The 72,089-nt window shown below is 34.7% G+C and overlaps 3 protein-coding genes across 3 annotated transcripts; 1 reads left to right on the top strand and 2 right to left on the bottom strand.

The window, feature by feature from the left end:
- The first annotated feature begins 10,284 nt into the window (after positions 1-10,284).
- LOC143592609 (putative protein phosphatase 2C 6) lies at positions 10,285-14,016 on the top strand. Its single transcript, XM_077072493.1, has 4 exons — positions 10,285-10,996; positions 11,747-12,073; positions 12,662-12,767; positions 13,400-14,016. Exons 1-4 carry the CDS (start codon positions 10,364-10,366, stop codon positions 13,753-13,755), a joined length of 1,422 nt encoding a protein of 473 aa, XP_076928608.1. The 5' UTR covers positions 10,285-10,363; the 3' UTR covers positions 13,756-14,016.
- Positions 14,017-46,324: 32,308 nt separating this feature from the next.
- Positions 46,325-46,948, bottom strand: LOC143592607 (uncharacterized). The gene has a single exon (XM_077072490.1). It carries the CDS (start codon positions 46,946-46,948, stop codon positions 46,325-46,327), a length of 624 nt encoding a protein of 207 aa, XP_076928605.1.
- A 22,301-nt stretch (positions 46,949-69,249) lies between these two features.
- Positions 69,250-70,391, bottom strand: LOC143592608 (WRKY transcription factor 71-like). Its single transcript, XM_077072492.1, has 3 exons — positions 70,018-70,391; positions 69,648-69,789; positions 69,250-69,396 (listed from the first exon to the last, which is right to left on the bottom strand). Exons 1-3 carry the CDS (start codon positions 70,370-70,372, stop codon positions 69,273-69,275), a joined length of 621 nt encoding a protein of 206 aa, XP_076928607.1. The 5' UTR covers positions 70,373-70,391; the 3' UTR covers positions 69,250-69,272.
- Positions 70,392-72,089: the final 1,698 nt, after the last annotated feature.

The following is a 72,089-nucleotide window of genomic DNA, read 5'->3' as shown; positions in this document are numbered from 1 at the left end:
ACTTATCATCATGGCATTCATCAGTTCTTTCAAAGTGTGGTTCTTCCGTTCCGCTATGCCATTTGATTGAGGGGAGTAAGGAGGTGTGAGTTCATGTATGATTCCATCTCTTTCACACAAATCAACAAAAGGTGAAACATATTCACCTCCTCGGCCACTCCTTACTCTTTTGATTTTCGGATTTAGTTGATTCTCAACTTCGGCTTTGAACAAGATAAACTTATCAATAGCCTCATCCTTACTCTTAAGTAAGTACATATAGCAATACGTCATACTATCATCAATAAACGTGATGGAGTACTTACTCCCACCACGAGTTGGAATTGCTTTTAGATCACACATATCGGTGTGGATCATCTCGAGGGGTTTGGTGAATCGTTCAATCTTTTTAAATGACGATCTTGTTTGTTTTGCTTCGACACAAGTTTCACATTTATTGTTTTAGTCAATATCGAATGTTGGTATACAATTAAGTTTAATCATACGTCGAATGGAATTAAAGTTAACATGACCTAGTCTACCATGCCAAACATTAGAAGACTCAAGCAAGTAAGCAAAACTAGTAGTGTTCTCATTCATTCCATTAAACATGGTTACATTAAATTTAAACATACCATTAAGGTCATAGCCCTTACCAACATACAAACCATTTTTGGTCAGCACGACCTTATCCGACTCAATAACCATTTTGAAACCAAACTTGTTCAACTGCCACCCCGACACAACGTTCTTACGAATTTCAGGAACATACAACACATTGGACAAAGTAAGTTCCCTTCCCGAAGTCATCTTCAAGATCACATTCCCGTCGCCTTTGACTTCGGCCGTGGCGAAGTTTCCTATGAAAACCTTCTCTCCATTTGTCACCTCTTTAAAGTGCTAAAGAGGCTTTTATCAAAGCACACATGACGGGTAGCCCCAGTATCAACCCACCAATCCTTGTTATTTTGCCCAACCAAGTTAACTTCGGTCACCAAAATCGAGAGATCCATGACCATAGCAACAAGGTTCTCAACCTCACGAACCATATTCACTTGTCGAGCATTTTCATTCTTTAGAAGCTTGCACTCATTGGCCCTATGGCCTTGCTTTCCACAATAATAACAAGTTCCTTGGAACTTCTTCTTCTTCCCAATTCTCCCCTTAGGACCAACGTTGGAGCCTTTCCCATGAATTTTCTTTCTACCATTTTTATTACCCTTTGAATATTGACCATGTTCAACAACATTGGCCTTTGCCATTCCAGGACCATCAATCCTTTTTAGAGCAATTTTGTTATCTTCTTCAATACAAAGACGAACGACAAGATCTTCAAGGGTCATCTCCTTTCCCTTATGCTTGAGATAGTTCTTGAAATCAACCCAACTTGGTGGTAGCTTTTCAATTATAGTCGCAACCTGGAATGTCTAGCTAAGCGGCATTCCTTCCGCCCGAACATCATGAAGAATAACTTGCAACTCTTGGACTTGGCTCATGACAGTTTTTGAGTCTATCATTTTAAAGTCCAAAAACTTAGCCACCATGAATTTCTTAGCACCGGCATCTTCGGTTTTGTATTTACGGTCCAAAGACTCCCATAATTCTTTGGCAGTCTTGGCCTTGCAATACACACTATACAGCACATCCACCATACCATTCAAAATATAATTCCGGCACAAGAAATCCGAATGATTCCAAGCCTAAACCGCGCTCACCAAATGAGCTTCCATTTCCCCTTCATCAACATGGGGAACGGTTTCAGTCAAGAACCTCGCAAGGCTCAACGTGGTCAAATAAAAGAACATCTTTTGCTGCCACTATTTGAAATTCACACCGTTGAATTTTTCCGGTTTCTCAGCATGAGACGCAACTGCATTAGGCAGTGGCGCAACCAAATTTGCTGTAACAGCAACAGCGGAAGTGACGATGGCGGAAACGGCAGTGTTCATGGACTAGGACATTCTGAAATGAAATCAAGAAAAATTAGTAATATGTTTAAGTTTGTTGGTATTCTTGTATTAAAATTGTAACAATGAAATAGAAGTTATAAACATTAATGATGAACCGGGCTTGTGTTTGACACAATTCCCTTAAACAGATTCGGTCTGTTCTCAGGGAACGCCGGTTCAAAACAGTCGTAGCGTGCTGCCGGACTTGACGAGTTTCCTGAAAGGAAATCAAGAATAATGTTGCTGCAGAAGAGAAGAGAGAACTGTGTGTGTGTGTGTGTGTGTTTTTTTTGTGTCTTAAACTTATGCATATGGTACCAATAATGACCCAATTAACGCAGGCTCGGGTTTTCAGAGCTGCATTCGTGTCCGTGGGACGTGTGGACATGCACAAGTTCGATACATTTATAGTCTGGAAACCCAAATTTGCACCCCTCCCCCTGCGCGCGGGTAGGAGTTGTAGTAAAACACGTTACAAATTTTCAAATGGGTAGTAACAATAGCACCTTATAACCATTCTTAAATTTGTTCCCTAACCGATGTGGAGAAAAGTGTTACCACTACAATTTTTGAGACATCCATTCACACACACTTATACCCAATCTTCTAACAAACATAGCATGATATGAATATGTGATCCGTGATTACCCTAGCATCACCACAAAGTGGACACAAGTGGGAGCTCAAGAAAACAATCCTTACAGAAACGACAACTAAAGTCATGATCTTATCAATCTCCGCACACCAACCGAATGTGTTGCATTTAAAAGAAACCCAATTGCACCGTTTGAACGACTCAAACCCAGGGAAACAATTTGGTTACCCAACAGTTGTCTAACCGATTTAACCGAGAAAGAATTGGAGGTACTTCCTTCTCAAACCCATTTGTCTAAAGAGTCCAACACCTTAGCTATATTAAATATAGGTGAGTGTTGTTGCCACTCTAATAACTCTATTGTCGTGGACAGCGCACAATACCATCGCCAAATCGAAGTCATGAAATTATTAGCCCGAGAGTAGCCATCCACCACCAACCTTTTCTTATTCGTTTCCAGGCTCTACAAGTTCAGGAACAAGACCCGAAGTGGGTTCCTTGACACCCACGGATCAAGCTAAAGTTGTAACCAGTCCCCCCCCCCCCCCCCCCTCAAAATGGTATCTAATATAGCTTGAAAAGGGACAGCGTTTAAGTTTATATTCAAAATTATCCTCGCGATATTATTCTAAGTACTCGCAAGAGCCTTTTTGAGAGGCATCATGGACCAAGAGAGTCTCGAGTTATGATAGGCCGAAACCACTTTCCGTCACAAACCATGTTCCTCGTTTTTTAACCGCCGAGCCCATTTAGCAAGAAGAGACTTGTTTAAATCTTCAAGTGGGAAAAGATATAATTTCTAATTGATTTATTTTTTACTATTAATGTAAATAGACAACAAGAAATGGCCGTTATGGTGGTATTTATCAAATTGTTCCATTCTTTAAAACATTTTTGAGTTTTTTTACATGTTATTACTTTTTCAAAAAAAGTAACATAAACTAATTTGTTATCTTCAATTTAAAGTTTGGTATTCATATACAACAAAACTAAAAACGTATTGAAAATATATATTATTATTGTTAAGTATGTAATATGACGCATTACATATTCGTAGAAGAACCTATCCTATCCCCCAACCATTCTGATCTTTGTCTCCTTATTCTGACATATCAAAAGTGATTTAAAATAGCATGGAAGATTTAAGAAAACTCCCAACCATTTCTATCTTCTTCATCGTTCCATCATGTTCCAGTTTAAATGATATTCGAGAGGGCTCTATCTTGACTAGGCTCAGCTAAAGGGATTTTGGATATTTCTACTCTTTGATTGGATTTTTTTCTAGTAATCGTTTTTTTTCCTATAATTGGAAGGAAATTGGAAATAAATAATCTCATCTTTTGTATATTGGCCGATAATAATTCCATCTTTAAAAATTACTAGCAACGGTCCCACCTTTTAACTATTTTTGTCTCACTGGTCCTCCGTTAAAAAAATACTTAACGTCGTTATGTTTTTTCCCTATTTTCAAACCGATGTTTTAGGGCTTTTGATTGGAATAAGGATACGAGTCGACCGATGTAAAACTTATCTCGAAATGGTGTTCCAAACGACGAAACAGTGTTTCAATTCGGGTGATTGAATTTCCAATTAACAAAAATCAAGCTATTTGAATCACCGTTTCGAGATAAGTTTTACATCAGTCGACTCATATCGTTCTTCCGATCAAAAGATCAAAAACATCGGTTTGAAACTAGGGAAAAACCATAACGACGTTAAGTATTTTTAACGGAGGACCAGTGAGACAAAAATAGTTAAAAGGTGGGACCGTTGCTAGTAATTTTTAAAGGTGGGATTGTTATCGGCCAATACACAAAAGGTGGGATTATTTATTTCCAATTTTCCTAATTGGAATTATGCTGCGATTGTAACTTTCCTGCAATTGAGCTTGAGCAGTTGCGATAGGATGCTTTACTGCGACCGGAACCTTAACTACGGTCGGAAACACCAGAACACGATGGGGAACAATTAAAAACACGAGTCTGGGTCGTTAGGTTTTGATACCACTTGGTTGATCTTATTCGATCAAATGAATTAAGAAACCGAACCGAACATGATATTGCATAAACACTTTTGTGTGACAATTTTTTTATTAAAAATAAATAAACGAGAACCTAATCAATACAAATAAAGTATTGGCCTTATTTATTGGCAACTAATAACTTAACTAACAAGACATTTAAATTAGGAATGACAATCAAATTAAACTTATAGTTTAAATAAATTTGTAAGAAAACATAACTAAGGTATCGAGGTATTCAACCTGATGTTGGGGAATTTATGAATAAAACGGGTATCTTGGATTTCTGAGAATCATGATCACACTTTTATATCAAAAACTATTTGTGGTTCACAAATGAAATGATTGGATAAAACTCATAATTTTGAGCACGAATCAAGTATGTTTTTCGTGAGAGTATATGATGAACCAGAGAACAATATCGTATGATCAAGATGATTGGTATTAGGTTTGGGCTATCACAAGTCACAACAATTAGTATGTATTGAATTTCAAAACTACACAATAGACGCTCCTGTTTGTTTCATTCAACCTTATAACAAATTTAATTAATTAAATTTTTGATACAATTTTAATGAAGCAGCATATATCCAAAATAAAAAATTTCCACAAAGAGCACCGCCCCCCCCCCCCCCTGCGCGCGCACGTGCTACGGATGGCAACGGGTCGGGTATTGCTAATCCTATACCCGTACCCAGTTATAAAATTCAGTCACATACCCGGCCATTACCTGTCAGGTATGTGTCGGTTAATTATCCGTCAGGTATCGGGTATACCCATTAGATTGTTCAAAAAAAATTTCGTTAGGATTTTAAGTAAATTTTTTTACCATTATAGTTATCGAATATATTTTTATTTATATATAAACTGTTACAAACTAAAATATAACACATTACATCTATATAAACTTTATCATAAAAAAATAATAGCACTATAACTTTTGTATAACTTTATGTATAAACTTGATGACATATAAAACATAAATAAAATTTTTTTAATACATATCTTAAACTCCAAAGGTTAAGAAAAAATGAAATTAATAATAAAGAATTTTCGGTTTTTTATTTCGGGTATATAGTTCGGGTAAACGGGTATGTCTTTTTGGGTAATTGGGTTGGGTATCACCAAATCCCATGCCCGACCCGTACCCACGAAGAAATTTCTAAACTAATCCCATACCCGGCCCAATACCCATCAGGCTTCGGGTTTCTGGTATACCTCGTCGGGTTCGGGTTATTTTGCCATCCCTACCCCCCTGGCGGACACCCACCACCATTGGAACCTCCATTACTTAGGGGCTTCACTCCTAAGTACCATTAGGGTATTAATCATAATAAGATTGAATAAGTGTGCACCCCGCACCCGACTTATTTTGATTCATATTTAAACTTGATCAACAAGTTAATCTCCAATTACTCTAAAATTACTAACACCTGATCCTTGGACCTTAGATCACCTCTAAACCGTCATTTGAGTTCTTCCATTTCCACCCACCATAATATTTTTTGCATTAACCATTTGAGTCTTTCGAGTTAGTAACGCACCAAGTTTTACAATATTTTAGTCATTTTAACTTAAATTACGAGAACTTATGATGAAATATAGTCTTAAATCCCCTTACTTTCCTAACATCTACAAGTTGGAAAAACAAAAGCAGTGTAAGGTGAGAGACCGTTTTAGATGGGAAAACAATCTTATAGTTTGGAATTGGGATTGGACTCGGAACCCGACCTCAGATGTAGAAAGGTAAGAATGGGAAAATTGTTTCACGACCTTGCTTTCGGCTTCTTGGAAAGGGGGAGGGGATTCTTGGTTGTGGTTGGGAGACTCAACAAGGGTGTTCTCGGTTAAGTCGGTTAAGGATCTTCTAGTTCTAAGTAGGGGTTATTCTAATAGTTTTGTAATGGAGTGGAGCAAATGGGTGCCTATAAAGTGTCAAATTCATGTTTGGAGGGTGGAGATGGATAAAATGCATACCCAAGAGACGTTACGAAGAAGAAATGTTCAAGCTCCTTTTTGTTTATGTGGCCTTTGTGACTCAGAGATTGAAACTGCGGATCGCAATTTCATTGGTTATGAGGTGGCTTCGGCGGTTTGGGGGTTCGTGAGTTCGTGGTGTAAAATTCCTCCGGTGGTTGCCTCTCGATTAAAGATCTGTTAGAGGCACACCATAATTCGGGTTGGGGGGTTGGAAAAAAATGTTTTTTACGGTATTGTGATCATCACCTGTTGGAGTATTTGGAAAGCTAGGTACGAGAGGTTGTTTGAAGGCAAAAGTATAAAGGTTGAAGACATAATTAGAGAAATCAAGTCTCTCGGCTTTTTATGATTTAAAGATAGATCGAATTGTAAATCATTAAATTGGTCTAAGTGGTGTTCTTTCAAGTTTGAGTAATTGCTAGTTTTTTTGGCTCCTCTACATCTCATGGAGAGGGGTGTGCTTAGAGGTTTGCTTATAAAAGTTAACAGTTTTGAAAAAAAAAATCCACTTTCCAACATTAGATACCAAAACTCGGTATTTTTATTTATTACTTTTTTTTAAACAAAGACTATTTTATGTAGTTAAATCTTTACTAATTAATGGTAATGCTTTCTTTTCTTATATGTATATTAAAGTATACACTAAAAAGTAAAAACAAGTGTCCAATACAGGTAGCATAATTATTAATCAATTACAACTATATACGTAATCTTTCAAAAATTAATATTCAAAGCAAAATTTTAAGTAATTAGATGAACTACCGGTATAATTTACTCTAAATGATACTGTTAGGAAAACCTATACTTGAATTTGACTCGATTGCTGGACGGTTGTGCAACCTAATTAGAATTTTGATTTTTTCAATCTGATTTTAATACGAACACCCTAGACTAAAAAATAAGTTTCGTATTCATGTGATATAGCATTTATTTATTTAAAATGTTGAATGATAAGAAGTCGAATAATTTAAGTGCAGTTCCTTTTTACATGGTGGGATATGATATTTTATTTACAACACGTCACTCACAACAATTTTTCACCACAAATAAATTGTAAAGTAATCATTCTCTCTCTCTTTACAAGTTTTACAATCATATTCGCTAGACTAGATACTTCATTTATTTATTTATTATTTTTTTATATTAAACTTTCATCTATAAGTTATGTATTGATTTAGTATCCTCATAGGGATACATATTGCAATCCCCATATGTATAGTTATTAAAATTATTATTAACGTTATTATCATCATCGTCTATTATGATTGTTAAATTACATTAAACAATGACATATTTAATATTTATCAAATAATTACCTGATTTATATATTTAAGGAAATTTGATGTTTTAAAAGTTGTGTATATTAAGGCCGGTTTTAGTTCCAAGTTTCTCTATTAAGCGTACACATTTATCAAACACGACACATGTAATTAGGTGATATTTATATGTACGGATGACAACATATTGTAATCACACAACATTATAGTTGTGTAATATTATAATTGTCATATGAATGATTTCATAACATATGCATAAAATCACATAACCTTATAACTAATATATTGATATTTTATGCAATGTATACATCATAATTACACTACATGTATCACTAGTTATTAGTTTCTCGTTTTACAAGACATATTTTCTATATATATGCATATGCATAGAGCATGAAAAAATTACTTAATTTTAATCAAAATTGATGAAAATAAATTTATCTTAAAATATCTCATGATAAATGCTTTTACAGCTTTACCGTATTAAAGATTTAAACTTTTGTTATCTATTATTTTGTAACCTCTTTAATCTTAACAGTTAAAAAGTAAACTTTGATTAGTGGCTATAATCTATAATCTACTCCATACACTTCTCTTCAGTTTTTGCTTGATCATGTATGTTTGTAATTGTTAAAAAGTTAAATTTGATTCTTAATATTTTTTTCCAAACTAAATATATGAATTTTAATTTCTATAGAAATAAAATATTTATTTTAGCGTAATTTAATACTTTAAAAACAATCCAAAAACCCCTTATCATGTGTCTACGAATCTCATCATTTATTATTGCCCATAAAATAAAATAAAATAAAATAAATAAAGATATAGAATTGACTTCACAATAGATGATGCTTTAGGGGGGACATGGAAGGCTTTCTATTGGTCAATACAAAAGACAAAAATATATAAAGGAGATGACAATTAGGCTGAGGGGTGTGGGGGGCGCGAGAGGGGGCGTGAGTGGGGGCGCCATCCAATAATATTGTGACGTGTGGCAGAGAGAGAAACTTGATAAGATGGGTATTGGTAGTGGTGATAGCGCCCCGGGGCATGGTGTGGAGGGGCGCGAGAGGGGGCGCGAGCGGTTTTTTTTTTTTTTTTATAAATGTATTACCCAACGAATCCGGAATTTCTCAAAAACTCAATCGGAATCCGGTCAAAACCTCAACGAATCCGGTCTTCAAAAACTCAATCGGAATCCGGTCAAAACCGGAATTTCTCAACCCGGAATCCGGTCAAAACCATGGCACCTTCACTCTCTCTCCTCCTCCTCACCACCACCGTAACCTCCACCGGAATCCGGTCAAAACCATGGCACCTTCACTCTCTCTCCTCCTCCTCACCACCACCGTAACCTCCACCGGAATCCGGTCAAAACCATGGCACCTTCACTCTCTCTCCTCCTCCTCACCACCACCGTAACCTCCACCACCATCGGCGTCACCTACACTCGGTGGTTGAATTGAAGCTTTTCTGCACGAATATATATATATATATATATATATATATATATATATATATATATATATATATATATATATGCTGAAACATTCCCAAGACACCCAGCTTAAACCCCAACGGCTCTATTTTGCATCCCAAGACACCCCTCACGCTCAACCTGTCCCGCGAGCCTCCTGGCGCCAGCCTCGTTTTCCGCTCTCGCGCCCCTCTCGCGCCCCTCTAGCGCCCCGGTGGTGTGGCTCTCGCGCCCCGGGGCGCGAGCGAACTCCCTCTCGCGTCCTGACTAGCGCTCCGCACCCCTCAGCCTTAAATGTGTGGAGATGACTTATTATGCTTTCTCAGTTTTTTGTCTACTCAATTTCTTCTTCTTCATTTTAAAACAATATATATACTTTTTTATAATTTTTTCCCCCAATTTTTTTTTTTCACTTTCATGTTCTTCATCAATAATCAAGAAATGGATAATCACATTTAACTCAAAAAGATTCAACCTTTATTGTTTATATATAATTTTCTTGAAGAGTTTAATCAGATTAGAAGGTTGTGATGAACAGCAACAAGAACAAGTGTTCTGGATTATGTCAGTAGCAGTAAAGATTAGGTAAGCTGGAAACACTTTCACATGTTTGATGATTAATATTGATTATTATTATTATTTATTATTTATTATTTTTTTTAATTGGTTGTGATTTATTGCCTCAGATCCAGGGAACCCCAAAAGTTTATGAACAAAAAGGCTTCATCTTTTGTGGGTTTCCTTGTGATTTCCAACACTTTTTAACTTTCTTTTACTAGGTTCTTTAGTTCATTTCAATCTTTCTTGCATCTAGAGTTGTAAAGATTGATAAAAATTTGTGGGTGTTTCTTGAAACTTGATAAAGATTCATACCCACATAAAAAAATCATTTTTTGATGACTTTGGGTATTGGGTTCTTGTTTGTTTGCTAGATCTTGGTTTTTATGCCACCATTTGATGAATCTTGGGTTTGTTTATAGGCATGGGGTTATATGAATCTTGGATGAATTAGTCAAACAATGACAGTTCGTGTGACTTTTGAGGGGGTGGTTTGTAAATTTAGTTTTAATCAAGATAGTGATTTTGATGGAGGAGATGCATTCGGCGGTGATAGTGCCATCGAGTTTAGGTAATTCGGTCTGTAAAACCCTTGTTTTGAAGGAGACCCTTGGTTTTATTACTGGGATAGAACAAATTATGGCGGAAAAGATTAGTTTGGTTCAAGATTCTGTTAATAATCATGACTGCAATCATGTTCAAGATGATGGATTTCAAGAAAGTGAAGATGAGGTGATGTCGTTAGAGGGTGATCGCGTGTTCGATAACGCGATTGTGAGTGATTCGACCGGTTTGTGTGGTGAGGATTTGATAGCATTTGAGAGTGTAACGTCTGAGATGAGTGCGTTGGGTTCACACGATGGTGATAAGAGTGTTTGTGTGGGTGAGGTTTGTTTGGTCATTTCGGAGAAAGTGTCGGGTGGGGCGGCGGCGGTGGCGCGGAGTGTGTTTGAAGTTGATTGTGTGCCGTTGTGGGGATTTACTTCTATTTGTGGAAGGAGGCCCGAGATGGAAGATGCGGTTGCAACCGTGCCAAGATTCTTGAAGGTTCCTGTTCAGATGTTGACCGGTGACCGCGGTGTTGTTGACCGGATGACCAAAAGTTTGAGCCATTTGACCACCCATTTCTTTGGAATCTATGATGGTCATGGTGGTTCTCAGGTATCTATCTGTTTCTGTTTCTAATGCATTTGAAATATGAGTGTGAATGGTGCGGTTTGACTTTTTAAGGTCAGACCTCTTACGTTTTCAGCTTTGAAATTGTTATAAATTTTCATGTATTTTATGGAAAGTCAGTAACAAGGTCAAATGGTTTTAATTATATCATTTATGACATTGTTGATTTGTAACAAAATAAGCACCAACATTTAGATTGAGAAGTCAAAATCTGACCTCAAAAGTCAACATTTTTGTTTATCTAATTAAAGCAAACTGAGAAAGAGTTACTAATACACGAGATGGGTCAGCTACAATGATGTTTTTCAAGATTTTCTCTTGAATTTAGGCTGCTGTTAATCTGTTAAATACTTAAATGTTATGTTTGAACTCGATTAGTCTTTGTTTTTTGGTTTGGCTTTGAGGTCAAAGTGATTACTTTTCAAATTTATATCTGGATATAAGTCTTCATATTCTTTTATAAAATTCATTAACAAAGTTGAAGTCTTTTGAAGTGTATTAAAACAAAAACATGAATTTGTTTGCATTTTTAAGAAAATCATTAACCAATATTTTGAACAAGAAGTCAACTGTAGGACCTCAAAAGGTCAAATCACATCTCTTTTGTTCCGACAATACCAAAATCAAACGTGGGGTCTTATGACATTTGATGTTTTTCAACATTTTCACATGATTTTAGTTAAACAAGTCTTCATTTTCATACGTATATAATAATACTATGAATGTTATGTTCAGGTTGCAAATTACTGTAGTACCCGTGTTCATACTGCTTTGCAAGAGGAACTAGTGCCTCTGATTGCGAGCTACGGTGGTGATGAAAGTGGTGTTAATAATAACTGTCAAGAGATGTGGAGAAAAGCATTTTTTAACTGTTTCCTTAAGGTTGATGAGGAGATTGGAGGAAAAAAAGGGAATGGTGAACCCATCGCTCCTGAAACCGTGGGGTCCACTGCTGTCGTCGCGTTAATATGTTCCTCGCATATTATAGTTTCAAATTGTGGCGATTCGAGGGCGGTTTTATGCAGAGGGAAAGAAGCTATGGCACTCTCTGTAGATCATAAAGTAAGATAAAATTAAAAACATCTTTGGTTATGCTCCAACTCGTGAAAGTTTCGACTTTCGTAGTGTTTGGTCAAACAAGCAGTTTTAACTTTTAATATGCAGTCCCAAACACGCTTATCATATATACCCTTAAAAAGTTGAAAATTTTCATGTATACCAAGCTTTAATTAATTTTGCATAATGACCATTCTACCCTTTTCGGTTATATTTGTTTAAACCCTAATTTTCATTTGGATTTTGGTCAACAATGACGATAAGCAAGATGGTCATATATGAAATGTTCAAGTTTTTGCAAAAAATGGGAAAATTTTTTTTTTGAAGCTACAGTTACTATATGAAATTTGAAAGTTTTAGAATAATAAGGGTAAAATGGTCAATTATTAAATTGCTTTTAACGAATTGGGTATATTTGATATTTGTAACTACTTTGTACGGACATATACGATATTTTTAGTTTTGTATGGGTATATATGATATTTTCCAAGTTTATAGGGGTATATATGAAATTAACCTTTGTTTTTATGCTACATTCTTAATTTGTATATGCTAATATCTAAGTGTTTAATGTGTTGATTTATATTGAAATAGCCAAACCGAGAAGATGAATACGCAAGAATTGAAGCAGCTGGAGGCAAGGTTATACAATGGAATGGGCATCGTGTTTTCGGTGTTCTTGCAATGTCAAGATCTATTGGTATGTGTTTGTTATGCTCTTTACAGTAGTGTTGACTTTGAGTCAAATGTCTAAAATGGGTTGGTCGGGCATGCTGTGGGTAACTGGCCAAAATGGGTTCGCGTTTTTAGTACAAAAACGATTGGGTTGATCTTTAAACCTTTTTTCTTTTTTTTTTTTGTCTATTTTTGTATTTAATAAATATGAAATGGCTTATGCGTTGAATACGGCTACAAAAACTATATTACATGAATCGAATGATCGCGTGGTTGTATGAAGTTGAAATATATTTTTGGTTACTTTAAACCTGCTTTCTTTTTTTAAAGCTAAATGCTGTGTATTTTAAAACATAGGCCAAGTTTGCTCATTATTTTTAGTCCAATTTTTAAGAAAGATTAAACATTCCCCTACAGTATTATATTAAATTCTGAACAAGTTAATTAGAATGTATGCCCTCAAGAACCCGCCGGGTAACTTCCAACCGGTCTCCTTTTCTGCTAAAATCTCTTTGACCCGTTTGATAGAAATCATAACCCAAATCAACCCATCTATAACAAAACAAGTCAAAACCGCAACCTCTCCATAAAAGTAGTATTTTCTATTTATATGAAAAAAAAAGCAAGAACATTTCCAAATAATATTGTTTCCTACAGGAGATAGATATTTGAAACCATGGATCATCCCAGATCCCGAGGTAACATTCATCCCCCGAGCCAAAGAAGACGAATGCCTGATTCTTGCAAGTGACGGTTTATGGGACGTGATGAGTAACAAGGAAGCATGTGAAATTGCACGAAAACAAATACTGTTATGGCACAAGAAAAACGGTTCAAACAACCTCCCACTTGAACGGGGTCAAGGGATCGACCCCGCAGCCCAAGCGGCTGCAGAAAGCCTCTCGAACCGTGCTCTTCAAAAGGGAAGTAAAGATAACATTACGGTTATTATTATAGACTTGAAAGCACAAAGAAAGTTCAAGACAAAAACAGCCACAACATCATCATTGTGAAACTCAAATTCATAAGTGTACAATGTTATTGTTTAGTACTCAAAATTAAAACACAAGTGAAGTGCCCATTTGTTTTTCATGTGGGCTGACAATATGTCTTGTCTGTCTGTTGATGTAAATGTTTTTTTAGATGTTTTGGTAGTAAGATTAGGGGTTCCTTGATGTGTTCTGTTATTGTTCCTCCAAGTTTCAAAGGCTTTGTGGGGTATTGTAACTTCTATTAAAATAAGAATTGTAGCATCTAATGTGTTTTAAGAACCACCATAGATAGTGTACCTGTTGACTCATTCAGTCATTTGTGTGTTATGTAATTTTAAACAAGTTATATATTACAATATTTATATTTATTTTATTTTCTTTTAATTATTTGTAATTAAAGAAAAGACTAGCCACATTTTAGAGCATGATTGACATGTAAATTTTTGTGATACTTTATAGCTTGGCCCTCAATTTTTTTTTCTATTTTTGGTTGCCCTTAGGCATAAACCTAATATTTGTTATTGGAAAAGTGATTGGACTCTCTTATATAAATGCTAACCAATGAGATCAATTAATTGGTTAAACTTTGCTACGATCATGTGAAAGGTGAAAAAAAAAGTGATTTCATGTCATGCCATCACTACATAAACATAGGGCGTTAGTGCGAACCATTTTCTAATACAGAACTTAAAGAATGAAAGATAATATGGACGTTGTGATCGGTCATCAATAAAAAAAAAGACGAAACATTAAAAATACTCTTTGCCCTCATCTTATCGTGTTATCCTGCTCACGCCCGTCTTACATTGGGGGGATATTCCCATCGTTGCACCCGACTTGGCCGTGGGTGGAGGGAAAGCCAACCCAGTGAGGGCAAAGGCACCCCTCAACTTTAACTAACTAGTATAAAAAGAAAATTTTTATTTTTCAAAAATAAGTAAGGCTCCATTAAATTTTTTATAAGAGGCACCCATAAAAGTGCACAAATCGGATTTTTCAAATACCCGGTTCCATACAGGTATGTGTAACACCCCGGCTAAAGCGGAAACACCTGAGTGTGACGTACAGATGGCTCAAACACACGTGACACTATTAGGTGACCATAATAACATTAATTCATTTCAAAGCATCATGTAACACAAGTTCAAACGAAATAATACAAAATCCAAATCAAAATCACAATTATAATAATAGTTTGTCTATTTGAATAACCTAGAAACTAAATGTCTTCCAATACTTCATCCTCTAATCACGGTACCTGTAACATACGTATAAAATACGATCAACTATAAATATAGCTGGTGAGATTTCTGCAGTTTGATATACTACGTAAAAACCATGCAATTCCATGCACTCGTAAAATGCGCAAGCAAGGGTTCTTTACACTCGATGCAATGTACCTGAGTGTAAAGAACAAACGAAGGTCCTTTCCGGTTGGGGCTACCAACGTACTCGGATATGAGGTCCATTTTCCACTCGATACAATTGGACCTGAGTGCAAAGGGGGGCGTATGATCATACTTATTGAGACAACCACTGGAATTCCACGTATATAACAAATACGCACGCAAGCACACAAGTCCATGATATGAATTGTAGTTTGTAAGCAAAGTTGTAAATCTTGAAGTTTGATAATAAATACATATGCCACCAAAAACATGAAAGCGTTTAAAAAGGGGTTGTGAAAACTCACCTTAGAAGTTGAAGCGAAAGACTAAGAATAAACGAAAGCGTCAAAGATACCCGAGTAAACGATCCAACCGAACTATAATAAGAATAAATACGAGCTTCAACGACTATACTAACGATGTTATGAGGGTTAAATATTGCGTAAAATTGTTTAAGAATTAATTGATATTTTTATTGGTATTGTTACTAATTTAAAGCCTTTGAATATAATAATATTATTGCAACGAAAGTTCGGTTAATATTATAATATAAATGATTTAACTAAAAGGTACGAAATTTATAAGTTTGAAAGGCTTGAATTTATGTTTACCAATCAAAATTATATTTAATAGTTTAACGAAATGATTTTTAACTAATTATAGTTATCGTTTAATATTAACAACGATTTTTAATTTACGATTCACGAAAAGGAAAATTTAGTTTTTAAGTGTAAAATGGTGAAATATATTTTATATTTAATTTATGTAATTTTTATTATATTTAAAAATGTTTTTATGATTTTTTTATGATTAAAATTAATTAATAAAAGATAATCAAATTAATAAAACTAAAACAAAAAAATGAGGGTCTGACCCGGGTTTCAAACCCGGGTCCATCCGTTACAAAAATAATAAAAATAATAGCAGTTTTTAAAAAGAAAAGGATGCTTGACCCGGGTTTCTAACCCGTTTCTAACTCGGGTCTGATGTTTACAAGACAAAGAACTTAACCAGTGGACCAGCTATGATATTCAGGTAATACATGAAACTTTTATTTATATATTAAACCCAGACTTCATCTTCTTCATTTGGAAACCCTGGGTTTCCAATTTCAGAATTCGTTCCATGTATGATGAAATAAACATGGGGGTTTTGTTTGTCGTGTCAAAAACATTAATAATAATATCAATTACCTATTGACGATGTGTTGTGACCGAGAACCACTTCGCCAGAAAATGGAACTTCAAACCTTAAAAATTATTATTAGTTTAGAGTTTGAGAGTGAGAGAGAGGTGTGAGCGAGTTTAGTCGTATGTTAGGGTCCTATTTATAGTTGTAGTTGGAGGGTGTTAGCGTTGAACAAGTATAACACGTTTTGGCCAAAAATCCGGTGATGGTTACGAGTTTCGTTTGACGTTTTGGCGCCATTAATAAGTTGAATATATTTAAGTATTATCCTCAAGTTCGTTACGCTAAACGATCTGGTTAAGGGACAATTTTTAGGGGCTAGATTGCGAGATTTCCGGCGCCGGAAACCCGGCCACCAGAATTACAAGGATCAGGGACGGTGGGTGGGGAAGGAATTACTAAATTAATATATTTTAAATTTTATATTTACAGTTTAGTCCCTGAAGTTTCCTTTAATATTAAAACAAAGATAAGTTAATATTGCACTTTGAACCTTGGTCTTTTAATTGACTATAAACTTGATTAAAACTATATATAACTTGAGTTATTTATATATTATACCCGATGACTAGTGAATCGATTAAATTTAATGAACTTTGAATCACGGCTTTTCGTTATTTAAACAAATTGAATAGGAACAAAATAATAATAAACTTTAACTTGTTGGGAATGCTCTATTAATAATCATCAATGAATAAAGTACATAAGAACGACCCAATGGGTCGGGTTACGAATTCAAATACAAATACAAAAAAAATCGACGAATGTCACAGCATTCCCTACTTTTGAAAATTTCTTCCCGAAGTTAAGTAGAAGAATCCCTATCAAAAAGATGGGGATACTTAGTTAGCATCTGGTCTTCCCGCTCCCAAGTAAATTCAGCGCCACGCTTGGATTCCCAACGAACCTTTACCAAAGGTATATGGCTACGTTTGGTTTTCTTTGTCCTTGCGGTCCATAATTTCCACCGGTTTCTCAACAATGTGCATAGATTCATCGATGCGCACTTCGTCAAGTGATATGTGGAGATTTCCTTCGGCCAAACACTTCTTCAAATTAGAAACATGAAATTTCGGGTGAACATTCGAGAGTTCTTGCGGAAGTTCAAGAGTATAGGCCACACTACCAACACGATCGAGAATTTTGAAAGGTCCAACATATCGAGGAGATAGTTTACCTTTCTTACCGAAACGAACAACTCCTTCCAAAGGGATACCTTGAGAAGAAAACGATCACCAACATTGAACTCGAGGGGTCGTCGACAGTTATCTGCGTAGCTCTTTTGGCGACTACGAGCAGCAAGGAGATTCTGTTGAATTTGAGTGATTCGATCACTAGTCTCCTGGACAAGTTCGGGACCGGTGACTTGGGTTTCACCAACCTCACTCCAACAAATAGGAGAATGAAACTTACGACCATAAAGTGCTTCGAATGGAGCCATACCGATACTTATATGAAAACTGTTATTGTAAGAAAACTCAATCAAATAAAGATGAGATCCCAGTTTCCACCAAAATCCAAAACACATGACCTAAGCATATCCTCAAGCGTTTGAATCGTTCACTCGGATTGCCCATCGGTTTGAGGGTGATAGGCGGTGCTAAGGTCCGATATGAACGCAAAGGTACACAATGACGACAAACGATACGTTGAACATAGATCCGAGCGAGTTGATCAACCGAGAATTTTTCGTTGATAGGAATAAAGTGAGCAGACTTAGTCAAACGGTCGACAATAACCCAAATACCGTCGTGGCAGTTTCGAGTGGTTGGGAGTTTGAACACGAAATCCATGGTTAAATCTTCCTATTTCCAAATCGGGATGTGCGGTTGCACAAGTAAACTGGATGGTCGCTGATGCTCGGCTTAACTTTTGCGCAAGGCACTTTGTGACGTACAACGCAATGTCTTTCTTCATACTGGGCCACTAGAATGTAGACCGTAATTCGAAATACATCTTATCCGCACCAGGATGAATGGAATATCGAGACTTATGAGCTTCATCCATGATGAATGTACGAAGATCGCCACGATTGGGAACCCACAAAAGATTAAGGTAATACAGCAAACCATCACGTTTAGTTTCGAGTTGATGCTCAGCGCCACAGGGCATTTCGTCGTACATATTACCCTCAGTGACAGAGACATGCTGGGCTTCATAGATACGAAGGTGGAGATCGGTTTGAACGGTCACACTATGGAGCAAAATCAACTTCACATGAGACTTTCGACTAAGGGCGTCGGCTTCAACATTCGCTTTACCAGGGTGATAGCGAATTTCACAGTCGTAATCGCTAAGTAATTCGACCCATCGTCGTTGCCACATGTTCAGATCTTTTTGGTCGAAAATGTGTTGAAGACTCTTGTGGTCGGTGAATACCACACACTTTGTGCCATAAAGGTAATGTCTCCAAATTTTCAACGCAAAAACAACAGCACCGAGCTCGAGATCATGCGTCGTGTAATTCCTTTCATGAACCTTAAGTTGTCTTGAAGCGTAAGCGATGACTTTACCTCGTTGCATAAGGACACAACCGAGGCCTTGGTTGGAAGCATCGCAATAGACAACAAAGTCTTCATTGCCCTCGGGGAGAGCAAGGATTGGCGCATCACAAAGCAAACGTTTTAGAGTTTGTAATGCTTCATCTTTCTTTGGTCCCCACTCATAAGGTTTATCCTTGTGATTTAACGCGGTTAGGGGCAAACTGATCTTCAAAAATTAAGGATGAAGCGACGATAATAACCCGCAAGACCAACTAACTTCGGTGGGAAAGGTTGGAGTTTTCCAATTCTAAATGGTTTTAACTTTAGCTGGGTCAACATGAGTACCCTTGTCATTACTATGTGCCCTAAGAATGAAATTTCATTTAACGAGAATTCACACTTTAAGAACTTCACGTAAAGCTGTTCCTTCCTCAAAAGATCAAGGATGGAGTGAAGGCTTTTCGCATGCTCGGCTTTAGACTTGGATTAAATGAGACATCAATAAAGAAAATCACGAATTTATCTAAATAAGGCCTGCAAACGTGGTTCATGAGGTCCATGAATACCGCGAGTGCATTGATTAACCCAAACGGCATAACCCTAAACTCGTAATGTCCATATCGAGCCCGAAAGGCGGTCTTGGGTACATCATCTTCATGCACGCGTAGTTGATGATAACCCAAGCGAAGATCAATCTTGGAAAAGCAAGACGCTCATTGAAGTTGATCAAAGAGATCGTCGATGCGGGGCAAGGGGTAACGATTCTTGACCGTAAGCTTGTTGAGGTCGCGGTAGTCGATACACATACGAAGGAACCGTCTTTCTTCTTGACAAACAAAACAGTTGCTCCCCATGGAGACAAACAAAACGATGCGGGGCAAGGCGGATGAACCCTTTTTCTGAAAGTTCTTGGAGCTGGTTGGAAAATTCTTGCATCTCGGAGGGTGCAAGATGGTAGGGAGCCTTTTCAATTGAAGTTGAACCAGGCATGAGATCGATACGGAATTCAACTTCTCGAACGGGAGGAAGACTAGAAACGTCATCGGGAAACACTTCGGGATACACACAAACAACCGGAATGTCTTCAATCTTTTGCTCTTTCTTTTCCACAAATTGAGCCACGAATGCTACATACTTCTTGCGTAAGTACGTTTGGGCTTGAGAGCAAGTTATGAGGTTAAGACTCGAAGGAGAAGGCTTTTCACCAAGAACATGAAGGGTTTTTGCCATCGGCTAGCGAAATACGAATGAACTTCTCGAAACAAACGACTTCGGCACGATGAAAAGATAACCAGCCCATGGCTACTATGATGTCGAAACTTCCCAATCGCATCGGGATGAGGTCGATTGAGAACGTGTTGCCATTAAGATTCATCTTGCAACTTCGAATAACGGAATCGATTGATAAGGATTTACCATTCACTACTTCAACAGTGTACGAGCTCTTAATTTTTGACCGAGGTTTAGCAAGCAACGATTCAAATTTAAGAGACTCAAAACTCATATCGGCACCAGTATCAAATAAAATGGATGTAAAGTGGTCGTCTATGAGAAACATACCTTCACCACATCGCCGTTTTGTTGCGCTTGTTGGGAATTCATCATGAAAGCACGCCCGCGATTGTCTTGAGGAGCTGCAACGGCTTGAGCGGTTTGGCCCTCTTGGGGTGCAGGTGCTTGAATTGCTGGAAGGCTGGGCTTGAGCTTGATTAGCCAACAATAGAGGAACTTGTGGCTGGATAGCTTGGTAGGCTAGGAGCTGAAATTGTGGAGCAGGAGCCAAATGAAGCAGGTTCACATTTGCGAGTCATGGACATGCGTTGCGGAAATGGCCAAGTTCACCACAATTATAACAAGCCCGAATTTGGTTAACAGGACATACGGCACGGGTCAAGGATTCGGTTGAGTAGCCCATAGGGGAGCCGCTATGGTGGTTTCACGACAAGTGGTACCAAAATATCCTAAACGGTGACAACTGTTACATTGACGGCAAGCGAAATTAGCTAGGTGGTGTCAAAGGCAAGTGTTGCAAAGAGGATGAGGTCCATTATAAGGTTTCTTGAAAGGTGGTGTAGCATTGGTTTGGGGTTGAGGTGCGGATTGTTGAGTTAACGCGTAGTTCTTGCGCTTTCTTTCTGGTGATGGGTGGAAGAGTAAACGGGTTTGGATGATCCGGGTTTGGATGACGGCAGCAGGTTTATCAGCTGGTTTCTTGGATGATTTCAATGTCAAAGTCCTGGCTTTGACATGATTGTCGATTAATGTTGCGGCCAGATTAATTGCGTCGCCAAGTTCTTTAGGCGAACTATTGAAAACACTGTCTTGGATTTGTCTCGGTAGTCCCCTAATGCACTTTTCGATGGCACGCGAATCAGGGGTAACGAGCTGCGGTACCAACTCGCTAAACGGGAGGTGTAATCCGAGTGCTTACCACCCTCTTGCTTAAGGTTCCAAAACTCCGTCTCTAAATTCATGAGCTCATTTGGAGGACAAAACTGTCGGGTCATGAGATCCTTCAATTCATTCCATCGCAAGGCCATGGCAGCTTCAGCACCGCGGGTCGACTTTTCCTTGACCCACCATGTAAGAGCACCTTTCTCGAAAACACAGGTAGCTAATCGAGTTCGCTTATCATCAGGACACTCAATGTGGAGAAACACGCTCTCCATCTTTTCATACCACTGAAGTAGGGCAGTGGCACCTTGAGTTCCGTCAAAAGTGGTAGGTTTGTCATCAGTAAAGTTCTTATAGGTCACAACGGGAGCTGAAGGCATGGGAGGAGCAGGGTTAGCGTTAGCCATGATGTTTTAGTGCATCTGGGTCATGATATTTGGTAGGACCGCAGTCAATTGTTTGGTGATCTGAGTAGTCATCTTGCGGTTGGAAGTTCCAGATGAACGGCGCTTCGGGTGTCGGGAAGACATTCTTCGAACGAGGTGACGAAAATCATGAGACTCGGAATAGTGCATGATATATAATGAAAAAAATATTTGAGTAAAGTTTGCTAAACTATGAAAATCATGATAATAATAAGCGTTGTGAGGAACTTAGAGTTTTCATGAACCAACATGGACTCTCATGTTCCAACACAAAACTCGAAATTTCAAAAATAAATCAAACCAAAATCTGGGTATTCGCTTATCACCAAGACTTGACAGATTTTCGATTAAAACACATTGTAAAACATTGAGGGTCGGAGTCACACGTCGCATGAACCACCATGACTTGTATGACGTCCTAAGGAGTGCAACCATATCCTTATCGCAAAGGGGACATGGTCACGTTTGAAAACGTAAATTTGTGATTCGTATCGCGTTTAGTGTGGTATGATTTGGCCTAATAAGTTTCATGCCCTTCCCGAACTCTCCAAGTAAGCAACCAGGTCCCGCGGCTGATTGGGATATATGCGCATTTCTTATCCTTAGGTTTCATGAACCTTGGTGTCAAGAGTTCGGGAAACAAGCACGCCCCCCTTCCAGTTACTACATACCCGCCACATAGAACCAACTTTATGAGGAAAATTATCGGAAAACCCAAACAAAACTTGTTTGTAAATCTATGAAAAAGAACTTTTGAAAATTTTTATTTTTAGGCCTAAGCTTGAACTTGTGTGTGCTTGTGTACATGAGGCGTAAACGAATTTAGCAGTATAGTAATAGTAAGTGCATTCAAACAATCAAATATAGGCCCACATAATTTTTTCTAATCATGCAACCTAAACAATTAAACAATTAAGCTATAGCTACCTAGAACACTACGTCTAATGCCCTATCTTATAGCCACGACTTTGATACCAATCTATAACACCCCGGCTAAAGCGGAAACACCTGAGTGTGACGTACAGATTGCTCTAACACACGTGACACTATTAGGTGACCATAATAACATTAATTTATTTTGAAGCATCATGTAACACAAGTTCAAATAAAATAATACAAAATCTAAATCAAAATCACAAGCATAATAATAGTTTGTTTATTTGAATAACCTAGAAACTAAATGTCTTCCAATACTTCATCGTCTAATCACGGTACCTGTAATATATGTATAAAATACGGTCAGCTATAAATATAGCTTGTGAGATTTCTACAGTTTGATATACTACGTAAAAACCATGCAATTCCATAAAATCGTTAAATGCGTAAGAGAGGGTTCTTTACACTCGATGCAATGTACCTGCATGTAAAGAACAAACGAAGGTCCTTTCCGGTTGGGGCTACCAACGTACTCGGATATGAGGTCCCTTTTCCACTCGATACAATTGGACCTGAGTGCAAAGGGAGGCGTATGATCACACTTATTGAGACAACTACTTGAATTCCACGTATATAACAAATAAGCATGCACGCACACAAGTCCATGATATGAATTGTAGTTTGTAAGAAAAGTTGTAAATCTTGAAGTTTGATAATAAATACATATGCCACCAAAAATATGAAAACGTTTAAAAAGGGGTTGTGACAACCCACCGTAGAAGTTGAAGCGAAAGACTAAGAATAAACGAAAGCGTCAAAGATACCCGAGTAAACGATCCAACCGAACTTTAATAAGAATAAATACGAGCTTCAGCGACTATACTAACGATGTTATTATGTAACATCCGTATTACGAGATTACTAAATAAAAGAAAATTATTGTTTCGTGTGAGTCGCTCGTTTAAATGGGTGCGTGTTTATATTTGATAAGGATTAGGAATGGTGAAGAAAGTGGGCGGTGGGGTCCATAGCTCTCTATATAAGGCCATCCCCCCCCCCCATCCCTTCACCATTTCTTCCCACAACACACACACACTCCTTAGAACACACACATACTCTCTCTCAAGACCCGAATTCGATTCCGGGCTAAAGTAAGGAAGATCTTGGTGATCAAGTGTCTTCAAACAACAAGAATCACGTCCAGATCCTTGAGTTGTCCAGATCTGAACCAAACCCGAAGCCAAAGGTGAGTTTTAGCCAACAAGGTTAAGTTTTGTGGTTGAGTTCGACATGCAAATCGATATCTTAGTAGATCGGGTTGTAGGATGTAAGAAAAACATAAACTTGGTGAGTCTTAGCCTCATGAGTATGAAATAGGACAAAAAGGTGATGCTTGGACCTCAATAAACACAGGTATACAAAGTTGGTACGACCCAAAACCCATAAAAAGGTAAAACCGGGTCCAAAGGAGGAAATAAGGAGAAAAATGGCTTTAAAATGGTAAAAGCGAAGAAAAAGGTAATTTCGCATCGCACAGCCATGCGAAGCGAAAAAGGTTGTTTCGCATCGCACAGCCATGCGAAGCGAAAAAGGTTGTTTAGCATCGCATGACCATGAGAAGCGAAAAAGTTCCATGCGAAGCGAAATTCCCATGCGAAATTTCATGAAACTAATTTTCTGATGCGTTTTTGTCAACCCCAGCCAGCCCCTAGACCCCACTACCAGGGACGTTAGTTGAGGGTTCGTAAACTTAAATGTAGGAAGTAGTGGTAATAGATAATTGACACGTGTAATGTATTGTACAGTTAGCCGTACACAACTAAAGAGGGGCGTTACCATTAACGGCGAGAGAAACCGACTCCAGGTGAGTTTCTAGCCCCATTTATGTGTTATGTTTTGGGGCTGTGTGCATACTCAATGTGATTAGTTAATATACTTACCTTAAGTGGTAAGTGTATGCCGTATGAATGTTTATAAATATACCTAATTAGTGTAGAAAGAGTTAAACGTATGTGTGAAGAGGTATTTGAGAACAGATATAGCTAATGAAAGAAAGGTATGTACGATATGTGTAGTGTATGAATGGTATGTATGATATGTAGAGCTGAAGAATAAAGGGTTTCCTACCCTAATAATATAGGCGAATAATTAAGGGTTGCCTACCCTAATAATATAGGCGAAGAATAAAGGGTTGCCTACCCTAATAATATAGGCGAAGAATTAAGGGTTGCCTACCCTAATAATATAGGCGAAGAATGAAGGGTTGCATACCCTAATAATATATGCGAAGGTTATAGAGCGAAAGGCTCTTTAAAAACGTAGGAAGGTTATGTATGTATAAAATAATGAAGGTAAGTAAAAGTAGGAATGTATGGAAGTAAGAATGTAAAGAATGAGAATGAAATGTATGTACCTGCTTAACTAGAACTCACTCAGCGTAGCTGACTTTTAGTATGCACGCAGGCAAATAGGTTGAGGCAGCTGGCTTGAAGAGGGACACATGGCATGAGCTAAAGAGACGGGTATCTATGAAGAAGCGTCATGACTATTTTATGTTATGTCTATGAATGGATAATTTGTATGTTAAGACAAGATTCGATGTTTTGTAATGTAATGCATGAAGTTTTTAATTATTCCGTAAAAGTTTTAATTAACTCTGATTTTAGAACTGTGTTTATGAGTAAATCCAACGCCAAGGTAGGGTTTCCGGGATCGGGGCCTTACATATTGGGGTTAAATATTGCGTAAAATTGTTTAAGAATTAATTGATATTTTTATTGGTATTGTTACTAATTTAAAGCCTTTGAATATAATAATATTATTGCAACGAAAGTTCGGTTAATATTATAATATAAATGATTTAACCAAAAGGTACGAAATTTATAAGTTTGAAAGGCTTGAATTTATGTTTACCAATCGAAATTATATTTAATAGTTTAACGAAATGATTTTTAACTAATTATAGTTATCGTTTAATATTAACAACGATTTTTAATTTACGATTAACGAAAACGAAAATTTAGTTTTTAAGTGTAAAATGGTGAAATATATTTTATATTTAATTTATGTAATTTTTATTATATTTAAAAAGGTTTTTATGAATTTATTATGATTTTTTAAATGATTAAAATTAGTTAATAAAAGATAATCAAATTAATAAAACTTATATAAAAAAGTGAGGGTCTGACCCGGGTCCTTGTGTTACAAGGACAAAGTTTTAACCAGTTGCTTCAGAGTGGAGAGTTGTGAAAGTTATGATTTTAATTCCTTATATATATTACAAGAATCCAAGTTATGTTATTTATTAATAATAAAAATAATAGCAGCTTTTATCAAGAAAAGGATGCTTTACAAGAAGAAGAAGTTAACCAGTAGACCAGTTATGATATTCAGTTAATACATTAAACTTTTATTTATATATTAAACCTAGATTTCATCTTCTTCATTTGGAACCCTAGGTTTCCAATTGCAGAATTCGTTCCATGTATGATGAAATAAACATAGGGGTTTTGTTTGCCGTGTCAAAAACATTAATAATAATATCAATTACCTATTGACGATGTGTTGTGAATGAGAACCACTTCGCTGGAAAATGGAACTTTAAACCTTAAAATTATTATTAGTTAGAGAGTTGAGAGTGAGAGAGAGGTGTGAGCGAGTTTAGTCGTATGTTAGGGTCCTATTTATAGTTGTAGTTGGAGCGTGTTAGCGTTGAACGAGTATAACATGTTTTGGCCGAAAATCCGGTGATGGTTACGGGTTTCGTTTGACGTTTTAGCGTTGAATATATTTAAGTATTATCCTCAAGTTCGTTACGCTAAACGATCTGGTCAAGAGACGATTTTTAGGGGATGGATTGTGAGATTTCCGGCGCCGGAAACCCTGCCACCGGAATTACGAGGATCAGGGACCGTGGGTGGGGAAAGAATTACTAAATTAATGTATTTTAAATTTTATATTTACAGTTTGGTCCCTAAAGTTTCCTTTAATATTAAAACAAAGATAAGTTAATATTGCACTTTGAACATTGGACTTTTGAATGACTATAAACTTGATTAAAACTATATATAACTTGAGTTATTTATATATTATACCCGATGGCTAGTGAATCGATTAAATTTAATGATCTTTGAATCGTGGATTTTCGTTATTTAAACAAATTGGATAGGAACGAAATAATAATAAACTTTAACTTGTCAGGAATGCTCTATTAATAATCATCAATGAATAAAAATACATAAGAACGACCCAACAGGTCGGGTTACGAATTCAAATACAAATAAAAAAAAATCGACGAATGTCACAGTATGACCAGGTGTTAGAAAATCAAGTATTGGCAATACCCATGTCGGGTTTGGGTCCGGGTATTGCCTCTAAAAATCATACCCTATGTATCTGGTTCGGGTCGGGTATAGAACCGGGTATTTTCTAAAACCGGGTATTTGAATACCCTATTTCCGGGTATTGAAAAAAACCCTATTTTTGGGGTTTTTTCGGTTATAGTTGGATATTTTAAGGGGTTGCACTTTTTAGGTGTATTTTTCAGGTATTTTTCTGAGTAATTTCGGGTATAGATCAGGTATTTTTTTGAGTAATTTGAGTATAAATCGGGTATTTGAAAAACCCGGTTTCGAGTATTGGAAAAACCGGTTCCGGTTTTCGGGTATAGATCGGGTATGTGAAAAACCCGGTTTCGGGTATTAGAAAAACCGGTTTCGGTTTTCGGGTATTACCAGGTACAAATCGGGTCTTGTTCGGGTACAGGTTTTGGTACCGAAATGCATACCTTATCCGTACCCAACGGGTAGGGTTGGGAAGGGCGCAGATACGAGTATTAAATACCCATGTATTAAAAAAACCAGTTCCGGGTTTTTTTTAATCCATTTTTCAAATTCAGGTTTTTTTTCACCTCTAACCACCCACAATACACCTCACAACCACATTGTCCAAATTTTCAAGCCTTTAGAGCATTCTCATCCTATCCCTAAATTTTTGTAAGGGAAGTTTATAAATTATAGAGATTGAGAGAGAAAATGTAGTGATTTTTTATAAATTTGGAAAAAATATAGTGATATTTTGTAAGTTATAGAGTGGAAAGAGAAAACTGTAAGACTAAACGGTGCGGTCCATGATTTGCCGCTGGAGAAGATTACGTGGCTTCCGGTGTCGGCAGTGTTCACTGCCTCACTCATATCGGCGTCGCCAGCGGTGAAAATTTGTTGGGAGGATTCACCGATGAATATGCCACTTTGTTTGACAATTTCCAAAAAGAAAAAAACTTTAATTTATTGAATATAATCGCTTCACAACATTAAAATATTTTAAAACATATGGAGGTATAAGGAGAATGATGGAGAATATTTTAGGTGTTTTTTTTTTCTTCCATTGGGCTTGAACCTTGTAAAATAAAAGAAGTTGGCTTTTACCGTTTGAGACAAATGGGCTTGAACCCTTTTAGTGATATGTTAATTTTATTTATTAGTTGTAAATCAATATTTTTTTACGTTTATTAGTTTAGCATGATTTTTTTTTTGAAACTGAATTTAGCATGTAGTTTTATTTAAATGGTAATATTTCTATTTCAATAACTAAATGGTATATATATATATATATATATATATATATATATATATATTATTTCATTAAGTTTCTATTTCAATAACTAAATTAGTTTAGCATGAATTTTCTTGTTTTTTTTGGAACTGAATTTAGCATGTAGTTTTATTTAAATGGTAATGTTTTTAGTAATTTAGTTATAAATGTAGTTTTATTTATATTTAATTCTTAATTCTAGTTATATATATAATTTTATTTGGAAATGAGGGAAGTGGTTAATTGGTAAAATGGTGACTATTTCCATGGTATTATAGAAGAGAGTGAAGTAGAGTGAGGTATGACATGGCGCTGAAGTGGCATGTAAATTAAGAAGCAAAATGGCATGTATACCTCATAGTCTAATTATAAAAGTATAACAAATATTATTTAATTAAACAAAATAGAGAAATGTGGTGTTTTTTAGTGTAATTGTAAAGATGTGGATGAGGGATAGGTTAAGAATGCTCTTAAAACCCTTCATTTGTTTCAAATTATACAATACACTCCTAAAACCATTTCTAATAGGATGTTTTTAGAGATTTTTGAAAGAGAGAGAAGATGAGTGAAGGAGAGAGATGGTGATGTGGAGGAGAGAAGGAGATGCAATGTTCTTATGCAAGAATATTCAAGAAAGTTTTTGTGAGATGAATGTGAAGGAAAGATGAGAGAGAACATGAGAGAGAGAGAGTTATTTGGTGGGTCATATGTCATTTGCCATCTAAAAAACATTATTAAAAATCACGCTATTAGGATACTCTAATTGTTTCCAAAATCAATTTATTTATTCAAATTCAAATTTTGTTACAAATTAATTTATTTATTCCAAATTCAAGTTATTTGTAATTTAACTAACAATAAAAATTGTGAAAAAGCTAAATGGCTTTAGATTTGTGACTTGTGCCTCAATGAAATTGCAACACGTCTTTATATCTCTTCAAACATTCTCTCTCTTCCGGTCTTCATCCCTTAAGTCCTTCCAAACGTGAAAAATAAATCGGTTGATTGACCTGATCAGAAAATCAACAAAACCGAACAGTTTTAAAACTGACCTAGAGGCTAGAGTCCCTCTATCATCAATTCTTTGGAAGATGGAATATGTAATATCATCATTAAAGCAATCTTGGCAGCTTCTCTATCTCTATCTCTATAACTACACTAAAAAATACTATATTTTCTCTCTCATATATAATTAAATAATTTTTTTTCATCTTTATCATTGTCTTTTTCTCTACTCCATTCACAAACACTTTCAAATATATTGAAATATAAATAAAGAATAAACAATGTTTCTTAAAATTTACTTTATCCTTTTAAAATTTTCTTCTTCTTTACTCACAACCACTTATAATTTTCTAAAACATTTTGAAGTCTCATATTATTTTATAGGAGAGAGTGCTCTTAATTCATTATTAATTGGGTTGCATGTGGTCCATGTATGATGTATAATGTATGCAATAATATCATTTACTTTGGTACCCAAAGGCCAAAATAAACAAATGCAACAAATGACATATTTTTGGGTCCCATTGTTTATAAGTGACATCATGATGATGAGATGTGCAAATTGTTAAGCAGCGATTCAATTTTGGAATTGAATCCTCAGATTAGGTGAACCACATAATATTTCATAGCCTTTAAATAACGGAAATTCTATACACATCAAGAGGTTTGCCAGAAAACCTCCCAATACGTCAAAACCCCCCATATTTTGTCTTATTATATTTTTTTTCTTTTGTTTTTGTTATTTTTAATAATAAGTTGTTTATTTTATTTGATATTAATAATTAAAAATTGTTTTTAATATTAACAAATAATTACTTCTCGTAGTTAGCTTGTTTGGTAAGAGTTCGGTCAAAACAATTAACACACATATACATCAAAACAAGTATTATATACAAAAAATATACAAATAAAAGTAAATACAACAAATAAAACATAAAAATCTACATAAACTTCCCCGAAGTCAAAGTCCTCGGGAGCCCTAAACGCCGCGTCTCCGACATTGTCGTCGTCGTATGCCCTGTGCCTAGCCCCCAACCACTTACGGGCGGCGTCCACGTCGTCGCCCCATCCCCGTCTCACGCTAGACGTGCTTGCCTCCTGGTCAAAATTGGGAGAGGGTGGCGGGGGCATAGGGTAGTGCTCTCCGGACTGCTGAGCTGCCAGATATAGAACAATCCAACTAATCTAGCACACCATCTTCATCATCCACTGCTCTGTGCGAAGCAACCGACGCTCAACGGCCCGCAGCCTAGCGTCGGTGGCGAGATCCAAACGCGCCGCACGATATGTACGTGGAACGTGCTGCGGTGTCGGCTAATAAAAAACAATAAAAATATGTTTAATAAACTGACGAATTAAAAGAAACCGTAAAACGATAATATAATAAAATGTACCTCAGGTGCGTCGCCACCAACGTCCGAATCCCAGCCCCATCCCCCGCGTCGACATGTTGATCGACGATATGCACCTCCGCTGCCGCGAGTAGGGGAGGCTGGACTAAAGGAACCGGGACGTGTGGGGCATGCGCCCTCACCCTGGCCACCAGTCAGTCGTACGAGCCGTTGGGCCCGATGAAGGGATGCACAATGTGCGTGCTAGTGCAACGGCTACTGTCCAGCGGGCGCGTAGGGGTCGGTGCGATAGCCAGGCCGTCCACCAGGTCTCCATGGCCTAGAGAGATCACAAGCTAAGTGACGTACATGCCACCCATCAAGGACCCTCGTGCTTGCATGTGGTAATAATTGGCAAAGTAGTCTGCAAACCCCCTAGCGAGGTTGCAGGCCGTGCCGGTCAGCAGACACCAAAAAAAAAAAAAAAAAAAAAAAAAAAAAAAAAACTGGCCGCGTAGGCTGCAATGCTCCACACCCTAATTGCGACCCGAAACGGACGTCGCAATCAGTCTGTGTAAATACCTATATGATATGATATGATATTATATTATATTATATTATATTATATTATATTATATTACAATACACTTTAGGAACGTAGCTGTTCAGCGGGTCCCTAATGGCTAAGACCTTGGCCTTCGTGGCCAAGGCCCTTTCCCTGAATGGCTAGTCGCTGATGGCACTCCACCATACCCGCATGTTGTCATCCGGCATATGGTGGATGCTTTGCGTATAGATCGGTAGGCATACCTCCGCCTACGTGTATAAGCCCAGAGCCACCGCGAACTCCTACATGGAGAGGTGGACGTCCCCCCCCCCCCCCCGAACATGCCCCGGAAAGAAACCTCCGCACATGTCGTGTCAGCGCCTGGCACCCTCATCGGAATCTCCGGCATCCCCAACGCAAGCGGCCTGTAATAATATAATATAATATAATATAATATAATATAATATAATATAATATAATATAATATACATACCTAACGCGTATTGTGGAGTATACCTCCAGTGTTAGCTCCCGGTGCGCTGATCGAGCCATACTGAAGCATCGGCTCCAAGGTGTATCGTCTGCGACGTACTCGGCCGCCCGCTCCTGTGCGTCAAAGGACTCCAAAAATGGCCAACAGATGACCGTGTTGTAAAACGGGGTCATCTGTCGTAGGTGCCTATACCGGATATCATGGTCGGTGCCCTCCTGAAACTACAAATGTGGGTACCCGACCAATACGTCGTCACCCTCTATCGGCTCCGGGACCTCTAGCCCCTGGCCCAGCCCCAGCCCCTGCTCAAGCTCGAGCTCCATCTCAATCTCGTAATGCTCCATCTATAATAATAATAATAACAACAACAATAATAATAATAATATAAAATAACAATAATAATAATAACAATAATAATAATAATAATAATAATAATCAATAATAAATAATATCAACAATATTAATAAAAATAATAATAACATTAGATAATAATAATAATTAATAATAATAAATAATAATAATTAATAATAATAATAAATAATAACAATAATAACAACAATAATAATAAATAAATAATAATAATAATTAAAAATTAATAATAATAACAACAATAATAATGAATAACAATAATAATAATAATAATAATAATAATTAATAAAAAAATAAGTATCAGCAACGACGTACAGTGATATACGCCGCCGCTGACCTTCCATTCAAACCCGACGGCCGGAATCCGGCCTCCATACGGCCGGATTCCGGCTGTCGTATATCAACATCATAATCATCATCATATCAAGATCATCCTCATATTAATATCATCCTCTTCATCAATATTCATTCTAGAAAAAAAATACCTCGTGTCGTGTCGTTGTGCCGGTCAAATCGAAGCTTATGTCGTGTCGTGTCGGTGTCAGTCCAATCGAAGCTCGTGTTTAGATGCTCAGATGTGTGTGTGTGTTTGAATTTGAAAATAATAATAATGGGGGCAGATGGGCAGACGGAGTGTTATAAAGGGGCTAATACGCCGCGTATAATACGTATTTTACCCCTTCTAATGCCTTGCCTGCCTAAAAGTGGCGTAGTATATTATTATTATTATTAATTACTATATTATTATTTTATTATTATTATTATTATTATTATTGTTGTTGTTGTTTATCATTATTATTATTAATGATAATTATTTATTTATTATTATTTTTAGTATTTTATTATTATTAGTATTTACTATTATTATTATTTATTATTATTACTAGTGTTTATATTATTATTACTTATTATTTTTAGTATTTACTATTATTATTATTATTATTTATTTATTTATTATAAGTAATTGCTTCTCGTAGTCAGTTCGTTTGGTTAGAGATATGAAATTTGATAAATGGCGTTCAGTTACAGGGCTTATTTGGGAAAATTAGCAGCATGGGAGGAGAAAAGCATTGTTATTAGTATTATAATTATTATTGGTAAACCAACATTGTCAAACAAACTTTCAATATGTGTGTGTGTATCTATATATATACATTGATACATTGTCTTGTATAAATATGTGTGTGTGTGTGTGTGTGTGTTTATACATATACATTGATACAAATGCTATTACAACTTTCAATCTATATTAATGGTAGGACCTGTCTTGTACCAAGCCTGGCTTATCTGTTTATACTCGCTAACTATCACACCCCGATCTAGGGCCTAGGCGTATGACCAATAGTTGGTACCTGTTTTACAAATATATCAGAGTTAAGTTCTTTTAGCGGAAGTCATAAAATATTATTATAATGAAATCTCGAGAATTTAATACTCGTTTTGATATTTCAAATACCTGCCATTTTAAAATATGATTCTTTACAATATTTTAATTAAAACATATGAGTCATCAGATCAACTCTAATGACTATGTCCCTAATCTTCTAATCTGGCTTGCTTGTCTGTTCTACCTTTACTGTTTCCCTGAAATGTGGGGGGGGGGGGAGAAATACGTCAGCTATGTGCTGGTGAATAACGCTGACTCAATAAAAAGATTTTCATAATTCATCATAATATAATCATATACAAAATCACCTTCGTTATGATACAACACCAACAGTGTTCAACGACTCAATGGGCCTCATCCCATCTCATCGAAACTAAAAATACCAATAGACCACATAATCGGATTTCACTCGTGCTAGAGACAGTCACTTGCCTCATGGTCAGTATGATTGTAGTGGCCCACTACAAATCATATATGAATGGATCCAGACACATGTATTTTAGCCTGAGTGTTTAGTACTACCTTGTATCAAAACGTTTTTAGAGGATTTGAACCAACTCTCATGCAAATACTTTCATAACTCTTTACATATGGATAACAGTCCATAGTTTATAAGAGTAAACATTTCATAAACATAGAGGATTTGTACCAATCCTCATATAAAATCTTTTCTAACTCTTTATCTATGGATAACCCTCCATAGTAAATAAATATCTTTAAAACAGTACATAGACGTATTTATGTCATAAAACATTCATAAAAGGTTGGACGTATTCACGTCATAACATATTTCACACTATAAAAAGGTTTGGACGTATTCACCTTATAATCAATGTGTCTCACTGACAATTGCCTGATCTTTATCTCGGACCTATAGTACGAGAATAATATTTCATAAATAACTAGATATACAAATCTAGCTTTAGACCTTTTGTCTATTTACATAACCTTTACCTTGATGTTCTTTTCTTTTAGAAAACACATATGTATACTACGTTTCTTCATCGTGAATAAACGTACATATATATATATATCTAATTTCTTCTTTCATAAGAAATATATTTACACAATAATATTTTATCCATAATCTTATCTTATGAAAGCTTATTACAATTACTTATCTGATCAAAGTATAGAATATATTCCTGATTAAGGTCTAAGCCATATAAAATAATAACTTAAGCAGAACCCCTACCTTATGCGGGTATTTTATTTGCCTAAGCTTTTTCGCGGGCAGCACTTTTATTTCCTTATTACGTACTGAAGCTTAAACCGTTAGAACCTTGTTTTGAACTCGCTTAACACATCTACGGGTCGTTAAAACTTCAGTTCTTGCACGAATTACAAGAAATCGGAACCACGGAAACTCACAAGAGTCGGGCACGTCTCCCAAGTTTGTGTGTGTGAAAGTGAGTGTGAAAATGGGATGAGAATGCTTCAAACCCGTATCCCCCTTTTATATGCAAAGTTTTGACCACCATCGCGTAGCGCGATGGGGTTTTCCCCCTGGCCATCGCGTAGCGCGACGCCGCAATCCACCAGAGGTTGCCACGTGTTGACACGTGGTTGATCCGGTTACTTAACCGGGTCATCGCGTAGCGCGATACCCCCTTCCTTCTAGACCATCGCGTAGCACGACGCCTCTTTTTCTAAACTCATGGGAAACTGCATCGCGTAGCGCGATGATCTAATATGTATACCCATCGTGGAGCGCGATGGGTCTGGAAATCAGAATTTTTATTTGTAGTCCTTGAACTTTAGTATCATGTCACTTCTTGGTCTGTCTTCCACAGTTCAAAAATACTAAAGCGGCCCTTATGTGGCTCTCGACGATGCGAAGTGCAAAGTGCGTCATCAAAGCGCCATATTGCGCCCATCGCCTTTCACCCGAGCCCGAGCTCGTGCGCGTGTGCGCGTCGGGTGGTGCATCGCACCCTCCGCTAGGACTAGTGAGAGTGGTTAGCCACATAAGAACATTACCATGGAAAACTCCTTCCTTGTAAAGTGCTTTCATTTCTTTCCTACTTTCCATGTGGGATGGAGTTTCCATACTTTTTCCTTAACATAAACATGCATGCATTCATCTCTTTACTTTACTTTTCCGATTACATATCTTATGAATATTTTTGGTCCTTCACTTTTAAATTTTGCCAAATTTGGACCAAAATTTTGTGGGTGTTACACTAACGCTGTTCATAACGTGTTTTCCATTCAAGCGCTGCTGGTTGCGTGTTTCTTTCCTAATTACAGTCCGACCACGGCATTGGGAAATCCCATTCCAGTTTGATATATATCCAGTGATTACCTCCCCAATTAGCGATGCATATAACCGGTGGATTCGGAATCAAGTTGGGACCGATTCTCAACAGGAAATAAGATTCGCTGTTACTGCCGTGTAGATTGACTAACACACACCCATATGTCTGAACAACCAGGTGCGTTTGGGCTTACGTCTTTGATGTTTGAAATGAACGGCTATGCCCAGCTGGGAATGAGGCTATTAAACATTTCTATCAACGGTACTTGCGCTGGAGAATTCGTTAAAGGAAATCCGAGGTGAGCTCTAGTACGTTTCGATTTCCTAGGTCATAACGTACTGGGACAACGAACGAGATAGCGAGGGGTGGGGGGTTTCATGTGTGGGCACCTGTGACGAGGAGGGGGTGCATGAGCTTTGATTTCTCTGGAAGAGCAGGTATAATCTTAGAGAATAAACTTTTCTTTTGATTATGGTCCTTTATGGACGAAAGCGTATTTCTGATGTCCTCTAATCCCACTTCATAGCCTGGCTCTTCATTTTGCGGATACGTTGGATCAAAATTAAGCCTCCTCCAAAACGAGTCTACATCCTTTATTGGAATACATCTGTCGGTAAGTATGTATCCCTCCAGCCGATAAGCGCACGGCAACCGCGAAGACGTAAACAAATGGTGGTCGCATGAGCTCCTCCGTCACGCATCTTGCGTATCAAATGATACTCATTTACAAGTAGACCAAGAGCCTTAATCAACACCTTGTTTAGTAGCTTTTTTAACCAGGCGTGTTGTCGATGTTCTTCCATGACCTTAGAACGGGAGTCTTGAAACGCTCCACCGATTTCTTACATCTGAGCATTAACCATGTTAAGGACATGCCTCGCAATGGTGTCGAACGAGTTGTTGGTTCCGTTGAGGTACCTTTTCAGATTGGCGTGTTGGCTCTTAACTCGGTTTGATGTATGCTCGTCGTAGTTTCGCCATTCGTCGATCCAGCAAGCGACAAACTTGTGTTTGTATGGATCCAACCAGTTGTTACGAATGTATTGCCAGACCTCTGAAAAAATAAAAGGAAATTTTAATAAGACGTCTGTCTAAACTATTAAAAAATGTCAACTTATATGAAAGACTCACCTTCTCTATCGTACTGTACTAAATGATGTTCCATCTCCGTGCAATGATGGTCAAACAGTTCTATCGTCGGAGACTGATACAGGACCTTCCACTAGTATGCGAAATCCGTCCCCATATCCGTCTTATAAAGACTCTTAAATTTTTTCTTTTCTCAAATATGTGTCACCTACATAAATGTTTGGTGGCATTAGGGAAGACTGTGTCGCAAAAGTTCATGAGTGCTTGGTCCGCGTCAGTCAATATCACGTGTGGCTCCATACAATCATTGAGCATTTATTTGATATAAAGTAGTTAGATCCATTCGAGAGTTTGGTTTAATCAAAAACCAAAGTGTCAAGTTTGATTTTTCAAACCATCAAAAATCACCCATTGTGGGCCCCAACATCACATCTTTCACCCCAAACACACACACATATATATATATATATATATATACACCCATATTTATATTTATAAAATATTTTAAAATATTATACATATATACATATTTTTTTATATTTATTTCAAAAATTATTTATTTTGTTTGTCTATTTTTCACGTAACGGCAAGTTTAACGGTTAAATTTAACAGCTAATTTTTTAACGATTTTATTATCTATTTTACAATGCTTAATTTGAATAAAAAAAAACATTACAAGAAGTCTAGAAAAAAAAACGTTACAAAAAGTCCTAAAAAAACGTTAAGTACAAGAAGTCCTAGCAAAAGTTTAAATTATCTCTCTTTCATTTTATTAGAGTAATTGCCATTTTCAATTATTTAATTTTTTTTTGTTTATTTATTTGTTATATTTTAGTTAATCTATTTTTTACAAAAAATTTATTATATTGCTATTTATTTAAATAAAAATTAAATATTTTATAGTATTGTGAAATTTTTATTTAAAATAAATATAAAAGTAAATGATGATATGGAAATGTAAAGATGGTTTGAGAAGGTATATTGTTGGAGTAAAAAATACGGTTTTTAAGAAAACTAATGTGACAATGATGTGGCTGGTTTGAACAAAAAACTGTTGGAGATGGTCTAAGATTTTCTTGATATGTTAGAAAACACCCAACCTGTTTTGACTCTTAATAGTTTAACTCTTAAATATCTAAACTCTGAGAACAACATTTCAACATTTCAGTTTGGTAATACTTTTTCTTGAGCAAATACTTTTCTTTATTAGTTGAGTGTTTGATGTGTTAGAACAAACATAAGGTTTTCATAAGTAATGAATTTTTTTTTTGTTTTTATTTAAAAGGAATATTGGTTTTTAGTACTCTAAACTTTCAACACTTGCTGATAACACTCCCAAATTTCAATTTGTTATCTACTGCTCCCAACTTTCATTTTATTTGTTTATGGCACTCCCGAACTTAACGGACCTTAACTTCGTTAATTTTCTTGCTGACGTAACATGTAATTAATGACATGGCATGTGGATGTGGTATTTTTTAAAAAACTTATGGTTCCATACTACCACTTCATCATCTTCTCCTTAAACCCTAGCCTAAATATAACCACCACCACCACCACCGACCCACCACCTCTTTAGTCCACTATACATCACCACAAAAGTCCTTCAGTTTGTTGTGCCATCACCACCATTACGATGTATTTTCGTAGGTTCTAAAGCTAAAACACTAGATTGATCTCGCAACCCCTCACCACCATATCTCTGAGTCCAGATCTATTTCTAGCCTTAAACAGCTCTAAGAATCATAACCATGGCCACAATCTCTTGAAATCGTCTCCACCACCACTATCTAGTGCAAAATGCTAGATCTGGTGTGATTTGGGGTCGATTCGAAGAGGGTTAGGTTAGAGGTTTTTTGGTTGTGAGGAAATTGGGTGATGTTGATTGGGGTTATCGAACACAAAAACTGACCACAATCCATCAACGTTACCCGAACACCCTATTTTGTGTGCGTGGAAGATTATTTGTAGGTGTAGCCGGAAAAACCTTATTTTGTGTGCGTGGGTTAGGTTATTTTAAAAATCCTCTTTAGTTTTGAAAACCTTGGAAACTCTTTGTGAGCCCTTGATTGTTTTAAGTCAATGGCCAAGATTCATTCATATGAAAAAGAAGCTTGCAGAATTGTTACAAGTATTATTATATTATGTTGTAGTACAAAGAAGGGTAAAGTAGGTATTTTCTTATTTTGTTTTTATCTTACCAAGTACATGCAGACACTTTCTCTGGCTCCTGACGCACGTATACATTTCAACTAACACTTTTTTTAATAGTCAAAAAACAATTGTAGTTTTTCTTTTACATCAAAACACCAAGAATAATAAAATAAACATACAACTAACTGAAACTTAAAAATTTATTCTCTACCTTCTCTCTTCTCTTTTTGTCAACTTAAATTTTTCATCCTATACTATTATTAATTATATTAATATTAATATGTAATATCATAATATCACAATACACCCAAAATTAAATTTCTATATTTCATTCTATATTGAGAATAAGTTTCAGTATTTAATATTTATAACATATATTTTATTATTACTCTTTTCTAATATTTAACGTATAATATTGAACATAAAAATCATTTTGTCGACGAAATGTAAAACTGTTTGATACAAAACATATACAATAAGGTAATATAACAATTACATAACTTTTAAAAACGTAACTTTATAAGGTTACAAATGTAGCAAATACATAACATATAAAAACACGAAATTTTATAAGTTACAAACGTAACATAATATATACATAATATTGTAAATTTGTAACATTGAATTTGTTATCATTAATGTTACAAATTTGTAACTACTCAAATTTGTAACAAAATTTTTAATTTAGTTTACATATTTTAATTTAACACATTAAGAAATAAGTTACATATTTTTAAGTATGTTAAAATATTGATAAAATCTTTACAAATTTTTCATTTAAGATTACACATTTTTAATATGTTTACATATTCAGAAATAATTTAACATTTTTTAGTGTACAAATATATTTAAGGGTCATTTTTTATAAAATTTTAAATTAACATTACATATTTTGTAATATGTTTACATAATTATAAATAGTTTAACATATTTATATATAGTTTAGAAATAACATAATTTAGCATTTCAATATGTCACATTATTTAGCATAATTAACATATTTTAATATAAATTTAATAATATGTCTTAATATAATTTCTTTTAATTAAATAACATGTTTTTTAAATATGTAACAAATTTACATATTTTAGGTAACATAATTTTTTAAGTACGTAATGTAGCTTAAAAAAATGTGTAAATATTTTCAAACAAGTTTAAATATTCTTAAATAAGTTTACATTTTATAAAAGTATGCAATGTATTGCGGCCTCTGCCTACAACAATGTCATCCACCAATTCTTCTCTCTAAATCCCGGCTATATTGGCGTCTTTCTTAATTCTCTTGATTCCGTTCAAAGGCACCATAACCATGATCAATAGGAAATCATAGCCATCCACCATTATTATCTGGATTGAACAAATATTAATGGAAGTGGAGTTGAAGAAGAGAAATAAAATGTCTCTCTTTTATTTGACATATTTTAGTATGTAATATCATAATATCACAATACAAATAAATTATTTAAATAAATAATTTTGATAGACTTTGTAATCCTAAATTTAATACAAATAAGTAAACCCTCATATACTAAAAGTAAATAATCTATGAACAATACATGTGACTATCGTTCCATTTCTGATGATAAGAATAATGATTCTCAAACCCCAAAAATTAAAAAGCAAAATCTGCTCAAGAAAATTATTCATTTAAACCCCAAAGATCAAAAACCAAAATCAAAACCAATTTGTCATAAACAAAAATGAACTTGACTGAAACAAAAACCCAAACCCAAAAAACGAATCCTGCCTAATATACGAAGCTGTAACCTCGCAACAAATACGAACTTAGGGTTAGCGCCGATGTAGCCAACGCCGCAGATGGTCGCAAATCTAAACCTCTACAATGAACACACACTTACGGTTGAAAAAAATCGTTGTGTGGTGAGTTCTTTGGTGGCGACAGTGTCTTTTTTGATGGCGGTGGTGGCGGCGGCAGTGGCGGGTGCGGTTGGTGGTGGCTATGAAGATGAGAAGAAGAAGAAGAATGTGGATTTGATGATTTCATAAGAGAGAATGCAAATGAAAAATGAAACTAGTTTTGTAGATAGATAAAAAGGAAATTATGAGGAAAGAAAGAGAGAGAGTGTGTGTTTAGCTTGACTAGTTTTGAAGAATCTGAAACAAGCTGCAAGTAGACAAATGAAGAAAAGAACTTTAGAAATTACCTAAATAACCTTGAAAGATAATAAAAATGTTGGTGGGTTAGAAAATGTGGACATTTGAGAACCACTAAATGAGTTTGCAAGGGTTTTCTTAACTAACATGGGTTTTCAATATATACTTTTCCTATATATATATGTTATGTAATCACTTGCATAATCTAATCTATTTAATTAAACGTGTAGTCAATAATGAAGTTCTTAAATTCTTAAAACTCAACAAGGTTCTCAAAATATCCCTCCCATATATATATATATATATATATATATATATATGCTAAGTATAAAATAAAAACCCACTTGAGTTGTGAAAACTCTAGAAACTCATTCTCAACCACATGTTTTTAATTTTTTTTTTGAAAGATAAACTTCATTCAAAAAACACCACCAGCGAGTCCTCAAAACAAGGACCCCTATGCAGTCCAAAGTTACATCAAATTCAACGGATATTTACACCACACATTCCAATCGACAGATTTCAATCTAGACCTATGCCGGAACCAAAAAAATGAACACGACTTAACCGTTTCCACCACTTCGATTGCTCTTCGTGCTTTACTGTTAAAAATTCTAGCATTTCTTTCATTCCAAATGCACCACAATGTAGAAATTACAATGCCATGAATCAACTGATTATCCTTCTTGGTGTTCGTATAGTTGTCAGCCAACATCAACAAGTCTCTAACCCCAAAGGAAAAAATAGGGGGCAATCTACACCAACTCCCTATCCTTGACCAAACTTCCATAGTGAACCTACATCCTGTGAACAAGTGAACCGCCGTTTCCGGATCAGATTCGCAAAGAGGGCACAACTCGTCATCTATGTGAATCCCAGGCCTAACCAGCTCCACTCGTGTAGGAAGTTTATTAAGCTTGGCTCGCCATACCATTATGTTACATTTCAAGAGGGCCCAACCCCGCCATTTCATTTTAAAAATAGGACCTGAAACCGGTCTGTTGGAAAGCAAATTCTTAGCCATCTTGACTGTGAACAAGCCATTAGTATCTCCCCTCCATAACCAACAATCTTGGCCTCCTTTCCAATCGTGGTCATGAATAGCCGAAAGAAGTTCAAACAATTCAACAACTTCTTCGTGAGTAGTTGGATTTCTGCGCCACTCCCATTCCAAACGCTTTTCACCATTACATAGCACAACCCGATTTGCGACTGTAGCCCATTTATTTTTTTCCAACCTGAATAAGTTAGGAAACAAGAGTCTAAGTGGCTCATTCCCAAGCCAGGAGTCGCCCAAAAAGTTAACTGAATTCCCATCACCTACAATACCAACAAAATAACTGTTAAGATCTCTACCATTCAGGAGCTTTTTTTCACCAAGTTTCACTATCTGTTTCCAACACCCGCTAGAAGAAGGCTACACGGTAACATTCTCCAGGTTCGGCTAAACCCATGACATCCTACCATTACCTTTTTCCACAAACAATTGCCATCCTTCTTAAATCTCCAAGCCCATTTAAGAAGTAGAGCTTCATTAGTGACTCTAAGATTAGTGATACCCAAACCGCCCTCATTCTTTGGCCTTGTAATCGAGTCCAAAGCCACCCAACAAATTGTTTTTTCTTCGGTAGACCCCGCCCATAAAAAGCGCCTCATTATACTTTCTAGTTTCTCAATCACCGCCAAAGGAGCTTTGTATAATGAGAAATAGTAGATAGGTAGATTTTCAAGCACCGATTTGATAAGTGTCACTCTTCCCCCAATAGATATCGTCTTCGATTTCCAAGAGGCAAGTCTATGTTTCACCACTTCGACCACCAGATCCCAATTTCTAATTCGGTTCATATTAGCTCCCACTTTAATTCCTAAATATTCAAACGGAATTATACCTCTTTTACAACCCAATACCTCCATCACATTATTGTAACACCCCGGCTTTAAGCGGAATACGCCCGGGTGTAACGTACATATCATTCATAAGCTCGTAACGCTATTGAAGAGACAATAATTATATTTAATGCATTTCATATTATCAAAGGTACACACATTGTTCATAAATAAAAGAAAACAATAACACTTCATCGAAAAGTAAATAAGTTCTTTATTTCGAATATCCTAAGGTATACTAATGATCTTCGTCCTTAGCACACCATTGATTCAACCTGTAAGACGTTGAAAATAATATATTTTGTCAACAATTAAGTTGGTGAGTTTTCATAAGTTTTTGCGTATAAATATATATATATAAAACTCGCGATTCAACAATCGTCATGCAATAAGTATTCAAGCGTAAAGTAAATGAAATCAAATAATGTCGTCCTTCCGTTCATTTAGCCGAAGCCGTTGAAGTCGGGGAATGAGAACCACCTTACGTAAACAACCGAAGTCGTAACGTTAGACGGCGCGGGTACGTCCCATCGGACCCTCCCACTATGTGTATGCGTTTGCGTTTGCATAACTTCCACCAATAAAACAATAAACACGTTGCAAGCAAGTTCACGTATAATTATAAACAATATGCACGAATAATATTAACATGTACGATATAAGTGAATCGGTTTGTAAACATGCGCATAACTAACGAAAGGAAAATTTGTGACGTGCTACACCCCAAATCATTATAAAGCGTTAAAAATGGGGTTATGAAGAACTCACATTTGAAATAGATGATAAACGAGAAACGAAATCCGAAAGCAACCGAAAGTGCGTTTAAAGAACTCGAAGCGATTGAACTTCTCGAATTAAAAATATATATAAATATGAAAATTTAAAAACTAACTAACGGGATTATACGGGTTAATTATTTAGTTTTAAAGATGCCGCGTTATATATTTTATTATCTTAAGGCGTGGATTATTATTCTAAGTCTTAACGGAAATTTTAACTTATTTAATATTATGACTTAAATGCTAATAAGAAAGTTGCGTTAATTACGAGGCATGGATTTTACATGGGAATTATCTTGAACTATGTTAACAAAGTAAGGTTAAAGAATTAACACTAACGAATTATAAAGCTAACGAATTTAAAGTTTAGTGAATTAAAGTTTAACGGATTAATATTACCTAAATAAAGTTTAACGGATTAAAAGCTAACAACTTAAAGTTTACCGAACTATATTATTTAAATATTTTTAATTTAACACTAAGTTTGAATGTTATAACGTTTATGAAATTTTGATGTTAACGGTAAATTTTATTTTGAAAACAAGGTGCTAACGAACAATAAATATATAATTGTTAAACGAATTTAAAACGAGACTTGACGGTTCGAAGGATTAGTTTTTAGGTGAAAACGATAATTATAATTTTTATGATTAAAATAATTTTATTTGATTCAAAATGATTTATAAAATAATATATATAGTTTATAATAATTAATATAAAAGATTTAAAATTAAAACAAAAATATTGGTTTGACCCAGATTCGAACCCGGGTCCTTTTGGAAAAAAGGTAGTTGCTTAACCACTGAACCAGGTTAACAGTTTGTTTATAAATTCAAAACAAATTGAATAAATATAATAGTTCAAGTTCATCATCTTCCTCCCCTAAACCCTAGTTCTTAATTCAATCAATTCGTTCCGAGTTTGTTCAATCTAGTTTAGGGGTTTTGTTAGTTGGCTAAAAACAATCATAAAGCATATAAAGATTACCCGATAATGTAGCATTTTGACGGTGAACGACGGTGGCCGGAAAAACGCAACTTGACGGATTATTATGAGATGTAGAGCGTATTAGATGAAATCAAAGGTTGGTACGAGTTTAGTTTGACGTTTACGTCCTTTTTATAGTACGAATTGGAACGGAATCGTTAAATGATAGTAATTGTGATTTAGAAAAATGGTCGGCGGTTATCGCGGTTAACATGCGTAAATTAATAGCTAAAATCATGTTATTATCGATGTTTAAGGGTCATCGTTGAAGTCTAAGGCCGATACAAGAAATTAATTGGATTAATTGCGAGATTTAAGGGGGTCTTTAAGTTGGCCGGAGCCGTTTCCGGCTTGCCGGAACTTCTAACCGGAAAAACGGGGGGCGGGGGTTGGGTCTTGGGCTGGGTAAACATATTATTTTAATATAATAATTTTATATACAAATTACACTCCATACCCCTGAACTATCAAAAGGTTTTAAGAATAGATTTTGAACTAAATTTATAATTTATAACTTGATCTTTAGAATGTTGTTACTAGTGAAATAAAAGTTAAAAGTTTGAATGTTAATTATATTATACTGGAACAGCACAACTCGTTAAACCTTTAAACAAAACCTTAAATCCCGAAGTTTCGCTTATTAAAAAAAATGAAAAAGAAAAGAATGAACGACATATGTTGAAACGAAACGTGAGAATATTATAATATATATTTATATATATTCTTTATAAAAAACCGAAAAATTCGAAATGGGTCGTGTTTTCGGGTTTGAAAAATAACGAATGTTACAATTATCCACTTCTAAGTCTTCTGTCCCAATCCCAAACAAATTAGACTTGCGGAGGTTAATGCGAAAACCCGAACATAAATAAAAAACTCGAAGAATTCGAGCCGTATTCTCCAAATTCTCACGTGACCATTCTCCCTAGATTAGAGCATCATCCGCGTAGAAAAGATGAGTAATCTCCGTTTCCTGATCCGTAAAATAAATACCCGTAAACTCACTGATCTCTTTAGCTTTAGTCAACATCCACAAAAGTGCCTCCATAACAATTAAGAATAAAAATGGAGAAAGTGGGTCACCTTGACGAAGACCTTTCTCACATTTAAAATCAAAAGTCGGCGACCCATTAACTAACACTGCTGATCGTGTCGACACGAGAATTCCTCTAATCCAAGTACACCATCTAGGAGGAAAACCCATTTGAGACATAATTGAAATCAAGAAATTCCAATTGACGTTGTCATATGCCTTCTCGAAATCTATCTTTAGGAGAAACGCCTTTATATTTCTTTTTTTCAACCACTCCATAATTTTATTCACAACAAGAGGACCATCAAGGATGAACCGGTCTTTTAAAAAAGCCGATTGCGACTCTGAAATCACCATACCCAAAGCTTTCTTGAGACGATTAGCAAGTATTTTAGAAATAATCTTGCTAATCATCCCAACAAGCGTGATGGGTCTATAATCTTTAAGCCCCAACGGAGCTTTCACCTTAGGAATCAAGGTAATAAAAGACGATCCGCAACCTGGAGTTATAATACCTGTCTCATTGAAAGCCGTCTAAATACAAAAAAAATCTTCCTCCAAAAGATGCCAGAAACGCTTTACAAATCTGAAATTAAAACCGTCTGGACCTGGCGCCTTGTTCGAACCGCACTCAAAAACCGCTTCTTTGATTTCCTTTTTAGAAAACATGGTAACCAGCATGTCTCGATCCGTCTCCATAATATTTTTTATACTAATACATTCCAAATCTGGTCTCTGAGTAAATTTTTCTTTGAAATGCTCTCGAAAAAATCTCATGACTTCTTTCTTTACAAGACTCGGTTTAGACACTCATTCCCCATTCACCTCAAGACCCGGAATAGTATTCCTAGCTTTTCTCCCATTTACCATACTATGAAAAAAGGCTGTGTTTTCATCCCCATGAGACGCCCGCTTCACCCTTGACTTTTGTTTAATGTCTCGGGATCTATGACGCTCAATCTCTTCAATACTTTTCCTACATTCAGACCAGATCCACACTTCTTCCTCCTCTAAATCCCTATCTTCCATAACAATCTCATAATCTTCTTTTTCATTTTTAAGCCTGGCTAAATCTTCATCCTCTTTAATTCTACACTTTTTAATCCATCCTCTTAACCTATTTATGAGCTCTTGAAGCTTCCTAACCAGAGCCACATCAGGAGGACCCAAAAAATCACATCCTTTCATCACATTTGTAACCAGCTCCTCACATCCTGCCCTATCCAACCACGAATCAAACCATAGAAATGGCTTAGCACCATAAGTCGTATCAACCAACGAAAGAACCAAAGGCGAGTGGTCTGACAGATCTCTATGTAAAGCTCTAACACAAGCGTTGGGCCACTTATTGAAAACATTAGAACATACTAGAACTCTATCAATTCTACTAAGTTTACACTCTTCACCTCTACTTGCCAAAAAGGTGTACTTCATACCTTTCAGATTATATTCTCGAAGGCCAGCCTCATCAATAAAATCATTAAAATCCCTTGCACATACTGGGTCGAAGATAGAATTTTTCCTTTCCTCCGAATATCTAACTGCATTAAAATCTCCTAAAACAGTCCACCACCCTTGCCTTGCCTAAATAACCTAATTAATTTTTAGCCACAGATTTCGTTTATCCCCATTTTGCTGCAGAGCATAAACGTTAATAATATTCAACCGAATATTCCCATGTCATAATACTCCAAACAAGCAAAAAATTATCATCTCTAACCACATTATTCTTTGTAAAGACCTTTGGATCCCAAACACAAACAAGACCTCCGGAGCGAAACACATGTTTTTAATTAATTTTTATATCTTGTGGTCCACAATTAAAGTGAATAAAAATTGTAAATATAAATATAACTTTTTCTCTCTCTTGAAAACATAAATAAAAATTAGTAAAAAAATGTTAAAAAATAGCAAAACATTTTTTTTTGATGTTTCGATGTTTTATATTAAATGTTACAACATATATTACGTGTAACAAAAAAAAATGATGTTACATAGGGTTTTCACAGGTTTTCATAACTCAAGTGTGTTTTTATTTTAACCTTACCATATATATATATATGGGTGAGTTATTGTACAATAATTGTTTATCGTACAACACGTATGCGACACTTCTAGGCGTTGATTTCAATTTCACGTGGTGGCATAAAATGTAAATAACGTAACTTATCGCGATCTAATTCTTCGATTCAACTAACTCATCGAGCGTGATACAAATTGCATATCAAATTAATCATAATTCAAACCTGAAAATTGGCTAGATACGATCGATTTGAGCAAATTAAAATTACGATCGGCAAAAATATTCTGAGTGTAACAAATCATTTGAACGTTCAGTTCTTTATTGCCAACTTCAATCGATCAGTTTCCATATATTTCTTGAAATAGCATAAACGTCATTGTCGACGCTGGTAAAAAGTTACAGATCACCGTTCAATTTCAATTCCATCACATAGTTGTATAAAAAGAACTCATCTTTTGCAAAATAGTTCCAATTTTTAAGGCTTTTGAATTGAATTGTTTCTATATGGTATGATTTGTTTATTTGACGATGATCTCATTCCTTTTCTAAAAAACAAAGTGTTCACAAACATGTACAATGTATTTAGTTTAATTTAATATGCTCAGTTAATACTCTTAAATTAATACGTTCAAGTAATACGTTCAATTACCCTCAATTAATACTCTTAAACTAATACGTTCAATTTAAAAAACTAAAGTTTTGATTCAAATTTAATTGAGTTCTTTGCACATGTACCCATGGTCTTTGTTGTTGGCTTGAATCGAAATCAATTTTTGATTCAAAAATAAAACAATTATGCTTTGAATTATGAACATTAACTAATTAACATTAATTTCTATATTACAGAGCTTCTGGTTTTACCCTCAATTGATACCATGCTCTGGTTCACACCAAAATCAAACAAAATTATTAATGACTTCACAAACCAATGTAAAAAACGAAACAGATTCACGAACAAACAAATATGTTCACTTTTGAATTTCAATTAGATTTTGTTTTTGATTTGGGTAGGCAATTCTGGAGTACATGTTTGATTTTTATCGACGATTTAGAGAGACGAATTGATTAACGATCGCGTTCGTTAAAATTCCGCCACCAGTGTGATTGCATACTCGTTAATTAGGGAGAAGTTGAATTAACTAATTTACGATTTTGTCACAATGTGTTTTTTGAAATCAACGGTGAATTAACTCGCGTACCTAAAGCATTATTGTATTGGATCTTTTATATATATATATACATACATATATATATATATACATATAAAATGGAAATTTGTGCCCCTAACTGGCAAGGTGGTTGACCACCACTTGGTTGTTGGTGGTAGCCAAACGTGTTGGGGTGGTCGGATGGAGGTGGCTGGTGGTGATGATGGTGGTGGTTATGGTTAGTTTAGAGTTTATGGAGAAGATGATGAAGTGGTGGTGTAAGATCTATAGCTTTTTTTAAAAATGTCGCATACGAATGCCATGTCATTAAGAACATGCAACGTTAGCACAATTAATGGAGTTAAGGTCCGTTAAGTTCGGGATTACAAGAAAATAGAGTGAAAGTTGGGAGTGGTGGGCAACAAATTAAAAGTTTGAAGTGTTAAAAGCCAGCGGGTGAAAAATTGAAAGATTAAAAACCAATCTCTCTTTTTTAGAAGGCTACGAAATCTTTTATGTGGTTCACCTAACCTGAGGATTCAATTCCAAGTTTGAATCACCGCTCAACACTTTGCACATCTCATCATAATGATGTCACTCACAAACAATGGGACCCAAAAATATGTCATTTGTTGCATTTGTGATTTGTTATTTTGGCATTTGGCCTTTTGGGTACTAAATTATTATGAATTAATGATAATGATTGTATTACATATTCCGTCATTCAAAGCATTGATGATAGAGGGACTCTAGCCTCTGGGTTGGTTTTAAAATTATTCGGTTTTGATTTGATTTTTAGATCATGTCAATTAATCGGTTTATTTCCCATCTTTGGAGGAATAGAGGGATGGAGACCGGAAGAGAGAGAGAGAGTGTGTTTGAAGAGATATAAAGATTAAAGACGTGTTGCAATTTCTTTTTGAGGCCCAAATCACAAAACTAAAGCCATTTTGCTTTTTCACAAATTTTATTATCAGTTAAATCTATATCTATAATGTATATAAACGAAAGCTTTAAAATTCTACGTATCGTGATGTGGTCGCTTCTCCCTTTTCTAGAAACCACCAAATTGCTTAATTTTTAAATAGAAGTCTCACATTGATTTAACCTAAATGGGTCTTACCAAAACCATATAGCTCTTAAACAGGTTATAGCATCTCATTAAATTAAAAATTAATATTACCAATTATTTGATATGAAAATCCTATATAATAGGGATATACTAAAATTTAATATCCAATTTAAAAAGAAAAAAATATTATTTATAATTAATAAACAATTTTATAGTAAAAAACATAAGCGAGTCATGAGTCACCAAATCCAGATAGCTTTTAAACGGGTTATAACATATCATTTATTTATGAGACCCTTTCATCACCAAACCCTAAGTATATTATTAACTTGCTTACAATAAAGAAAATTAAAATCCAAAAAATAAATATTAAAAAACGAAAAATGTAAAACAACCATTTTCTCAAGCCATCAGATTGCTTTATTTTTAAATGAAGGTTTCTCACGCAGTTGACCCGAATTCACGGGTAAATGTCTCACCAAACCCAGATAGCTCTTAAGTGGGTTATAACATCTCATTATTTTAAAAATTAATCTCATAAAACATTTGATATGAAAATCCTATAAAATAGGGATATACTAAAAATTAATATCCTATTTTATTTAAAAAAAGATATTATTTATAATTAAGAAACAATTTTATAATAAAGAAAAGAAAAGGGTAATGGTATCACCAACCCCAGATAGCTTTTAAACCGGATTATAATATATCATTTATTTGTGAAACCATTTTATCATCAAACCTCAAGTATATTAATTATTAACTTTCTTACAATAAATAAAATCAAAATCCATATATATATATATATATATATATATATATATATATATATATTAAAAACGAATAATATAAACAACCCCCGTAATATGGGGGGATAAAATCTAGTTATAAATAAATTGATTTTAAACAATCAGGAGAGTGTGTATTGTATAAATAGAATAGAGTCTGTGTGATAAACGAGTGGTAAAAAAAGGTTAAATTTAGTAATGTACATAATAACATGTATTGTGAATTTATACCAATTAAGAAAAAGATATTGTTAACATCAACTCATCATAGTTGAGTTGGTAAGCTACTTAATCCCTCATACTCTATGAATTTATACCAATTAAGAAAAAGATAAGGTTGACAAAACCCGGCACTATATATGTTGAACAAGTTTTGTTATAACTTTTTGTTAATAATTAATATGCAACTTAATCCCTCCTATTCTATGAATTAACAAGCTTGCTATTTGTTTCAAAAACCTAATTGGATTTTTCGGTGATTAGGGATTGACTTCATCCACGGTTATAAACGATGGTGAACCAAATTTAAGTGAACCATAATTTTTCATAACAGAAGCTATATATCATGAATCGATTGTAGGACATGGTTCACTTTTTATTAAAATACAATAAACACTAATGATACTCTCGTTAGTAATGGGAAATATAGGAGTACAATACCATTTACAAAATCGAATAAAATGAATATAATATACATTTTTTTATATTCAAAATAGATAAGATAATGCGCCTTCATCAGGTACTTCATGTAATAGCTTCGTCTTGTGCCTTCATCACATGGTCATCGACTAAGCTTCTTGAATCGCGTATTCTCGAATGATCTTTCGTGTAGTCTTTAACGAGAGCTTGATGTGTATCTTCTTGTATGATCATTTGCTACAAAACCGAAAAAACTAATGTTGACGGTTGAGGCCGAGACACGTGTTCAACACGCTTCCCTTAAAACAGATTTCGCGCCTCTACATTAGACAACGCGTCTGTCTCCCAGGGTACAACAGCCGAAGCAGTTTGTACTGCCGGAGATGTCCACACGCCCGAGGACACATTAGTTAAATTGTAGTGTTATAACTTGTGGGAAAAAAACAAAAATAATGAAACGGTGGTGGAATCGAATGGAGAAACTCATCTCTATATGTTCTCAACATATGATTCTTTGAAGCTTTCTTCTTCACCATAACTCTTCATGCATGCATGTATTTTTTCCTTAATTTCCTAGCATCTCATTTTTCTAGCTCTTTCAAATGAGACACATAGCCTACTATATTATACAAGAGTTAAGGGTGAGTGAAGAGTTTCACTTAATTAGAGACTTAATTCTCTAATAAATTCCATTAAGTGCCATAAAGAAAACTCTACTCAAGAGTTTCAACATATGAAGAGTTATAGTATTAATAACCTAATAAATTAATTTCCATTCATTTTTTATAATTTTCCAACAATCCCCCACATGAATGGAGATTAATCAAAACAAACAACATATCCAATGTAATCTCGACAGTTGAGTATTGCAGGATAGGTAGGCGTTAGCTTTGAACCTTCCTTTGTGTAGCATACTTAGTCTCCTAGCGATTAGTAGACACGATGTCCTTGAACAAACCCCTATTGGTGTAGACGACAATACATTTCACACAATACTCTCCCTAGCCGGGCACATCTCCTCATTGTCGTGTCCATTATGGTCCTGGAACACTAGCCTGATTCTGTGAAAGCTCTAGGAATTGCGCACCCCGCAATTTCATTCGAAGCGACCCCACTTCTCTTTCACATAGGTGATTATCCAGAAATCATTAAAATCATTAAGTTTATAATGATTTGTATAAATCATTAACCATATATTATGCTTAACCTCACAACATGTCACTACTGTTATAGGAATGGACTAGGAAATAATTAGACTCCCTTTATAATTTAGGAGGATATATATATTAGCTCATGTGTCAACTTATACTTAAGTTATGCCCCCCCCCCCCCCCCCCCACGTGATCACCCTTGGATATATAATTAGGTTGTTCTATTGAACTTAGATCTTGGGATCTCCAGTCAACTAAGTTAGGTTTCCTTTATATACCCTTTTCATGGGCTTTAGTCTCATTCCACAACATGATCTCTACTAAACCCTTAGGTTGCTGGATCCATTACATTATCGTTGACTTTGTCTAGTCACTACAGATAACTTGCATAGTTGAGATCAGTTGTCTAGATGTGTTCTTCACTTATAAGTTAATTTTGCCTATTTTCAACTTTCTAAGAATGTAACCTCAGTGGCCACCTGAATCTGGTTATAATATTTGTCTTTTTAAGATACACTTATCATTAAGGCAAACACGTCTCCATTATGTACTACGACATTTTTGTGCTCCACTTAGTCATGTGTTTGCAATGTTAGATTGTTTTACAACATATCCTCATTGCTAAACCTTTCAAGTTAAAATGCAAGACACCCCCACATTTAAGTGTTATTGGAAAACATTATCCAACTTGTAGATGGGGTAAGTAATGATTCTCTCTTTCTTCACACGCTTGAAAAGTCACCTTAATTACCATTTGTACATACCCCTAAGGGGTTTCTTTATAAATGGCTTTCCCCACATGTATTGCATTTGGATTTTATTTGTTTAACTTTACTAAGGACAAACTTGACACTCATGATTTGAACAAGATCACGCCATTGTATCAGCGAGTTCATCAATGCTTGCTCATAGAGCAATACTTGCCTTAGTGTAAGCTTCCACCACTTACTAGCCTTTAAGCTAAATTGATCATAAAAGCTTGTTAACAAACCATCATAAATCCACTATCTTGGACAAACCTAGAAAATTGAGATCTTCTTAAGATCCTCATAAGTTATGTTATTTCCTTAGATTGGATGATAACCTTCTTTACATTTGTCTATACACAAATTCTTTCTTGTGTATGTTTTGAATGTTTCAAGTTAATTAGTCTTCGCAAAATACCATAATTAACAAGTACTAGTCTAGCATGTTTTAGGTGGTGTTTGTTTTTGCTTAAAACATCTGCAGGAGGCTTATGTCTGCGGGCGCGCAGACATAAGCTTCTGAAGACTGTTTGTTTTTTTTAAATAAGATCTGCAAACTGCTTTTATAGTCTTAAAAAAGAAGCTATTGTTTAACTTCTTCACACAACTTCACACTTTTTAACATCTTCCAACACCCAATGTCCAACACCAACACCCAATGTCCAACACCACCACCCATCATGCCCGCCACCACCACCACCGTTCACCACCACCCACCATCCGCCACCACCACCACCACCCCCACCACCACCGCTACCACCCACCGTCCACTACCACCACCCACCACCACCACCACCATCCACCCACCCACAACCACCGTCCATCACCACCACCACCACCCACCACTACCCACCCATTTCCCACAACCATCGTCCACTACCACCACCCGTCACCACCACCTACCATCCGCCACCACCCACCACCACCTACCATCCGCCACCACCCACCACCACCACCATCCATCACCACCACCACCCACCCGTCGGCCACAACCGTCGTCCACTACCACCAACCACCGTCCGCCACCACCACCACCACCTACCATCCGCCACCACCCGCTACCATCACCACCACCACCCACAATCCGCCACCACCGTCCACCGCCCACCACCAACTATTTTACTAGTCTAAAGATGTTAAATGACTTCTATCTACTGTGATATATATGATAGGTAACTAATTTTCAGCTTATGCAGACGATACCCAGTTTATAAAACAAACAGTATTATATTTTCAGATTGCAGACCTTCAGACCACATCTTCAGTTGCAGAGATAAAAACAGATGAAAACAGATTGCGGACAGTTTTTATCTTAAAAAACAAACAGCACCTTAGACTACAATACTCTAAGATGTGAACAGAAGATGCATCATTCTGATCCTTCACAGCTTTAAGAGATAACACATAATGTCTTCCGAACATTCATTTATCAATTTAGACAAAATAATCATATTTCATTTTACTATTCCTATGCCTCGTCTTTTGGAATGCCTTTAAACAATACTTAATTCATCCATTAAGGCCATAACTCGGTTGCCTTTAACCTCCAAGGCTTCGTGTAAGTCTTCAATCCAAGTAGCTTTGATGAACACATTCATCACACACATGATGAATAACAACAATATAAATCACTAACATTTGGAGATTTAGTCAATTAAATTGACTTTCAGCAACGTAACATTCTTAATTGCCTAAAGTGATGTAAATATTTCTATTGTTGTTTCAATGCAACTATTTATTGGATCACATTTCCAAAATTGAAGATAAATCATCCAAATAGTTCCAACAACATTTATGGCAATATAATCATCTACAAGTCCATCACTAGCTGTAACATTCGTTACTTTTCAAACCCGAAAACCCGACCCACTTTAAAATTTTCGGTTTTGCTTATATATATATATCTCAAGTTTCTTTTCGTGTATTTTATTTATTTATTCGTCATTCTTATTTGTATATGTATTCGTATTTGTATTCGTTAACCTTACCCGTTGGGTCGTTTCGATGTATTTTTATTTTTTAATTATCATTAATAAAATAGTCTTGACGACTGAAGTCCATCGCTCGTTCATTCCTTTATTTCCGATCAATTATTAAAACTCCGAGAGTTAACATTTTTTTTTATTATTTAAACCGATTTGCGAACTATGCGGGTATAATATGGAAAAATATCCAAGTTTATTATAAATCCTTAATACTTTAATTAAACACATCAAAGTTCAGGGTTTAAAACGTAATTATATTTTACATTCTATTTTAAACTAAATGGATACTTGAGGGGCCAATTAGTAAATAATTCAAAATCATAATATTATATTTAATATGTATAACCTAAGCCAGCCGCCACCCACCCCAAGCATCGTTTTTCCGACTCTGGCACCGGCGACAACGTGCACAGTTCTGGCGAACATCGTCTTGGTCGTCAAACTTGTTAATTAACCAATTTAATTATTATAATATCTTTTACCATCGAGTTCATAATATAATCATTATGTTAATTGTGATTTAACAAACCAATAACTGTCGATTAAGCCGTACAACCCGCCGGATTCTTCGCTCGTCAAATTAACTCGTTTTTGACCCAATTACTAGTATAAATAGGACGTCATAACAAGCTTAAACTCACACCAAATCTCAACTAACACAATATTGTCCGTATAATCCAAATGCAAGAAAATTCGATCAAACTCCGGCCGTCCATCGTGCTCGTTCACTCCGGCATCTCCCGAGGTAATAGTTATATGTTTTTATATCGCGATCAATGGTGTAAACAAACCCCTAAACCAATTGCTGCGAAGATGGATTGGTTTTATGGATCGGTAAATCTAGGGTTTTTAATAAAGAAGATGAAGTGTGTTTAATTTATATATATAACCTTTTCTAAACTTAAACTAACAAACACGATAGATCAGCTGGTTATGTCCTAAGAGTTTGGAATCAAAGACCCGGGTCAGCACACATATTTTTTTTGGTTTATTCTTTTTAAAATCATTTACTTATTATTATAATCAAAATAAATTAATAAAAATCATTAAAAATTATTAAAATCTAATAAACATTTTTTTAGATAAATTTATTATAAATAAATCTTACAATTCTTTTTTCATCCAAAAACCAACTTTTTCTTTTTGTGAAAACCCGTCAATATTAATTTATAGTTACTTTTTCGTTAACTTTATAGCTTTAAAACCTATTAGTTTTAACCCAGCTTTGTAAAGACTAATAAAATTCCGATGCTAATAACAAATTGTTGGATGAAATAATATTAACGCTAATATTATAATCCCTTCTCATTAAATCATTAATATTAGTCTCGATAAACTTTAATTTGTTACCATTAGTTCATAACTTTAATTTGTTAATTCATTCACTTTTACTCGTCCGCTTTTTAATTCGTAAACATTAATCCGTTACCTTTATATTTCGTGAGCTTTAATTTTACTTCGGTAACATAGTAATAATTGTTCGATATAAATTCTCATTTAAAATCCGTACAACGTAATATCGCAACTCTCACGCTAGTGTTAAACTTAGAATATTAAAATAATCCAAGCATTAAGATAATAATAATATAATATTTTAAAGTAAATTCCATAAACTTAAATAATAATATAATAATCAAGAGTTATAAAATTAGTAAAATAATCTCAAACATTCAACATAAGATATCAATATACAATCTCGTTAGATTCTCGATTAAAGTCTCGTATTATTTATTCTAGCTAGTGCGGATCTTTCAAGTCGGCTTTTGTGACGCTTTTGGTTCGTTCATCGTTTACAATCTTTTAGACGCATTCGGTTATTATCGTCATATCAACTCATAAGGTGAGTTTTTCACCACCCCTTTTTAATGTTTTAATGTTTTGGGGTAGCATATGTATCCTTATAAAAATTCAAGCATTGTTTCTTCTATTACAAAACTACAATTTGTATATGGACTTGTGTGCTACTTGTATTACTTGCACGAATATTATTTTCACGATTGGGAAGCCTCATTAAGTATGATCATACGCCCCCTTTGCACTCCGGTCCATTTGCATCGAGTGGAAAAGGGCCTCATTATCCAAGTACATTGGTTGTTACCAATTGGAAATGACCTTACTTGCGCGATTACCCAAGTACGTTGGTTATTACCAACTGGAAAGGGCTTACTTGCTCGTTTATCACATGTCTATGAATTGTATGGTTTTTATGTACGTATTTAAACTGTGGAAACTCACCAGCTATATTTATAGCTGACCTTTATTTTATACATATGTTACGGGTGTAGAGATACGAGGATGAAAGTTAGAAGACACATAGCATGCCTATAGGATATTCAAAGAACAACTTATCATTTATTTACTTATTGTTTCAACTTGTATTATTTGATAAACTTGTGTTACAAGATGATTTAAATGAAATAATGTTATTATGGTCACCTAATAGTGTCACGTGTGTTTGAGCAATCTGTACGTCACACTCAGGCGTTTCCGCTTTAGCCGGGGTGTTACACTATCTATTGTAAATCTCATATAATAGATATCACAAGATTTATAAACTCATTTATAAGAATAACATATATTTTTTTTCATATGTTATAATTATCAAAAACACATAATTGTGCATCTCCATGTTGATGCTCTCAACATTAGATGACATATCTCGTTCTTGTGTATTTTATCTCAATACACTCACCACATTTCTCATGAAATTCTCATGATGTTTTTAAATATTTGTTGTCTCGTCTTAGCTTTTATTCAATGCAACAACTCACAAGTTATTTCTTATGCAAAATTCCTTTTGCACTATCCATTTAAAATTATCCTTTTAAATATATATATATATATATATATATATATATATATATATTAAATTCTAAAAAATAATTTTATACGTCACAATAAATAATGTTGTATTTGCTTGTAAACTGCATGTGTTATCCGAAGATATTGAACACAAAATATTAATACAACCAAAACTATAGCATAAAAAGTAAAAGGCTTTTTCATCATAATTCAAATGGATATAGAAAACATCTACACATCAAATCTAAAAGTGTTATTATCTTCAACAGTTTCATCATCCGATCAAAGTCATTTCAATATATCATTTTATGTTATGTATGGAGATACTCCCTTACATAGAAATCCATGCACACATATCCTTATATTCTCATTTCAATTTCGAAACTATACTCTTGAAAAATTATGTTCAAAACAACACCAAGTTTAAGTAGCAAAACTTGAATAATCAATCTTGTTCACACAACACGAAGTTGTTTCCCATCATAGATTATCCTTAAGAACGTTATTTTACATAAACATATTCTACTTTTAGCAAGAGTAAATTATCTAAAATATTGAAAACTTTGTTTAAAACCATTTTAAAACACTTTCTTATTTTTGCAATATATTATAATAATAATAACAAGGGTTTATAAAAAAAAAAGTCAAGACCGAAAACATCAAACAATTTATATGGTTTAGGCTTAAAACCCTTGTACTAAAATGGTTTCCAGCACATTTGTTAAAAAACATATGTTATAACGCACGTTATAAAACTGAACGTTTACATATAACGTTTTCCAAGGATAGAATCTATAAAAGAAACCATTTCTACTTGTTTCTAACAAATAAGTTAGAAAATTAAATGTTTACATAAAACATTTCCTTTCAATATGGTTTATAAAATAAACAATTTCTAACAAACATGTTAGAACTTAAACAATTATAATGCGTACGTTGTAGGAAAAAATATTTACAAATGAAACATGAAACTTGAGACAAAAACCTTTAAACTGTCGGTTTTTCTTGTGTATAACCCAAAAGTCACTCAATTAACACAAAGTTAATGCGTGAATTATTAGTGACTTAATGATAGAAATATGAAAATACACACGTAGAATCTTTTATGCACTATTTCACCAAAATACACATGTACGTCTCACTACACTATTTTCTAACACGCCCGTTAGAACATTAACGTTTACACAAAACGTTTCAAATGCATATGTTTATATATATAAAAAATCGTATCTTACACGCATGTTAGATATTTAAACATATGTTGTATGCCAATACACCTGGGCTAACTCACAAGTTAGAAAAATAACCGATTACAAAATTGGTTTTAAACGGATGTTTTTTTAATCACCGTTTCTAACACGATTTTTAGAAAACAGACGATTACAACTATCATTTTAAAATGAACGGTTTACTATGAACCATTGCTAATACAGTTGTTAGACATAAAACCTCAATGGTTATCTAAAAACCTTCTTACACTGTTGTTAGAATACTAACGATTACAAAAATCGTTTCTAAATCAAACGGTCGAATCAAACATTTCGTTATCTAACACAACATTTTGTAGATATATGATTGTACTCCAATCTTTAAAATATCTAAAACCAATATTGTACTACAAATAATATTTCTCAAAATTATTTCTAAAGTTTCATGAAAAATATCTTTTATATCAATTCTTTCGTGAACCCAAAATGCTTATAAATAAGGTTTTAAGATTGTAGCAACAATCTCACGAAATCTGTTTTAAGATTGTAGGACATGATTTATTTTTTTATTAAAATACAATAAACACTAACGATACTCTCGTTAGTAATGGGAAATATAGGAGTACAATACCATTTACAAAATAGAATAAAATGAATATAATATACATTTTTTTGATATTCAAAATAGATAAGATAATGCGCCTTCATCAGGTACTTCATGTAATAGCTTCGTCTTGTGCCTTCATCACATTGGTCATTGACTAAGCTTCTTGAATCGCGTATTCTTGAACGATCTTTCGTGTAGTCTTTAACGAGAGCTTGATGTGTATCTTCTTGTATGATCCTTTGCTACAAAACTGAACAAACTAATGTTGACGGTTGAGGTTGAGACATGTGTTCAACACGCTTCCCTTAAAACAGATTTCGTGCCTCTACATTAGACAACGCGCCTGTCTCCCAGGGTACAACATCCGAAGCAGTTTGTACTGCCGGAGATGTCCACACGCCCGAGGACACAGTAGTTAAATTGTAGTGTTAGAACTTGTGGGAAAAACAAAAAGAATGAAACGGTGGTGGAATCGAATGGAGAAACTCATCTCTATATGTTCTCAACATATGATTCTTTAAAGCTTTCTTTTTCACCATAACTCTTCATGCATGCATGTATTTTTTCCTTAAATTTCCTAGCTTCTCATTTTTCTAACTCTTTCAAATGAGGCACATAACCTACTATATTATACAAGAGTTAAGGGTGAGTGAAGATCTTCACTTAATTCTCTAATAAATTCCATTAAATGCCATAAAGAAAACTCTACTCAAGAGTTTCAACATATGAAGAGTTATAGTATTAATAACCTAATAAATTAATTTCCATTCATTTTTTATAATTTCCCTAACATCGATAACCTATGAATTAATCTAAAAGAATCAAGCTGATCAAAGTTATGGTTCCACTCAAACTAATCAAAAGTTGTATATTCGCTCAAGCTTATTATATAAGTTGCATGCAACACTTACTTGCTCAATACAGCTAATTATTCACATACTAGTTTTAAATGGTAAATGACTTTCAAATACTAGACACGTCAACAAACTAGCGTACCTATCGTATGAATAATATGGTTAGGTAAGATACTGGTTATCAATCCGTGGACAATGTGGCTGCTGATACTAGGATCTATCGATATGCAATCACTGTAAAAAGAAAAGAAATTGTTTTAAACATAAATGAGCTAAGATTAAAAAAAGAAACAAAGGCAATACTAAGAATGTCTTGATGAAATTCATATGACACCATGCATGGTAACTATTCAGAATTGAATCCTCTAAAACAAGATGATTCTACGGAACTAATGAGATGAATGGGTGATATTGTCTACGTAACTATTTTGGAACCTAATCCACTAACAGCTAGGGCTGACAATTCCTGTTTAACATGTTTAACTGGTTAGAGACCACGCAATTAACACAAGTATCAAACATGAGAACAATTTGTTTAACACTTGGATTTGATGGTTAGAGTGTGATAGTTATACGCTTTATGTATCAAAAAAGAAGAAATGATATGCTTTAGCCTCCTAATTTTAGTTATATTTAAAAGAAAGTATAAAATTGGATAGCACACTTTTTTGCTAAAAACATGTTATCAAGTCTAAATAGGTGCCTAATTTGCTAGCCCTAATAACAGCGTATGAACACTTATTATTCCAACAAAGCTAGTCTTTATTATGAACACTTATTATTCAAGGCTTCTTAAGCAGGTTCTTACAAGACTATGAACAGTGTAATTTATGACTCATGCAGATTCATTTAAGGAAAATCTTAACTAATTTCCATACCCCATTTATTCAAAATTTTCATGTAGGTAGATCACACGTTATATCAATTGATTACCGAGTTGTTAATTACCTGCTAGGGATTTAAGCCCTAAGGTAATCAGCGCTAATATAAACCTATAAATAAAACAAACCGAATCTGGCTAGCATAACTTCTAAGAAAGACTAATTTGAATCACACAACTCAATAAAAAATCAACAATCACATGCAGTAAAATCATAATACATAAACAAATCATACACTCAAAGGATCAACAATGTCTTAAAATCATTGCATCCATATAATTACTAAGGCTATTTGCCGAACAGTATGAACGAAAGCAAACACTCAATCCAAGAAATCATGTTTTGATAAGAACAAAAGATAAAAACAACAAATGCAAAACCTGAAGGATCCATGATAGCGAATCCCTGACCAGATCGCAATCTTCAAGCTCCTGATCCGTTCTTGATCTTCAATCCTTGTTAGCCACATATGGACTTCGGAAATCACCCAAAGGGCTGCAAAAGTCGAACCCTGGTCAAAATCTCCCAAAAGCAGCCGTCAAAATGACTTAAAATAGTCCTTTTAGGGTTTCTCGCGAATAGGCTGCCGTGCTGCCTGTACATGTTTAGGATGCACGGGTTGTTTTCCAGCCCGAGACACACCCAGAATTCATATGTTATAGACACCGTCATATTTTCCAGCCCGAGATATGCCCGTTTTACATCAAACATTCACCTAATTAAAAAAAGTATTTGCTCAAGAAAAATAATTACTAAACTGAAATGTTTAAATGTTGTTCTAATCTGGTTACTATTCTATAGAGTAATTCTTTATATATTTCATGAGTTAGACTATAAAGAGTTAAAACAGGTTGGGCGTGTTCCAACATATTAAGAAAATATAAAGGACATATAGAGTGATTTGAAAGGCAAATAATTACAATAAAACGAATACCAACCATAGACGTGAATTTGAATAGTTTGTCTTTTCCACGATGGTGACCCTACCCTCTATTAAGTGCTGTCATTTTCTCTATTAAATCAGGAGCAAAATTACGAAGGCCTCAGGGTGTACGGGCTACTCTCAACTTTCTTGTGAAGTGCAAAATTTGTATAATTTATTATTATTTTTTTATTTTATATATCAGATACCGTTAGTAAATATTATAGTACATTAGGCTCAAAAAAATATTTTTGGAATACCCGTTTTCTTATAGATCCGTCACGGTATCAAATTATAACTCAATAAATATAATGTGTTAACCAAGAAAGCAAACAGTATGAACGAAAGCAAACACTCAATCCAAGAAATCATGTTTTGATAAGAACAAAAGATAAAAACAACAAATGCAAAACCTGAAGGATCCATGATAGCGAATCCCTGACCAGATCGCAATCTTCAAGCTCCTGATCCGTTCTTGATCTTCAATCCTTGTTAGCCACATATGGATTTCGGAAATCACCCAAAGGGCTGCAAAAGTCGAACCCTGGTCAAAATCTCCCAAAAGCAGCCGTCAAAATGACTTAAAATAGTCCTTTTAGGGTTTCTCGCGAATAGGCTGCCGTGCTGCCTGTACATGTTTAGGATGCACGGGTTGTTTTCCAGCCCGAGACACACCCAGAATTCATATGTTATAGACACCGTCATATTTTCCAGCCCGAGATATGCCCGTTTTACATCAAACATTCACCTAATTAAAAAAAAGTATTTGCTCAAGAAAAATAATTACTAAACTGAAATGTTTAAATGTTGTTCTAATCTGGTTACTATTCTATAGAGTAATTCTTTATATATTTCATGAGTTAGACTATAAAGAGTTAAAACAGGTTGGGCGTGTTCCAACATATTAAGAAAATATAAAGGACATATAGAGTGATTTGAAAGGCAAATAATTACAATAAAACGAATACCAACCATAGACGTGAATTTGAATAGTTTGTCTTTTCCACGATGGTGACCCTACCCTCTATTAAGTGCTGTCATTTTCTCTATTAAATCAGGAGCAAAATTACGAAGGCCTCAGGGTGTACGGGCTACTCTCAACTTTCTTGTGAAGTGCAAAATTTGTATAATTTATTATTATTTTTTTATTTTATATATCAGATACCGTTGAGCAAATATTATAGTACATTAGGCTCAAAAAAATATTTTTGGAATACCCGTTTTCTTATAGATCCGTCACGGTATCAAATTATAACTCAATAAATATAATGTGTTAACCCCCCCCCACCCCTTCTTATAGCAGTTTAAGATCTCTCTTTAAGAAAAGAAATTTCCACTATTCCCCCCTTCTTATAGCAGTTTAAGATCTCTCTTTAAGAAAGAAATTTCCACTATTTGGAATGAGTTTTTATAAAATTGTTATTTTGTATTTATGAAATCCTTTATGTGGGTTGTATATACGCACACTAGTATACCTTATCGTATGCTAAAGGGGAAGTGTAACTGTATTTTTGATAATATGTAGATCTGTAATAGTGTGTATCTTGTTTAGAGAGAATAATTTTGCAGATATAGGTTATATATCTTGCAATTTAAAAAGGAGGTAGCGGTCCAGCTTGTTGTCCGCTTGTCTTCTGTTTTGATGTAATCACTACCTTGATTTTAATTAATTTATGATTTCGTAGATTAAAGGTTCACATTCAACATAGAAAAAACAAATAAATCAGGAAAAAAAATAAGCACATAATAAAATTTTCTTCAAAATTTCTAAATTAAATCATTATTTTCAAAACTACTATGCCGTAACATTGTCAAAACCCGTTAGATACATGACAGGTTTTAAGTCAGACATACACAACAAGCTTTTCAATAATTTAACGGGGGTTGGGAGGAGATTTAGTAATATGGTATGGGTTTATAAATACCTAAACCTATCGCAAATCCAACCCATTATCATAGCATCTGACCCGGGTGCAAAACACTTCATAGTAAAATATTCAATGAGTCATTAGGTGCTTTTCTATATATTTCCTTTGTTTTACCTTTTATATTTTTTCAATAAAAGCAACGAAAAGAATTTGTGTAAAACACATCTACCGATTAGAGTTTGCTGGTTTGTTTACTCACCAAATGAAACAAAATGACCCAAGACTTCTCTTCAAAAGAAGTCATGACAGTAATATCATTGACACACGATTCTTAAAAACCACACATTAAGCAAGATTATCAAGTATACGGTTACAAGGGATTTAAATTTGATGTCACATGAAGGGTATGTTTGGCAAGGAGCTTTTAGGGGCTTCAGACTTCAAACTTTTAATAAAAAGCTCATACTCAATTAAAAGTCTTGTTTGGTTGAATGAGCTTGAAGCTTTTAGGTCATCAGAAAAAGCTTCTTTTTTAAATGCTACTACTACTAGCGTTTGAGAACAAACTACAAGCTTTTACATTTGAATTTACAGGTTTGGTACTTGAACTTTCATTAACTTTTGTAAATTTATATAATATTTACATACTTTACCCTTATTCAAAACTAACTACCCACATGACTCTTTAAAAGTCAATAACTTTTTCACACGTTAATATTATTTTAAACAAATTACATCATAAAAAAGAGCATTTTATTCTCTTTAATTTGAGTATGATATTGCTATACTTCTTTACCGGTTATGATTGGCAACAAGTCGAGTCAGACGAGCTCGGGTCATGTGTAAGACCAAATTAGGGTCGGAATGAGTCGATAAAAAGGGTTAATTTAGCTCGGTTCGTGTCGGTATGGTTTTGAGTTGAAAGGGGCCAGGTCAGAACATATTTCAGATTAAAACGGTGTCGGGTCGGAAAGGGTTTTAGATCAAAAGAGGTTGATTTAAAGATTATTTATTTGAAATTACTGTGTATTTTACCTTTGCTTCTTGATTTTCGCCATCGATTACAAGCTTACTGTCTTTGCACGAAGTACACGTCTGCATTCGAGTTATGCGTGCACTAATATCAAGTGAATCACGTACCAACACTGATTATGCGCTTGATGTTAGGTTGCACGCGCGCTCCGCCGCACCGCGCTGGCACCCAATTAGTTTTATTAAAAGCTCCAGCTATACTGCAAAATACCTAAATATATCTAAAAATCTTCAGCTACTCTGCCAAACACTTAAATATATCTAAAAAGCTAAAGTTACAGCTACCAGCTTTCAGCTAACAGCCACCAGCTAGCTTTGCCAAACATACTTGAAGAATCCTTAAAATTAATTACTATTATTTTGATATTTGGAATATCAAATATAATATGTAAACATTAATTTTTATTAAAATAGTTTATTAACCGATTTACTAATATATGAGGGAAACTTGTTACTATAGGGTGATATGGTGATATATTTAATATGAAAACGTTTATTTTTTTTTTAATTTTTTTAATATAGAAGTTAAGCTTTTAAAAATTAAATTACATCAAAACAGAAGGTAAGCGGACAACAAGCTGCGCCCATATATTTAGGAGTATTTTAGTCCTAAAGCACAAGCTCCGACCATTTACTTTCTTAAAATACAACTAGGGGTGAGCAGGAAACCGAATTAACCGAACCGAAACCGAACCGAAAAAACCGAACCGAAACATCAACCGACGGTTAATTTTTTGTTTTTTTGAAAACAGAAATTTCGGTTTCGGTTCGGTTTTTCATTTTTAAAAAACCGAAAAAAAACCAAACCGAACCGAACCGATATGTGTTTTTACTTAAATATTAATACAATTATATGTGTTTTTTTAAATGTTATGACCGGAAACAAAACACCAAAAGGATCTATCATTGATGGTGATGAAGATTATGAAGATGAAGAAGATTGGGAGTAAACTTTGAATATGAATAAGATGAAAAATGAAGATTGGAACTGAAGTTTTAGTGTTTTTTTATTAAAAACTTTGTTGAATTTTAAACTTAAGAACTCTTGCAAGTTTGTATTCGTTTGGTTCCACGTAACAAATGCCTATTTTTGTGTTTTGAATCTAATATGCATTTTCATTTTTTTGGAATTTTTTTGCAATGCCTACACACACAAAAAAAAAACCAATTATAACCCAACCGAAACCGAAAAAAACCCAAAAACCGAAAACCGAACGGTTTGTGTATTTGAAAAACCGACTTTTCGATTTCGGTTTCACCTAAAAACCGAACCGAACCGAACCGTACTCAGCCATAAATACAACACACAAATATCTGTCACAATAAAGTTCATCTACAAACAATCCAGTAAAAGAAAATAATTTATGCACAAAATTGAGTAAAAAAATTAGAAAAAAAACACACAAAAATTCTAGTACAAAAGTGTTGTACAACATAGAAATAGAACCCACTTTTTTGTATTTTTTTAGTTATTATCTTTTTATTAATAAGATAAATTAAAGATAAAAAAATATTTGATTTAATTATGCAATTTTGTTTATAAAAAATAATGTTGTATGAAAGAGTTATACATGTTTATAAAAAAGGAAGAAGTTTGAAAAAAAACATTAACAAAACTGGCTTACCCAAAAATGATCTTAATCATTTATTATAAAAATAAAAAAGTGAATAAATTTGTTTAAATCTTATAAATAATCCTAGTGAAATTACCATCTTACACACCACACATACTCGAAATTGGTAGATGGGTTCTATGACGATCATAAAATCTCATAGCGATGGAGATAAATTCAAATTTGAATATCAAAGACCCTCTATGGTGGTTATGTTTTGTAGGGTTTCATTCTAGGTATATTGGTTTTTAATGATCTTAACTATTGTCTTTTGATAACTGTTAGTCTCAACTAATAAATTGACTATTAATGGCCCCAACTTTTAATGTATTTGTTCATAATGGTCCGCGACTAACAGAATCCTAACGTCGTTAGTTTCAGGTCGTCGGAAAAACGGTTTTGGTCGGAAAATTCAAATTTTTTTCCCAAAAACTCAACATTTTCGTCCCAAACATCTTGGTAATTTCGTAACGACTTCGTATCCGACCTTTAGGAACTATTTTCTAGTAAAAACCTCAATTATTAAGGTTGCCGAAAACCTTAAAACCATCGTCGGAATCGGTTAATGGTGCTCAAGTGGTGATAGTTGGTTAGCGGTGAGTCAATTGGCGGTGATTGCGGTGTTCAGGTGTTGTTTTCCGGCAATAAATTTTGAATTTTTTGGCCAAAAACGTTTTCCCGACGACCTGAAGCTAACAACGTTAGGATTCTGTTAGTCACAGACCATTAGGAACAAATACTTTAAAGGTTGGGACAGTCAGCAGCCAATTTATTAGTTGGAACCAGCAGTAACAAAAAAAAATAGTTGTGACCATTAAAAACCAATATACCTCTATTCTAAATTGATGCATGTATTTTAACTACGTACAATTTACAAAAGGCCATCATATATAGCCAGAGTAAAGTGCCAATTTCGTCATTTTGGTTTGACAAATAATGCGAATTTAGTCAAAAAAGTTTATTTTTTGCATATGGACCCTCCACATTTCCAAATTCTTGCCAATTACATCCAAATCACTAACTCCGTTAAATTGAATCGTTAACTCAGGGGTAGACATGTCTTTTCACTATTTCTTTATTACATGAGTACAATGCCAAAATCATCCCTGAAGTTTGGTCACATTTGCTAATTTTGTCCAAAAATATTTTTTTATCACAATTAGATCCTCGATGTTTCCCAATTGTTACCAATTTCGTCCAATTTGTTAGCTCGGTCTAAATTTAACGTTAACTCAGGGGTGTTATCATCCTTTTACATATTTGTTTACATTGTTATTATTATTACGCTGAGCGAAACCCCTTATATGACTAAAAATAAAGAAGAATAAACAAACGGATAATATATTAGATTCAAACATAGGAATCGTGAAATGTTATATATGTCATCAAACAAACACATAATAACAATAATGTAAACAAACATGTAAAAGGACAATAACACCCATAAGTTAACGTTGAATTTAGACTGAGTTAACAATTTAGGCGAAATTGGCAACGGTTGGGAAAAATCGAGGGTATACTTGCGAAAAAAAATATTTTTGGACGAAATTTGCAAATATGACCAAACCTCAGGGACGATTTTGACACTTTACTCATATAATAAAGAAATAGTGAAAATATATGTCTACCCCTAACTTAACAATTAAATTTAACGAGGTTAGTGATTTGGATGTAATTAACAAGAATTAAGAAACGTAAAGAGTTCATATACAAAAAATAAACTTTTTGAAATAAATTCATATTAATTTCCAAACCACAAGAATAAAAATGACACTTTACTCTATATAGCCATGACGTCGAGAGAGGAGATGAGCATGCTCTCGATTTGTGTAATAGCGGTTCCATTATTTATACGTATATCACAACATAATAATAAGATTTGAACAAATGTATTTTCATTGGTTTGATTTTTCAATTATTTTAGTGGTGTTGCTTTTTTCTTTTTTTCTCACCGCTTATCATACTGTTATTTAGTAAAGAAGTTAATAATTGATTCTTAATTACATATTAATATATTACAAATCAAAACACACTTTTATACAATTTTCATATGAGCAATAATTACTTTTCATAATGTAAATAGCATTCTCTCATTTTCAATAACTAATACCCTATTTTTTTTCTTCTCTTCACGAAATAGAAACCTTAATACCCTCGAGTTCCATAGACAAGAAGTAAGTTGCTATTTTATATATAAGTAAACGCAATCAATTTACAACATGTAAGTTGATCACAATCTGATACAACTAGGGCAAAACGCCAAAAACAGAACTTGCATGTATAGCAGCAAGCAAAATCATTTATATTTTAAAAGGATCGATCCATAACATTTATGGGGTGATGAGAAAATAGTAATTAAATTACAACATTCTCCCTACCACCACGAAAAACATAAGCTAATAGTAATACTTATTAGAAGTTAATTAGGGCTTTGGTGGTTATGCACCCCTTCATAGGTCGTGATTACGTACCGCGGATCCTCTACATCTCTTTCCACTCTCTTTTTCACTGTACATCCTTCTGCTGAACAGCGGTAATAATTTCTGTATGTACATATAAATGAAATATACATGAGTATAACTAACCGCCGTAAAAGAAATATAGCACACCAACCAATATTAATATTTTTTTTCTTTTAGTTTTTTTTTGCGAAATATATCATTTAAACCTGAATCCATTTTAGTTAGAAGTTGTTTTAATCTGAATCAAACTGATACTTTTTTAAACGGTTCACTTTGATAATTTGACCTGGTTTGTTTACTGTAATTAGAAAATGACATTATTACCCTTGTACCTTGGGTTTGGGCTGTTCTTAACCATTTTCTTTCCATATTTCCTCCACTTGAAACCATCATCTAGGATCTCTATCTGTGATTTAGTTTTGAAGGCAACTTTCTCTTTTGTAGGCCTTTGGGTCTGTCCAATTCCACTGCCACCTAGCAATAATCAAAAAACTTATTTTTAGTCAAATCTTGATCATGGTCAAATATAAATAATGTTGTTCAAAGATGGCATGCATACATACACATCCTTCCTTGACCCTTAAATACTAGGACCCTTGGTGCATTAGGGTTACCCTATATGTTGCAACTGTGTGTTTTTAGTGTGTGTTTTGATGTGCATGTAAGATAAATATGATACAATCATCAAATGAGTTTTCTTACTGCTGTCATTAACTTGAAGATGGCTGCTACTGGCTCCAATATTGGACTGAATTCCATGGTCATTAATTGCAGCCTCTGGAGTGTAAAGTGGAGAATAATCTGGATATTCAGGAACAATAGATGTTTGATCTTCATTGTTCCAATTATCAAGACGAAAAAAGTTTTTGAATAACTCAGAAGTTTGTTGATTTGAAACATCGTATTCAATATCAGGTGAATCTACTGATCTAAAACTGTAGGAATTAGACAAAGGATCATCTGCATCCATTTGAAGTATGATTTGCATGATGCAAACTTGTGTTCCTGATATATTATCTTGATGATGAAGGTTTCCTAGTGACCTTCCTATGACCATCGTTGAAGCTTCGTCGTGTTAATGGCGACAATAGTGTCTGCTGATTTTAAAAAAATAAAATTTAAGGCCCCATGAATGAAAACAAATCCTGTGATGTTACAGTTTTAGATTACTTAGAAATGGAATTAGGAAAGTGTGAAGGAAATTGGTAAACTGATGGGACTTGTGTTTGGTGTTGATGATGACGTTTGTTCGCAAGTAAGCTCACCACGTCGACGAGGGCTAGAGGTGACAAGACTGGCGGGTCAGACGGAGTGGTTAATCGCTAAGTCATGTTAGTTGACCCTAAAAGTTACATTACTTCGGCAATAATATATAAATTTTGATTACAATGATTCTAGATGGTGTATGTATTTAAAATACACCGTCATTGATTTTTTACCCGTTAAAGATAAAATATAACATTTGTAAGTAATTATGTTAGGAATTATTGCCGTAAAATGTTGCTTAAAAGTTATTATATTCTAAATTAAAATTCACACAAACTTATATAACTTTATGGTGATTAACAAGAAGGGTATATATAAAAAATAAGTAGAGATATATGAGTAAAAAAAAGCTTGATAAACATGCATGTTCATAAAATCAATTTTGGGATATGAAAAGTAAAATCATTGACTTTGAAAAGTCAAGAATGAGCAAGTCAAAAGGATATTATATCAATTAAGTGATGAGAGGAGGACTTGTGAGTAGACTTTTGTGGCCTCAAGTGTATATCGACCCCTCTAAAACACCAAACACCTCATCATTATCTTTCCTATTCAGTGGTTTTGAAAGGTCCAAAATTGAATACAAAATTAATCAAGTTTTAGGTGTTTTTGAATAAATGAGTCGTGTTCAACTTAACTTATTCAACTTCTTTAATTAAATAAGTTGACCCTCTAATATGTTCAACTAAACATGTTGAGGAGATAACCTCTTTAACCGTTTTTTTTAATCTACCAAGCCCGTTAACACATTAATAACCTGATTACTACCCACCAACCCCTCAACCCTTTTGACATGTTTAAATACATGGTCATTCACGGTTTACATGGTTTGAAGTGTGTGTGAGCTATCACTGATAGTTTTATGAGAATAACAAAAATCCAGGTGGTATTCAAATTAAATCATTAGAGTCTTACTTAATATTAAACTTCTTTGATTTATTGGGTTTGATTATAACATCATCATGTTTGTATATATGATAGTGGCTTGATGATAGCATTTGATTTCGAGGCGCAGAATAAACCAGGCAGCTAACTGAATGCTGTTTTGAACCTGAACCGAACATTATAATTGAATTGATTTGTAACCATGTACTTTGACACCGTTTGAACCCGGTCAAATACGACCCAAACCGAAACCCGAAGGCTATTTTCAACCAGAACGAATAACGTAGTTGAAGTTGGTTTGTAACCATGCATGTTGATACCGTTTGAACCTGGTCAAACCCAACCTGAATCGGTTAAAACTCGGTTTCAAACACAATCCTATCGTAGAAATTGGTTGGAACCCAAGCCAATTTCAACAAAAACCAGTTAGAAACCGAATAGCTTCAACCGAGAAAGAGGCTCGAAGCTTTGGTTTTTTTACCCGATTTCAATTGCAAGTGTTGAAAGAACGACATTTTCCAAACGTTCATTGATGTATATAAAAATATACATCCTTTAAGCGTCAAATAATCTAAAAAACTGCATCTTTTATTATATTATCTAGTTCAAATAACTACTTATTA

Source organism: Bidens hawaiensis, unplaced genomic scaffold (genome assembly GCF_021521415.1).
Source record: "Bidens hawaiensis isolate Kalapana, Puna unplaced genomic scaffold, B.hawaiensis_p1.1 tig00041096_1, whole genome shotgun sequence".
NCBI lineage: Eukaryota > Viridiplantae > Streptophyta > Magnoliopsida > Asterales > Asteraceae > Bidens > Bidens hawaiensis.
Note: the sequence above shows the minus strand (reverse complement) of the source record. Positions and strands in the feature narration are given on the sequence as shown.

Excerpts from the sequence above, each read along its gene's own strand:
- LOC143592609 (XM_077072493.1), top strand. The coding sequence starts at position 10,364 with ATGGAGGAGATGCATTCGGCGGTGATAGTGCCATCGAGTTTAGGTAAT. Across the intron at positions 10,997-11,746 it reads ATGGTCATGGTGGTTCTCAG|GTTGCAAATTACTGTAGTAC; the intron begins GTATCTATCTGT and ends TGTTATGTTCAG. Across the intron at positions 12,768-13,399 it reads TGCAATGTCAAGATCTATTG|GAGATAGATATTTGAAACCA; the intron begins GTATGTGTTTGT and ends TGTTTCCTACAG.
- LOC143592607 (XM_077072490.1), bottom strand. The coding sequence starts at position 46,948 with ATGAAGTACACCTTTTTGGCAAGTAGAGGTGAAGAGTGTAAACTTAGT.
- LOC143592608 (XM_077072492.1), bottom strand. The coding sequence starts at position 70,372 with ATGGTCATAGGAAGGTCACTAGGAAACCTTCATCATCAAGATAATATA. Across the intron at positions 69,790-70,017 it reads TCTTCAAGTTAATGACAGCA|GTGGCAGTGGAATTGGACAG; the intron begins GTAAGAAAACTC and ends GATTATTGCTAG. Across the intron at positions 69,397-69,647 it reads AAGAACAGCCCAAACCCAAG|AAATTATTACCGCTGTTCAG; the intron begins GTACAAGGGTAA and ends ATGTACATACAG.